The sequence below is a fragment of the Trachymyrmex cornetzi genome, unplaced genomic scaffold (genome assembly GCF_001594075.2).
Source record: "Trachymyrmex cornetzi isolate Tcor2-1 unplaced genomic scaffold, Tcor1.1 scaffold468, whole genome shotgun sequence".
Taxonomy (NCBI): domain Eukaryota; kingdom Metazoa; phylum Arthropoda; class Insecta; order Hymenoptera; family Formicidae; genus Trachymyrmex; species Trachymyrmex cornetzi.
Window position 1 is genome coordinate 729,221 of NW_017299487.1, and position 72,089 is coordinate 801,309.

The 72,089-nt window shown below is 39.5% G+C and overlaps 4 protein-coding genes across 12 annotated transcripts; 3 read left to right on the top strand and 1 right to left on the bottom strand.

Annotated features, from left to right (window-relative positions):
* The first annotated feature begins 8,929 nt into the window (after window positions 1-8,929).
* On the top strand, window positions 8,930-49,163 carry tyn (trynity). 2 transcript variants are annotated; one of them, XM_018513411.1, is made up of 12 exons: window positions 8,930-9,206; window positions 40,041-40,128; window positions 40,284-40,553; window positions 44,330-44,596; window positions 44,692-45,030; window positions 45,100-45,219; window positions 45,309-45,484; window positions 45,935-46,223; window positions 46,340-46,421; window positions 46,514-46,658; window positions 46,728-46,917; window positions 47,005-49,163. In XM_018513411.1, the coding sequence occupies exons 2-12, from the start codon at window positions 40,041-40,043 to the stop codon at window positions 47,154-47,156; spliced, it is 2,118 nt and encodes a 705-aa protein (XP_018368913.1). In that variant the 5' UTR covers window positions 8,930-9,206; the 3' UTR covers window positions 47,157-49,163. The 2 variants fall into 2 exon arrangements, with proteins under 2 accessions (XP_018368913.1, XP_018368914.1); XM_018513412.1 differs by having other exon boundaries at window positions 45,950-46,223.
* A 2,037-nt stretch (window positions 49,164-51,200) lies between these two features.
* Window positions 51,201-69,441, top strand: LOC108764954 (uncharacterized). Of its 8 annotated transcripts, none has more exons than XM_018513382.1 (3): window positions 51,201-51,355; window positions 68,825-68,996; window positions 69,062-69,441. In XM_018513382.1, exons 2-3 carry the CDS (start codon window positions 68,901-68,903, stop codon window positions 69,260-69,262), a joined length of 297 nt encoding a protein of 98 aa, XP_018368884.1. In that variant the 5' UTR covers window positions 51,201-51,355; window positions 68,825-68,900; the 3' UTR covers window positions 69,263-69,441. The 8 variants fall into 8 exon arrangements, with proteins under 8 accessions (XP_018368884.1, XP_018368887.1, XP_018368885.1 ...); XM_018513385.1 differs by lacking the exon at window positions 51,201-51,355 and adding an exon at window positions 51,634-51,892; XM_018513383.1 differs by lacking the exon at window positions 51,201-51,355 and adding an exon at window positions 65,964-66,201.
* LOC108764952 (uncharacterized) lies at window positions 55,765-60,440 on the top strand. The gene has a single exon (XM_018513375.1). It carries the CDS (start codon window positions 56,686-56,688, stop codon window positions 59,323-59,325), a length of 2,640 nt encoding a protein of 879 aa, XP_018368877.1. The 5' UTR covers window positions 55,765-56,685; the 3' UTR covers window positions 59,326-60,440.
* A 6-nt stretch (window positions 69,442-69,447) lies between the features above and the next one.
* Window positions 69,448-71,242, bottom strand: Atg5 (autophagy protein 5). The gene is made up of 4 exons (XM_018513377.1): window positions 70,850-71,242; window positions 70,524-70,729; window positions 69,853-70,175; window positions 69,448-69,648 (listed from the first exon to the last, which is right to left on the bottom strand). The coding sequence occupies exons 1-4, from the start codon at window positions 71,003-71,005 to the stop codon at window positions 69,536-69,538; spliced, it is 798 nt and encodes a 265-aa protein (XP_018368879.1). The 5' UTR covers window positions 71,006-71,242; the 3' UTR covers window positions 69,448-69,535.
* Between the last annotated feature and the right edge of the window lie 847 nt (window positions 71,243-72,089).

Here is a 72,089-nt window from a genome sequence, read left to right on the forward strand (position 1 = left end):
TGAAAGTAGATAAGAGAGCGACGCTTCAAGTCTTTATCGTATATCCGCGTGGCGACGAAAGAACGAACATCAGTAAGAATCGCAATCGAAAAAGAGAAAAATGATCGTCGGTCGAAAAAAAGATTTGCTCTTCACAGTTCGACCAAACCTGAGAAATCCCCGGAGGGGCACAATTTACAGGAAAATAATAAGGGGGCCTTCATCTTCCGCGTCCTTCGCGGTCACTGAGCTTGCTTGTGACCATCGCCTCCGTCTCGCACAAAAACGGAAACCTTCATTCGAACCTACAACAAACGGGCTTAATAACTAAGCGTCCGCATCCACCGTAACCAGAATAATCCACCTGCAGAATCCTTCCAGGATTCGCGGTGATATCGATGGTATTTTTGCTCCGAATGCGGCCACGATGATATAGTTCATAGATTGGCAAGTGCCAGTAAAGTTGCTTACTGCTCGATAATTCACGGTCTAATGAGTACTAATAAAGTAATAACCGTAATTATCGCCGGTGACGACCTTCACGAAATATTGAGCGTCAAGCTCGTCGGTTAGCGAAATGACAGGGCGATCTAGGAGATGGTCGCAAACTCCCTGTCTGAATCCTTTTCTTCGCACCTTGTAACCTGCGCCAACGTTGTGCCAACATTGCGCGCGAGTCCTTGACCGGCCCTGAACCCAGAAGAGTAGAAAGCCGCCTTGTACTCCATTGGCTGCCGCACGGGAAGACTGAAGAGTCAATGCCTCTCGGACGGACGCGAACTAAAATATAGTGATTGCGAGCGGGGGCGGGTGTGGGAGGACGAGGCGGAGGAGGAAACTTATACGAAGGAACTAAGAAATCGTGAGGAACGACTAGCTGAAGGAGAATCGGCGGGGAATATCTAAATGGGTTGTTCCTTTCGCCGGCGGTCCCTGTCGGCTCATGCCATTTCCGTCATGACGGAGAGAGAATTGATGATAAGTCGCTGGAGTATGCAGAAACGATGGTATCATCTAATATTCGAGAAAATAATTTGTTATTTTCAAGTTTTCGTTAAACTCGTTGCCTTATTTAAGTCCCTAAGTGAAAATATACTTTAATCTAAAACAAAAATGATATAACGTTAATAGGTGTATATATAGAAGAAAATAATTTAACGCGGTGAGAAGATTGATTGTTTCAATAATGAATGATTTTAAAATAGTTCTTTTATTTTGAACACCTTTAACATAGTCTTTCAATATATCTGAATATATTTGCATATATTTGAATATATTATATAGTATAAATTAAAATTTTCGATTAATATAACCTTGTAACTTTTATATTTTATTTTTTCAAGATATCTATATCTATCAGAACACGATTTTAGATAACGACAGAACTCTCATCTAGCGATCACAAAACCTGTCTAGTCACTTTCCGATCACATCTATCTCTGACGTTAAATTATCAATGTTCGATCAATGTATATTCATACCTTGCACATTTTATGTTCAAGAAATATCTACAAATTATTCCGATTTTAATATGAAATCTTTTAATCTTTGTCGTTAGTAACAGGTAACAGTATATATAGTTATTGGTTTTAGAATCTATATGTAGCTTTACGCTCTTTGAGATTGTGGTTGACAATAAATGCGGAATAAAGTTGCAAAACAGGTACCTGCGTAATATTATATACGTAAATTATATATGTAACGCGAATGATGTACATTGTTAGAAGTGTAACCACGAGCTTCCTTTACATGTAAATGAAGCTGGTGGTTATGAACGAAATTAAAAGTAATGAATGATTTAACTGAAAATTAAGTTACAGTAGTTACTTAAATGTAATGAACGTGTACATTAAATTTATGAAAAATACATTAAATTTTATGTACATGTACATAAATATACTTTTTAGTAACAAATATACTTAATTTAATGTAACGTCATGAAATTAAATTCAAATTAAATTCAATTATGTAACTTAAAAGTTAATGAAATTTAAGAACATTTCTAACAGTGTAAGCAACAGCGAATTCCATCTTCTGCTTTTTAGTGACTTGCTTCATTCTCGTCGAGATCCCACACTCGTCACCGGGAGATTACCGTTGCGGAGACCTTTCGTGTCCACGATTTCGTGAGGTGCCTTTGTTTTCTAACAGCATCGAGCGAATCTAATCATGAAACCGATACAGTGCCAGTGGTCCGTACCGAAAACGCCACGCTCGCCGTCGACAATCTCATCCCAATTTCATAGCCATAAAGAGAATCGATTGAACAAGTCAGGTCTTGCTTCGCAGACCGATCGCTCGTGCCATTCGTACAGGGAGACAGCACTCTTTTTCCAGGTGTCTTGGAACGACAGGCATGGAGCGTGATTCGCGGCGCGGAACGAATTGTCTTGACTGGACGACAAAAAGTATTCTCGCCACGATAGGAAGCACGCCGTCGTCGCTCCTTTCGATTATTCGCGGTTCCCTGTTCGCGAAAGAACGCAACGTTCTATCTCGACGTCCTTCTCATCTATGTGCTGGATGTGCGAGCGTGAGAATTCAGGCTTGTGGCAGGTGGGTACGGTTTAACGGTGATCGATTGTTATCGGACCGCGATGGTATATTCGATTACTCGATTACGCGCCCAAAGCATCTGGCTCTCGCCACTCTTCCGGGGCTTCTTACAGGTAACATTCCTTTTCGTCCTATTCCACAATTGACGATACACTGCAGCTTCGTGAATCGTGAGTTTATGTCACGCGGAAATAAAGATTCTGAATATGATGCATTGATCGAGAACGTTTCGCAAACCAGTTTGCGTAGCGCGCAAAATTAAGTTTGCATGCGCAAATTAAGAGACCTTCCCGGATGCAACCGGTCGAAACGTGGATAGGCGTTGTAAATTCAATTACCATCGCGTTTCCACATCTCCATTCCCGCGGGCTCCCGACAACAACAGCGTTGTTGACGACAAAATATGATCTAGAGGTGCTCTCTAATAATTCCAAACGTGAACCCGGCGGGCGATAAATCGTATTAGTTAGACCCATTCCAAGGCCGGGCGACTTTATTACATTGCCAGGCACTCCAGTTAATCAACCATAACTCCCGATGATCAGGCCTTGTGCTCATCTGTTCTATTATAGGCTCCAAGACAGGAAGATGTAGAAGGTATACTCGAATGAAGGTATTCGATGGTCAACTCATCAAGCTAGAGACGTCTCATTAGATTAGACTGTCTTTTTTCAACAAACTATAATAAATTTAGTTAGATCGATCTTCTTTTATTTTGGAAGACGTCGTAGACGCTGAGAATGAACATCAAGAACCTCCTTCCAAGTTTTGCTATTTATCGTTAGAGATAAATTACGTGCGTTATATATTACAGTATTACTATGTAAACTAAATCTATATTATTTAATTGGACTTTTTTGATAAGCCGCTAATAAGTTCGAACACTTAATATCGTCTAACTTAAGTTCTAGTTATATCACTTCGGATATCATTAAATTATTACCAACATAGCCGATAAGAAGTAGTACATAAATTTGAAAGGATGGCGATAAGAAGCGGATAAGTATAAGACTCTATGTAATAACCTGAGATCATATTCGTGTAACTAGCTAAAACATTATGAGTGGTTCTCGCGCCTTAGTGAGTATTTGAAGATAAAAGCGGATCGCAGAACCGTGACTTAAAGGTCTCGCCATTTCTTCTGACACTCGCTTCCTCAACATTGCACGTCGCGTCGGCCGCGTAACGAACGATCGAGCGAATCAAATGTATAGCTAAAGTTCTCTACAACAATGGTGTAACGTCCGATCTTAACAAGCGTGGCGGGATCGGCTGTTGCACTCGCGCTACGCTGAACCCGCTCAAGGTGACGCTTCGCAAGTATTACAGTTTTTGCTGTAACGTCTAACGACTCGGTGCGCCGTGACGAGAAGAGCGCGTCTTTAATATCTTTTAAAGTTAATAATGCATAAACAATATTTTGTTTTTAAAGCGGATACACGGAAGATATATGCAATGGCCTAGTTCTGTCGCTATTCTCTCGTAATTACCCAGCATTGTAATTATCCGAGGATCGGGGAAACTCGTAAGGGGATCTTTCGAGGGAAGGTCGCCTCATTCCGCGCAAGTTGTTTAGCCGCTACGCAAAGTTGGTTCTGTAATGTAAAATAAATTAGTCGCAAGTTGATCGCTTGTTGCGACAACCAGTCTAAAGTGTTAATTTTAAAATTTTTAATCGACTATAATTGCAAGAAAAACTTACGATCGACTTGCGTCTAATATAGAATCATCTCAACGTGAGGCGATACGGAAGACAAACCATCATAACATCTTGAGTGGGTACCACAGTTAGACAATTGACCCCGCAATAACCTTTGTGCCACCACACACGCTCCTTTCGTGACCCCAGCACGCCTGATCAACCGCATTTTCCACGCCCACGCATACGGCCGCGTGCGCAACTAGCTCGTAAAGTAGCCAAACGCCACAGTTAGACGCCTCGGCCTGCCGATCATCGTCAGAATAACTTCGCACGATCGACACTTAGCGAGAGAATGATGCTGAGAAAGACGTAACACGGCCGCCTGATCCCTTTCGCCGAAGAAAATGCGCGTAACACTTTCGCGCGGAATATAATGGTCGCGTGCAGATAAACGCGTCTGTGTATCGGTATATAGCCGTTTTAAGGATGCATTTATACAATGAGCTATTAATATAGTTTATCACGTCAATCGAAGAATCTTGCACGCTACCGCACGAGTATTGAAGAATCAAATTGTTCCAGGTGTCTCTATATATGAGAGAGAAGAAGAGCAATATATTTGTTACGGTAATCTTCACGAAAGAAAATTCTCCGAGTGTTTCCCTTGGAATAACGTTTGACCCACAACTCTTATCCTGTACATCTTCGACACAGATCTTACGCGGATCTTACGCGGTTATATAAATATATGTAGGAAGCCGCAAATTCAAGAACTCCTTTCGCAGGTTTTGTAAAAGGGTAATTTCAGCTATACGCTTTAGCGGTCGTAGTTTCTTGTCCGTTCAAACGCCCCTACGACAAACCATGCATTCATTATATTGTTAACAACAGTGTTATACATCTTCTTTGTACCGTTGCAATATTTACGGCGTAAGCTCGTGAAAACGGTAGTCGTAGTTTATTGCATCCCGTAGTTCCGTCGTGATTCCACGCTCTTCTTCGGCACCGTACGTGGGGCTAAAGCACGCGGAAATTTTATGATCGCGACTTACGAAAATTGTAAGAAAGATGGGCGTGCCTGCCTTCATGTCGCCAAAATGCGTCGGGATAGTTAAGTCGCTTATACGATTATTGTCGTAGTTAAAAGGCTCTCAGGTGAACGGCTTGCGCTGTGATTGCGAGGTGACCCACATCGGCATTTGCGCATCACTTAAATATTAAGAAATAAAAGCGGATCTGTAGCATTCACATCGTCACCGCGTCTGAACGCGGAAATGGGCGTACGCATTTTAGAGCGAGACTAGCAAACCATAAAATTCTACTGTTAGACACCTAACTTGATTTATAGGTACGCCCATTTGCATAGTATCACATGGACACCGCCGCTAATGTGCGCGTTAGATCACCGAGCATAAAATTCTACTGTTAGGCACTTAGACTGGCCAACCTCGCTGATTTTGGTTGTCCGTGTGCTATACGGTTCTCTTCATGGTTGATGCCCGCGTTGGCGACCGTGTAATTCGTCCTAGGTCGCGCGATCGTCTAACCACTGTGTGGCATCAAGGTGACGATTTATGTTACTTTCAAAAATCTAACTAATCTTTGCCAAATTCATTATGTTTCTGCGTTAAGTTAAATTTTTTAATCAATTTTTTAACCAAAGCTTAAATACAAATTCTTCAAATTTTTAAACATAACGATGCGATTTTATCATTTGTACAAATTACTTTTCCGTCTTTTAAGTACGTCTTGGATATGATCTTTGTTGAGAATCACCGCAAAGACTCGTTAGCGAAGAGAGCCGAGTACCCGAGAAGAAGAGAAAGGGAATAATACGAAAATCACTACTAGGAAGGGATCAGCCGTAAAGGGATCCTGCCTCTAATGGTTACACAGTCAGCACAGCGTCTACTATTATATACCTAAGTCAAAGAGCAAAGAATCAAGATAGAACAAAAGAGAGAATAGGACCTTCTAAGTTACAAGAAGGAACATATGAAGGGCCTAGTGATGGCGCGCAGAACAGAGACCCGTTGAATAATCAACGATGGTATAAGCTATCCAAGGTTAGCGATAAGCCTCGATTAAATCTTGACTACGTACTCTTCATCATTGTCGTAACCCGATTTGTTCTCGATGAAAGTACTATTCACTTCTTTTTCGCGGAAGTGACGCGTTTGTCCTTTTTTTTTATGAATAATCAACTTGATATAGGTATAGGCTTCACAACACATCGCTCTTACTTCGCAAAACTCATCCCGTATCCGCAATCTTTCTTTGTGAGGAATAAAAGTGAACTGATATTCATCTATTTCATGTTTGTGAGATCTTTCCTTAAATCCGTGTTATTAGCCTTCTGTCCTGTTTAAGCAATTAGAATGGTGTCTCGGTAAATATGGTTGACCTCCTGTGGAAACGTAGATGAACTTGTGTTTCCCTCAGAGATTTTCCTTTGACAATTCCCGCGCGAGTCGGTAATGACGCTTGCGTGTGTATAACGACTGGTATTAAAGCGAGAATCTTCAATTTGCTCTTCGAGTTTTTCTTAGAAAAAAGAAAATTCTGTGGGCAACACGGTAACGAGTCGGCAATATTGTTTACAGGGTTCCTTGCTTTTTGCGACTTTTAATAACATCCTCAAAGCGTAATATAGCGAGACTATATTTAGCTTAGTCAAACGCGTCATAATTTAATCGTTCGTCCAATTAATCGATACACACTGTAAGTGAAAATTATCCAACATGAGCATGCATACACGAGCGTTATTTTCGTTGAAACGTAACGAAGGCTATTTCCTTAGATTTGATTGCTGAGACTAGAACTTGAATCTTTTACGTGCACTCTAATATCCGACGATTGCATCGTCGTGGAAGTTAACGAGGCTTCAGTTTCAATTAAATTTTCCCAGGTTTAATCTTAATCGCAATATTGAGCAATAACATGTGGCATAATTTTACGACTGTATTAGCAGCGAGCGTTCTCTCGGTTGGTACGAGTCTTCACAGTTAGGTATTTCGAGCATGAAATTGACCGCTTTTAACAACGAGTCCGTTTGAACGGTTGCGAGGCGTGGTGAAGTGATACGATGCTTCTTTTTATTCGTAAAAATCCATCCCTTGCCTCATTGATATTGCTCATAATGTTTGCAACTCTTGCAACGATATAAATATCCGGTTAACGATCGGTTCGTATGTCTAATGAACGTGGCGTTCTGGTGAACCAGATACGCTGCTCAACGACGACTTGTAAATTCAGATCGTCCTCCTATTAATTGGACCGGCATAAGCGGAACAATCTGTTAACGAGGGACAAGTTTAATCTCGACATATACATACTATATAAAACAATTTTCTTTTTTATATAAAAATAAATTGTAACATTTTCCTGAATTTATATAATTATATTTTGAAATATTTTATATAATAGTATGTTTTGTATGATGTGAATATAAATACACACATCTAATGCAATACCATAAATTACGTATCTATAGATTATGAAAGGAATAATTCTATGTGTTCAAGCTTGAGATAAATCTCGAGGCAATTTCTTCAGAGGTTGTATATCTCTCAGATAAACAAAGATGTTGTCTATGAGAGATGCTGCCTACAGTTTGAAAAGTTTGTTAGCGAAAATTACGTCGACCCCGAGACTCTGAGAGAAAGGATTGTTATTTCGGTCGGTTGCTGGCATTCCATCGCGTCGGATTCTATCGACTCTTTCGCACCGCTCAAGTTCGTGGATAACAGTTTCACGGCTGACGGTTCGCGACTGCCATTACGTTTACGGTGCCGCATAGATGCCGAAGTTACGAGGCATCTCTTCTCTCGTGATGCCTCGCAAAAATCGTTGGTTGCACTCCGCGCTGTCGTGAACTCTGTATCGTTCTTTATCTCGTAGCCTGAAATTATACGTTTGCGGTCATCGATGGTGGCCTACCGGGCACGTTTACATTTATTTAACGTCAAGTTTACATTAATGCGAGTCGTTTCTTGACACCGTATATTGGAAGTAATATACAGTGTAAGCTATTCGCGTAAAACGTCACGTTAGCGAGCAATAAAATATTAGTATAATCCGACGTTAATAAAAGCTGATTGGTATATCATTCACGATGTCATTCATTTTCTGAAATCGTATGTGACGCGTACGATTCATTCCAATTGTGCAAATTCTTTTAATCAAACGTAGGTATATAAAACAGGAAATCATTCTTACGTTTAATTTAATAAAGTTCATTTTTTATTTTTCTTTATTATTATGTTGAAAAAAATCTTAAGAACAATTTATCGGGATTATAATTAAAAATCGACTTCTTTTTTTTTGTGTCACACTTCCACTGTCATTATATCTACTTAATCCATATGCTCGATGCGTAACGATGCACGCGATCAGATTTTTCTTTCTTCGCGTATCGGTTGACTGATAGTACGATTGAGAAAGCCTGAAACACGAGCAGGACAGAAAGAGAGGGAAAAACGGTAAAATGTCACTGTTCCCTAATTACACCGGGTAACTAGCCGGGCCGTAGGAAGAGAGACGCGTGGAAACATCGCGGTTTCGCGAAGGCAGTCGATCCCCCAGGATGGAGCCTCGGTACCGCTAGATTTGCGAGCCAATCCGCGGGCGCCTTTAAGCCGCGTTCTCCAATCGTTCTCCAGTTATAGCTGACAAGCACACCGCGACCACCACTCGACCCACTCGGTTTATAAAGTCAGGCGGATGCGCTGCCTCGAAGACAGAGCCGTGCCGACAGTCCAGCCAACAGGAGCGTCTTTTTTTTTCTTACATCGAGTAAGCGATCAAGTGTTCAAGTCGCGTGTGCTCGGCCCGGTGTCGAAAAATTTTGGCGGAGAGATCACCATCGATTACGTCGATATCTCCGCCATCCTCGCTCGAAAGACAGAGACTTTCCGGGCTTGACAAAGTTTAGAAAAATACCGGTACCAGTGATTAGAACTATCGAGTGATTAGAGACCGGGGTGAATTTAGGATCTGGGATCGCGGTATCAGTGGATAGCCGACTAAGGTACGTGGGATTTTGGTGCTAACACTAGTGCGAAAAGTGTCGCGTTCGTTCTCACGCAGAAGGCATGGCCGACAGGGTACCTCGACGTGATAAAAAGTGTCAACGACCAAACGGGTTCGTTGGGTGTGAGATGCTTGCGTGGATAGAAAATCGCTTAACGATTCCACGGATCTCGATCCCATGGGATATCGAGAAGTGATCGTGGAGAACGTGCAGAAGTTCACGGCGAAGGTCCTGCTCGGCGGTGCCTTAGGTGAACGTTCGTCGAGTCGATCGACCTCGAATTGCGCGATGCGGCGTATCGATATATCCCATAGCAGTGAGGATTTTATTTACACAGTGCTCCGAAAAAAAGGAGGTGAACGTATGATACGTATAATTCGCGTTCGCGACGAGCGAATTAGGGGATTGCTGTTTGCAAATTACGTGGGAAGCAAATTAATTTTTTAATACCGACGAGAATATAAATCTTATCTATGTAAAATATAAGTTCTTCGTCGATCGCCGGCACTTCTCGCGGCCGCCATTCCCACGGTGAGAGCTCGGTTCAAAGTCAGGGCCGTAGCTATTGAGCAACCGCGCGGTAATAGCACGCGGACGTTACAAAAGCGTATATAAGCTACGTCTCGAGAGAAGGTCTCGTGTCTTTCAAGGATGAGGTGATTAATCCTCTTATATTCTGCCGAGATGTATCCTATCGCGAGGCTCGTATATCTTAATAATAACGTAATGTAGAAATCTCTTTTAGCATTCGATAACGCGCGCTGTGTTCTTCAATACTTATATCTCGGAGGAAAAAAAATGCTTATTTTTATTAATATCTCATGTAGGCGTTTACAAGATATGGTTGTTCGTTGTGATCACATCGCTTCAAAGGGTTATTGTTGCGTACCAACGGATACGTATACAAGCGCGGGTTTTTAAAAAGCGAGACGAGTGTGCGGAGGCTGTAACTGAGGGCGCGAAAACGAAACTCATTTCTCTTAAGCGGCGTATGACGCGTACACGCCGCTCGATTCTCGGTCTCGTTCATGGCGTTGATTTGCTTCGCGCGTTCATGGATTAACCCTGCACTCGCGTAACGAATGGGAGAGAGCTCGATGCCGCGAATGGAATAGCCCTTCAAGGTCGAAGAGATTATTCTTAGTTGAACGCGAGAAAATAGACGTCTATAACAGAGACTTTAATGCCGCGATACGGCCATTTCTATACGTTAAGCTTTATCTGTGATTTATTCAATATTTTTCAATGATTTTTCAAACTTAATAATTTAATGAAGCTGTACAATTTTTATGAAATGCATGAGGAAGCCCAACTTAGGGAAATAAGCGTCGTTAAAACGAGCGTTCTTTCGAGATAAGCGTCCAATTTCGTATATTCGTTTTACGTGTCCCGAATATTCATGCTGGTACCTCTGGTTCGTCAGTCCATCGACCTCCTAACTTGTGAGTCAGAAGATAGACATACTTATGTCTCTGCGAAATCGATAATGTTATATAACGTTATAATTTTTTAAGTAGAGTGTGAAGTTGAAAAGTATACCAAGACACTCGAAGCGTTACTTAAAATAAATTTCAAGCATGTGATTGAGAAAATGAAAAATATAAATAAATTATTCTTGTTTAAATATTATAACTCAATATTGTGGCAGTAAATTAAAATTTGATTCTATTTATTTACTAAGCAATTGTGCCGTGAAAATTCTATCGCCAGCTATAGTTTTTAGCGACGAAGCAGTTCTTTATTTGGAGAGTTCAACGCCAGGGAAGCGTAACGCGTTCCGATACTCTTCGCACTGTAAAGAAATTCTTCTACGATATTTATGAATCATTTGTTTCTGGAAGTAGTACAACTCTTTATAGTGTTGTCTACGTACATGTTTTTTTATATTTCTATATACGGGTGCATATTATTTTAATTTCATGTTTTCATTTAATATATTAATCGCTAAAGAATATTATGAGGATATACAAAAGCGACATTCGTCATAATACGCACGTTTAACATTTACTACTTTCAAAGTAGGTGTAATGTTCGCCCAAGAATCACACGTTACACGTGGGATGGGGATTCTATGAATTATGTAGACATTTATGTTACACGTGTGCGAGCGACGTGAGGAGTGTCGAAATTTTGCTGCTTAGCATCGTTCGGGCACTTCGTGAAAAAAAAAGAACTTGTAAGATTTCCTGTTTTGCTGTTAAGCTTTAATTAATATTAGTAATTAATATAAATATCTTGCTAATAGCAAAATTAATAAGATTGTGTTCATTCTTGTTTCTTTATATAATTTATTATATAATAATAGGTTTATGATATTATAGATAATATATTCAGCAGAAACAATTTTATTAGGACAATCTGAAATTAAAATTATATATTATACAATAGAACCATATATGTGAACTTAAGCTATGTATAATTATAAACTTACTCTCATTATATATGTAGCTGCAACTACTTATGAAATGTGCTTTAATTACTTACGAAATGCGTTTTAATTATCTACGCGTAGTATATTCCAGCTTGCACGATCTTGATTAAATCCCGGAGGAGTTGAAAATTGCTAGACACATTTTCCAACGAGTCTCGTTACGCGTAGCAATTCTGACCACGTATCACATTCATTTCTCACGATTTGCTGCTAGGTTATCGTCAAATGCAAGTTACTGATTTCAAAACTGCTGATAATTACTGGTCTACTAATGAGCATCTTTTTATAATGCACGTTTTCCTTATATAGTTTATATTCTAGTGACTCCAACCATAAAATTCAACGATGCTTAACTGCTCAGGGCGATATATGTATCACATATGAAATTAAAAATGAGCGATAATAAAAGATAATTCTCTAGTTGTATTCGTTTATTTCTAATTTGGATTTGTTACACGGAGAAAATTTTATATTAAGTTTTAATATAATTTTAAATTACACTTTACTATGTCTTGTATTTTCGATGGACTCTCACAACATGATTCCGACTTTTACTATGGTAATACTAATTTTTATCACATAAATAAAGTAATTATTTTGTATATTCTAACATGAAAATAGTTAATTTTTACTATGATACACAAACAAAATTTGCTAGGTATATTTGATTTTGTAATAAAAAATGTTTACTATGAAAAAGTGTAAAAATTACGTTATATTATTGTTTTTGAAAAAATAACTGTAGCATTTAAACTTATAATTTACATGAAAACCGCAGCTACTACCACATTATAGTAATTTTAAATATAAAATTTTCTCCGTGTGTATATACATAAATTAATATATTTCAATGTCCAGATTTTTATCATTAGACTTTTTTTAACTATAACGATTTATTTTTATTATTACAACATTGTATATAAATTCGATCTCATTCGTTTTTTGATATTCTTTGATTAAAGTATTCACACACACACACACACACATACTATAAAACCGCTCCCTTTTATAATATTATATCCGCAATCATCTTATTGATATTTACATCTTAGCCACCTTTCGTATTCCTTTCCTTGCTTTTCCGCTACCGTACATTTATTAATATACTTTACAATTTACTTTGGTCATTACGTTTGTTACGGTCGTATAATGTTTTTAGAAAATCTCATTTGCGTTCGATCGCCGTATAGTGCTCGGTTTTATTGGCCGACTGCCCCGAATGATTCTCTGCAATTCCGTCATGTTATATCGAGCAACCTTCGCGTAGTGATGCGCTGCTCGATCATTGGTATCTTAGTTTCTCGAAATTGCCTTACCTTCACGTGAGGCACCTGATATGAAAATTCCATTAGCATACACGAGATCATGATACAATAGACAATTTAAACGAGGAAAGGGAGGATCCGAACACAAAGTACTTCATCTCCAGGTGCAAAATCACCGCGACGTGACCGGCTTGCTTCTCTTCATCATTGTCATCGACGTCGCTTCAATCACAACGCCAACCAAGATCGGTTTTTGTCTTGTCGCGATGAGATTCGTGGCGTTACGAAGTAAGAGAGACAAGAATCTTTAATCCGTGCGTTTTTTCATCCTTTCATGACACTTACAAATAGGATTTAAAAAATTTTACTACGAGTTGACGTATTATTCATCTAACGAAGTTGTATCTTTATGAGATAATATCTGTAAAAAAAAGAAAACATTATTCCTGTAATTAAAACTGAAAGAGATGCCATTATGTCGGTAATAAAACGGGTTAAATGAAAGGGAATCGGATGTATGTCGTGAATTCTCTGGGACATTTATTGCGAATTCATTTACAAATCAGTTTTTGAATAGATATGAAATAGCACTACAGAAAGCAATAATATTCGCGAACGAAGTACACGGAAATACACACAAATGCGACAATAATAATGTAAAAATCTCTACGTCGGAGTACAAATGCTCGGTGGTCATTACGGCCAGGCGTATTCGCAGCTGCGTCGTACGAGATTAATTTCGAGATTTTGCTTAGCCACTTAAAGTCTCTTCGCAAATCGTTTACCTCTTCAGGAAGGATTTAGCGTCGGGCTGCTGAAACATCGCGATATCTAAGGGGTGTAAAAACGGTTTCTCGCGCGGCACGCATTCAAGTCCCAGTGTGTTTTTCGTTCTTCTTCTCTACCTTCGTTTTCCTTTTTCCCTGACGTCGTTGTAAGCGCGACCTGCCCCACTATCTCGCGTTCGAGCGACGGAGGATCTCGCAGGCAGGCGCCGCCTGGCCGTTGACCCCGAGCTGCCAACGGCCCTGACCAAGACTCCGTTTAGCTCGCACGCTCCTTCCATCTCCATCCACCGCTCTCGTACAAACAGACCGATACGTGCGGACCGAGTGCGTCGTGTGTGGATTCGCATCATCTTCTCTTTCGAGCTGGAAAGAAGTCAAAACCGCGTTTTACCTGTATATAGCGTGATCGTGGCGATTCAAACTCTTGCTCAAAAAGACGACTCGGCGGAAGGAAATCACCGTTTACTTCTCGTTGCATCTTGTTATACCATGAAGAAGAGATATCCTGTCTTATTAAAGAAATTATAAGTACATGTCTCTCTTTATTCGCGGCAGAATTTGAGATTCCTGGGTATAGCGTGTGTGTTTCGTATTTTTAATTCGTTAACAAAGACGAGGGGATCGCTTTCTTACACGTGCTCCACTAGGTACCTCCCATCATCACCGGCCATTCTTACGTGCTTGAAGCAAACAGAGAAATGGGACCAATAACCGTATAAAAAGAAGCGCCTAGAAGACCACGGGGTGTTCGAACAGGTTGTACCTCGGTTGACTACCCGTTTCTATGCAGGTGCTCGTCCATCTGGCTCTGCAGGAAGTATCACGTAGGCTGAACGTAGCTTGAAATTAACTCTCCGCAATAGCAAAACGTATCGCGAATAATAACATATCGGGAATAGTCGTCATACGTTTCCGGATGAGTAATTCCAACAGAAGTATATGGATTGATAACTGAATTCAACTCACTGGGATAATCTCGTACGCGTTACTGACACGTACAGCTGAGACCTCAATTTTCCGCGTGACCAGAGCATTATTAGAATTGCAGATTATAACTTTACCGCGATCTACATCAGCATATGAAGATGGACGGATGTGCCATTTGTATAATTTTTTTCCGTCTACACTTTTATCTTACATAAAGCTTCAATCTTAGAGACAATCGCTAATCTTAACACCGTTAATCTTAATCGGCTTAAATGCACGTTCGTATTCTCCTACGTCGGAGGCAAATATGTCACCTGTCCGGAATGATGCATGGCGAGGTCCAGGCTGGCTTTTTCTAAAGAATGGTATAACGGTTGCGCTTGCAAATGAATTCGCGCGCAAGTGAATTCTTATTCGCTCACAATAACGCGACGTATAATCCTGGATCGTGAACCGACATGCGCGCTCCATTCGAGGCATGCCGGGTGTTGGGTCAAGGCTCCCGTACGCGTGAACGCGTGTAAGGCGATGTGTAAAGGCCTGAAGGGCGAACGAACTTGAGTGGAGAACTGTGGAGAACGCGGCGACAGTTCGACGCTCGTTATATTAAAGCGCTTAACACGTTTCAGAGTCACTTCCTGGCGATCCCTCGACGCAACGCATTGCGCGCCTACGTGTATCTCATAGAGTGTACCATAGAGTGTTAACTCGGACTGTAATAATTTCGTCTTATCTCTGGCGTTCGCTTCGCCGATTGCGCTTTTCGCTTAAATACTAATTGCTCTCGCGTAACTAAAAATAACATTATGCACGCGGTTGCTTCGCGTGCTACGTCGCACTGACGTGCGCGCGGAAAGTGTAGGTATAATTCGACGTTGGTGTTGAAAACGGAAGCGGATACGCACGAGAATCTTGAACCTTACGTCTCGCCATCAAGTCGTCATCAGGATATATTCGCGAGACCTCCCAACTTCCCTCCAAACTTCCCTCTTACTATACTAATTTATCTAATTAAATCCGTTTGGCGCTATTTTTTCGTTATTCATATTATTATCATCCCTGAAACGAATTACTTTACGCGTAACTCTTAAACCTCCTTCGTGTCCATTGTCCATATCTCCGGTGTTACGGTGCTCTATCGCTCCACCAGTCTGTAAAATGCTTATCTCACACAAGTAAACATAAATTTCACAGATGTACACGCTTATACGGACATGCACGTACGCATACGCACATGCGTGCGCGCGCGCGAAAGATGCATATGGCAGCTGCCGGTGGAAACGTCATTTGGTCGACTCGCTAAAGGAACTAATCGCCGCTGCGCTTCGTAGCGGATAATAAACCGTGCTAGTGGGTCATCAATATCGAACCCTCGCTCGCTCGGGGCTATTAGGCGGACACGTAATAATCAGTGGGCTCCGCGTTCGCGTTCGCGTACGCCGCGCCGCGCCGCGCCGCGCCGCGCGGGATCAGGTCGTGCAATCTGGAAAGCCGGCAACGTGCCCGGCTACACGGCACAAGGCATGAGGCGCCGATCGAAACGTGCGCTTTGCAAATTGATCGATTAACGGTACGGGGGAACGAGACACAGCGTGAAAGGGGGTCATCGACGCCGCAGTAGAGATATATTATCGAGACGCGTGAAACACTGAACGAACCATGCGGTGACAGCGCGAAAGGAATTTGTCGTTCCAAATAGTTTGTTCAGGTCGATTGATTTTTCAGGGCTGCAAATAAAGGAGACATTCCGGTGGAACAGATTGACGCTCACATTTTTCGAAATATAGACGTGTTACGGGCAGGAAATAAATGGAGGACATTTAACGTGATATCCGGGTACTATAAATAGTATAAATTATCAGCGAGCCTTGGCTCATTGCGAATTCTGATATCTGAAATGATTCACGATAAATCAACGTTTAAGGCTTATCGAAGATAATCAATTCCGGCAACTGTAAACATGCGCTAATCACATTATATAAACTGACTACAAGCTGGTGTGATAAGGATACTCGATATGCGATCGATTTGATAGCATCGGAAAGGTGGAATGATCCGCTTGCTGGTGATATTATATACCGCGCGAGGCGTTATTTATATATTACATGTCTTTGACCTGGTTAGATGGCAATTTCTCGAGGAATTTCTAGCCGAATGATTGCCCACACACACACACACACACATATGTTCATCCGCCTTGTGCTTAGCGGTCCTCGAGACCACAGAATCTTTTTTCCATCTCGAATCACGCGAGTCGTTTGCTCGGTAGAACTGCTCGTTGCTCGTCACCGTCGTCACGATTTAGCTCATCCGCCGCGACCCAGGTAGAGGAATTTCGCTGCGTCTTATTGATATCTCGAGATGCCAGACGCGCGCGACGTACTCGGCATTCTTCTCTCGCGATCTCAGCGAGAATAATGAATGCGGAAGATGAGAACAGCTGGGCGTTGTGAATAGCTTAATGGCCGAGACTCGGTCGGTGACAAAGATTATTCGCGTTCGAACGCTGAAATGATGGTCTTGGATCGTAACCGCAAATATCGGTTCAGCCTCTTGATCGTCACTCTGATCGCCGATATTCAAGCAATTTTGCGAAATCGCAATCATCTGGGTAACCGGTGTTCCAAAAGAATTCGCAAGTGGACTGTAATACTTATTTTGCATACGTATCTCGAATATATTTCCGCGAGACTGAGCCATAGTCATTTAAACTTATCGAATCTACATGGAAAGAACGGTTTTGCTAAAGTATCTAAAAATTTAGCTAGATACAGACTTGAAAATAATTCTGTCGAAATTCAATAGAGAAAACGACTCAAATAATTTAAATTAAATAAATAGTATGAAAGAGGCTACGATGGATGTTATGTGCTAATGAAATGTGTATTCCGGTTATGAATGCGGTATATTCCGAACTTTTTTTTCTTTCATTAAAACACATTTTTTTTGTGTCTTTATCAGTATTAATTTAAATTACTCTAACATTGAGAATGACCCAGTTTAGGGGTCGACACAGTTATTTTAATTTTTTTTGTATTTAATCTTGATTGTTTATAAAAAAGTCATTAGCATATAACATCCAGCGTGGTTCGTAACCTCTTTCATATTATTTACTTAATTTAAATTATTCAAACCGTTTTCTCTATTGAATTTTAATATACGCGGGCATAAATAATGCGGTATATTCCGAACTGTTTTTCTTTCATTAGAACACATTTTTTGGTGTCAGTATTAATTTAAATTATTCTAACATTGAGAATGACCTGGTTTAGGGGTCGACACGTTTGTTTTAATTTTGTTTGTATTTAATCTTGATTGTTTATAAAAAAAAGTCATTAACACATAATATCCAGCGTGGTTCGTAGCTCCTTTCATATTATTTACTTAATTTTGTTAAACCATAAAATAATTATATACAACACCTTAAACGCTGCTGATTTCTTGCAGCCGATATCTCTTACCTGTATAAAAAGAATCTTTCGACATGCCTGCGAACTCCGATTAGAAAATTGCCTCGGCTTCATCGAGCATTCGCGTCACGTCTATAATTTTATTGAAATAATGACTCATCGTGGTTTTATTTTTTAACTTCAATTACAGGTAGTTTAATTTAAAACGTCGATTTGCATGAGATGAACGCTTTGCACTACTTGATATCTGCGCTGATCATCGTAGCGGTATTAATAGATTATTCGTATGATCGTTTAAGTTAGATAATAGAGACGAAAATAACGGGAGAGAAATGTGTTAGATAACAGCGTAATTCACGCCGATCCGCGATCAAATTGCGACGCGAGCTAAACGGTAATTCGGACTTTCTCTTTGAGTTTCGAGACGAGCTTGCGCAACCAGAAGAATGTAAAAGCCGCGTCTTCTCGAGCGGACGCCTCCATTCATTTTCGACACGTTGTACGAGTTAACGGCTTTAGGATTCGCGTTAAGTAGCATTATCAAGTTGGGGAGATGCCATGCGAGATAATACGTTGTACTGTGGAGGATCTGAGTGAGAAATATCCCTTTACCGGAATTTGTGGCACAGCCAACGGTATCCTCGTCCACCGAGATGAACAGAGAGAATATTCCCGAATCCATTCGGGGGCGGTCTTTGCGAGACTTGGTTTACGCTCCTCTATCTCGTAACTTACGGCCTGTACGCGCGTGTACCGCCCGTTGTATCCAGACATCGCGCGGTTCGGCATAATGAAAGAGCTATACATTCGAAGAAAAAGAGGAAGAATGCCGAGTTGTATAAGCGTATGCAAACGTGTCACGTGTGTGTTTTATGTGCAATGCTTTACAGATTGTAACTCGCGAAACGGTTGTTACATCTTAGCACGAACCATATGGTAGTGGATATATGGATTATCGAGATTTTGTATTTTATCGAAGCTCTCTATTGAAAATGCCCCTTATATTTCCACTATAGTTGCGCAAATCATTTAACCCAATTAATAACGAGCATTCAATCTGAAATTCTCTCTCGTCGTCTCTTATAATAGAAATTCTGTTATTTGACCCGGCGTGCTTCTATTATTCCGACGAATGGAGCTTTACTGTACTTCTCGTGATGAGCAGTCGTACGAGTGTATATTCAGATCATCGGTCGTTCGTGTGCGGTTACGATGCGCGTAACGAAGGCGGACAGACAAAGGAACGAGAACGGGCGATGGAAAGCAAACAGCGGCACACGACTTCGCCGCGACGTGGTGCATGGAGATATCTGCTGGGCCCCCGAGTTTGTGGATCGCGCAACGGTAACCGCTCGTCTTCGATTCTCGCTGTTGCATTCGAAGACCGTTACACTCTCCAGTCAGTCGTCACCGTTGGAGGTCCATGGCTCGCCGATTCGCGCTTTACTTTCCAGACGAATCGAAGGTGCTACTTTGGCACGTTCTTGCGTTCGGTCTCTTTACCGGAACCTGTACTTCACTCGAACTAAGATAGATATCAAATGTAGACGCTATAGATAATGAGTACATTATAAACAGCCATTATCGCCATCTTTAACGGGACGTCGACGTTTAATGAGCATCCGAGATGCGTTTCAGCTCCGATTAAAATAAAATATATAAGCGTTTATTACACAATGATAACTGTTAATTCCGTATTTATTCTTAATAGATAATAATTGCGTATCGGTTGAATTAAAACTCGGAGATATTAAACTTCCACGTACACCGTTATAGTCGCAATCGTAATCTTTGTTCACTTCCGCGAGAAGTTCAGTGTAATTCCGCATCTCTCAGGCATATTGTAATGGACAGCTGACAGATTCGTATTTGTGCTTTATGATAGACTGGTTGCACTCAGCCATCACTTTCAATTAAATTGCTCATCCCGCCGATAAAAAATTCAAGAATTATGCGCGCAAACACGTTGAACGTTGGCACGCAAAAACGAACATTCACGAGTAATTTAGTCAAATTGACACGTTTTTATTTTTTAAAGCCAGTGTATGTCCGCAAAGTGCTTCCTGGACGGGGATTACCCCGGGGATAAAAACCGCTCGTTTCAATCCACTCCAATTAGCATCATCATCGATACGACGAGCGGGCGCCCATTTTAGTCCCTCATCGAAGAGGCAGAAACCGCTAGTCACGATTTTAATGGTAACGTCCGCGAGTCTCGTTATTCCAGCTGTCGGAGGGACAGGATGAGGGACCATCTCTGGTAGTCCCGCGCACGCGAGCTGGTAGTCCTTATTCCGAATGATATCATCACAGCTGGACGCCAATTTAGTGTGACGCGCGAGATTGCGAGATGTCGAAACCCGTGACGAATGAGGGAGGGAGAGAGAGAGAGGGGGGGGGGGGGGGGGGAACAATCTGCGAAACGCATTGAATAGAACGTAAGATCGCCGTAATTTACCTTTCCGATATTCGCGCATAGATTTTATCGCCCCTAAATCGAGCGAGGGTCTGTTTAATGACAGATTGCGGCGCATCATAACGAGCACGGGAATGGCTCGTCGAGCTTTTATCGCTTCCTCGATCCGACGTGAATCCTCGAAACGGCAGTTTCGGCGACTGTTTGTGATTATCGTTTGTGAGATACGTTTTCCACGGCTATGGTACTTCCTGTTTCACATGACGATCTCACCAACTGCCTTCAGTGCACCAACGACCTTGTTCTTCATACCCCTTTAGGAGGATCGTTACGCGCCGCTACGTATTGCATTAGACTTCCCGGTGAAACGGAACTCTGCAAGATCCGCAAAAGAATGTTAATCGGAGAAAGACATTATTATTATTAATGTCGCTTGATGTTGAATTAATGAGCAAATTTATTTAGATGCTCAATGTGCATATTTAACGTAACAGTTATCGGTAATAAATAAATTGTGCAGATAATTCTCGTAGATAATATACATGAAATGTGGATCGATTTATTATTCTTAATCCCGTAATCATCATCTCGGCCAGTTACGGTTTCAGAAGGATATTACGATTGAAAAGAACCATGTATACGACATACACTACTTATCTACTGTCTACTTATTTATGTACTCGGCCAAGTTAGATCACAGATATTTACATAGTGCACGAACGGCATCATTAAGCAATTAATTCAAATCGCGGGTTGTCCAGTGAACGGGAAGATTAAAGGAGGATATCATCAAGCGAAACGGTCGAACGATGACGCTCGAATTTATTGATACGACCGGTTGACGACGTTCAACGGTCACGATGTTGGAAAACACCCTGTCGTTTTACAGCATCTAGTAGACGACCAGGTTTAGCCGAGTCCGCTTTAACGGCGATTCACTCGAGGCGTTGCCGACTTCCTGGACGTTTTACGAAAGCTTCCTGGTCTGAATTCCAGGGCGGTGGAACGTAGAAATATAAATAATATGGGCGCGGCATCTTCCAGGTTTTTCTTGCTGATACGTGATAATCTAACGCGAAATTGCCGACGAGAGATAGGTACGAGTGAAACATGCGTGATCTTATGTTATGCGTGAGCGGCGACTAAGATCGCACACCGAGTGAGACCACGCCAGGTACTACACTGCGACTTCAACTCTTATTAAATTAATTAATTGACGGGCATTGATTATTATTATTATTATTACGATTATTTATAATTTGAATGTATTCACTACTTAGTTTTAATTAACAAGTGCCAAGTTGGCAATTTACGTTACGTCTATTTTGTAAAAAAAAATAATAACATACGACGAGTCTTTCCCGTGAAAATTGGCACGTCTTAGTTTTAATATTTCTATAAAAAGAAAGTCTGAGGAGCTCCTCAAAGTTCATTAAACCGATTGTTTGCGTAAAATAATCCCGTATAATAATGTAAAATAATTAATTACATATATCAATTTACATAAGTAAATTAATAAGCACACTGTCAATATAGATAGAGAAAATGCAGATTGTTTAGTATTTATATCGCAGTGAATGCCGGGAGCATTTCGTAATTTACGTTTACGCGCGAGACCGTTACTGTCATTTCCGCGATGAGTTTTACACTGAGATTGGCGATTTAACGCAGCAGGCGGGCCAGGTGAGAATCGGTGATCTGGATTCCTCACAATGTAGGTAGATGTAGGTAACTGTAAGTCGTAACTGCGGAAAGCGAACAATCGGTGCTAAGTTTAACGCGACTTTAACGACGACGACGCCCCGACAACATTAATAACCAGTGGTTAAGGTTTCCTGAGAATTGCGCTCTCAGAATCCATTGTTTCTTCGGCAACTCCGCGTCGGCGATAATGAATTCAATGAGCGCGAATTTTTTTAATTGTCCATCCGCATCGCTAAAAATTCCGCGGGGATTATGTCCGTACATGTGGTATATAGATATGCTATAGAATTTATCTTTAAAAATTTGCGAGATTCTCTTGTGTGATTTATATTGTCTTATTGGACGGCACATTCAGAACCCTTCCTCGCCGCGGGCCTCCCGAAGGTTTAGGCATTTTTCAATTTCTTTTTCTTCGCTTCTTGCTTGTACCGTCCGTCCGTCGGCTTCAGCCTCTTTATCTTCTCTCCCTTATTACTTATAATTCTTATTTTCATTAGCCACGAAGAACGATGGACCCCCGACATCGAAGGGTATAATTTAAGGACGATTGAATTTGTAGAACATAGGCCGTTGCGTGCCGCGTGTTTCGAAAATATTTTTCGCGTGCGTTTTGTCGGTAAATTATTTCTACCTGTCGCCTGTAGACACGTGTTTTAACAGTACGAATTTTTTCGTTACTAAATTCTGCGATATTAAAGCTTGTAAATGATAAGTAAATGGGTCATAATAAATGCACGGCAACTGTTGGCTGCTGCATAAAGTTTAAATATTATTATGAATATTGTCTAAATATACTCGGTTAATTAAGCGTTTAAAGTCATAAGTTAATATTTCAGGTATTCAAAGCAGCCAGTAACACAGTATATAGATTATACCTGCTTACCATTTAATCGTGAAGGTTTAACGAAATTAAAAATAATCGGAAATAATGATAAAATTAAAAATATGTTTTGATTTTTATATGTCCTACGAAAAATTATAAAGATTTATAGAAAAATAGAATAAAAACATTACAATTTCTTCTGTATATAATTTCTCAATTCTTGGAGTTTGTATCGACCGTCAATTATTCTTAAGATAATGGTAATTTGAACCGACAAGAACTTCCTCAATAGTTACATTCACTGCATTCTATCATCGCATGTTATCGAGTTCACGCATGAATTCCATAACAAGCGTTGACCATAAAAGCGCCGATAGCGCGGTGCACCGTAAATGCTGTATGTAAGCTGTGCATGTGGCAAAAAAATAATTTTACAAAAAAATTATCTAATCCCGTTAAATCCGAGCATGTACTCTCAAACGTGTTCTCATTTTTTCCTATTAATAAATTGAGCATAGAAAGGATTTTTGTATGAAAACCAAAGGATTTATTATTTTTATATTAGAATTATCATTATATTTTTATTGCGGTTATGCACATTTGTTATTTTAATCTTCAACAATATGTGAGATTCTATAGAAAAATTACAATTAGCGCATACGTTCACGCGAACCTCTCGAGAAGGATTGATCAAGAGAAATGAGAGGCAGACCGATCCTAGCCGATCGTCCCGTATCAACGTCTGCTCTTAGCCACCAAGCACGTCTGCGATTAAATAAGCATAGCGACGTAATAGCTACCTTCGCGAATCACGATATACTTGCGCGTGACGGCACGTCAGTCGGACCGGAATTCTCATCGCAGAATGATTCATTAATTGCTAGGTTATTTTGCATCCAGATGATGTGCACCAAGATCGACGAGAGATAATTGTCGACACTTTTGACAGGTTTCATCATATTGCTTCTCAGATTGGCACACGCATGAACAGAGATTTTTTTAGCTTAACAGATTTTACGGTGTTTGCCTATGAAATAAGATTAGAGCAATTATTTATTCCTTTCACGCCTTTTTGTCAAACATTTAAATTATCAATCTTTATGATATTAAATATTAATACCTTAAAGAAAACAATTTTTTATACACGTAAGTGTTATTTTCTGAGTCAATCTGCTGTACGTTTTGTGTGACAAAAATACTCCATCAACGGCATCATACGTCATTGCTAATTTTTGCAAAAAACTAATTTAAGGGGGTCGCCTCATGTAACACGTTCAAAAAATCAAAAAAATTTTTTTTGCTTTAATCGATAGTAGTAAATGTAGAAAATATATTCCCAAAGTTACAGAACGAAATTCGAATAAGTTAGAAAGCTACAGCCTATTTATGATGCACGAATACTAACTACATAGATACTAAAAACTTTAAACGCGTTTTTCTCGAAACTAGTTTTTTGAAACTGGCTGGAAAGATAACTCAAAAACTATTCTATCGATCGAATTGTCCCTGTGCACACATATTGTTTAATGTCATAATTTGTCGATGCACCTATAAATTTAGTAAAATAACTAATTAAAATAATTGTTATTGCATAAATAAATTGAAATTTTTGGGGTCAAAATCGTACTTATGTCTTTAAAGTGCCGCCATTTTGTTAATTTTCAACTTTTAACTTATTTTTTAGGTTCATCGACAAGATACTGTTATACAAAATAAGAAACCATTTTGTTTTTTTTGTTTTAGACAAATACAAAAGGCGTTAGATTTCCCGCCGATTTACGATTCCGGCGACGAGGTTGGGTCAACATTTATTTAGAAAAGTTACAAAATGAACTATATTGAAAATTATACGAAAAAATATTTGTTGTACTCTTTAATATATGTAGTAAAACACCAAAAATTTTAAAACGATCCATTGCATACCTTAAAAAAAATTCCTAAAAAATGACCTTCTTTTTAGCGTAACCCCCTTAACAAGCGTAATGCACCTCATGTTCCAACTTGGAATGCGATTCAGCATAATCTGACGATTTGCTACGGGGCGAAAAAAGGGACATTTCGCGCCGCAAATCGCAGTCACGGAGTCCTTATCTGGGCAATAGTTCCGGAATCGGATTTTTTTCGGTGTTGAAAGCCGCAGAAAGTTGCGACTGCGAGAAGTCTTGTCACGATGAACCGTTCTCCGTAACCACTGAGTGGGCGAACAAAGCGTAGGAGGAGGAAAAAGAGGAAAGAGGAGGAGCAGGAGAAAGAGGAGCAGGAGGTGAGTTAAATAAAGAAAAAAAAAAACGATCCGAAGGAGAAAGAGGTGCGCTCGTGCGCGCGTCTACCGTTTTTCTTCCTCCTTTTCGCAGCCGTCTCTTGCGTAACGGTACCTTCGCTTCGTGAGTTGAGGCAAAATCTGACGTTCGAAAACTTACAATCACACGACCGCGACCGCACTGGAAGTCGTTGATTAATTGTTCGGTGAACACCCAGTCGTCATAAGAGGTAGCCGCTTTAGGCCTGCCGTTTCGGTGCCTTTTGCGTACCGTTACGTTCTCGTACCGGGACGCCTCGCGATCTTTTTGTTTCGTGGCCCGTAAATAAGGGCCAGTAATTTATATCTCCTGTACAGTCTTCATTTAGTCTCTTAAGAAACGGCAGTTAGCAGATCACCTTTGCATGAGATGTCCGAAGGCATTCACGTGACTGGCGATTATTCACAAGTAATTATTCATAGAGAACGCAAGTGACTTTAAGCCAATTATCGAGTGTTGCAATATGGCAGAAAAATAGAAGCATCGCTCTCGATGAAATGCGGTTCACGCCCGTGAACCGCTACCTAAGAAAGCGCTACTTAGGTATGTCGTTAGTCGTGCGAGACTGGCAAGAAGCACGTAGTCATCTCGCGGATTGATTGCATGGCTATATTGCGAGCATACACCGCGCTGCGTCCATCCGTATCCGTCTTGGGAAATATATGGCCCTAAATTGCTTTTAATCCGCCTTTTTTCGCGGTATACCTTGCCTTCTGATGGTGTAACGTTTATATACTGTGTGTGAGATATACATACCGTAAGAGCATCCGGCATAGTTGCTATGAGCAAGAGATAGGTAGCAGGCGCCGTTCTCACGAAAGTACAGGGATCTCGTCTACTTTAATCTACTGCAGGTGGTTATTAGCTCTGACAAGGGAATTGCCCATTAAGATAATTAGAATAGCATTCCAATAATTACGTAATTGGATAATTGGAATAATAAGGAATATAGTAATTCGAAATCAAAGAAACTTTGATATATCCCTAGTCGAAGGAAAAAAAAACACGACAAGAACTCATTGAAGTAATCGTTACGAAGGTCGCTCGGGAATGAACATCTGCGCGTCTTTCTCTAGATTACCTTCTTTAACTATTAACTATTATATTAATACTATAAACCTTCTGTCCCAGAACAGATGATGGAATAATCCATCAGCATCTGTAAATCATAACATGAGTACCTTTTAATAGCCAAAAATTTCTTTTTCTTGTTATTTTTTTTCTTTTGTTCGTATGAAAACCGCAAAAAAGTAAAGGGGGAGAGAGAGAGAGAGAGAGAGAGAGAGAGAGAGAGAGAAGTTTCATTAATCCTACAGAAATAACGGTTTTGCTGAAGTATCTAAAAAATTAGTTATAAATGCAGATCTGAAAATAATTTTCTTAGATCATCAAAATAATTACATACCTATATAGGATGCTGAAGCTGATTGCTAAAATGTCAAAACTTTTTGCTTTATTTATTATGCTTTAGCGTCCTATATAATCACTTAATAGTTCAACAAAATTATTTTTAGATCTATTATCTAGCTAAATTTTTACTTTGGTAAAACCATTAATATGATGCAATTTTAAGCTTATTTATATATAATTAATTATTAATTTGCTATAATTTTTCTTTATATATGTAATATATAGAGATAATATATTACATAATCAGGGCATGTTTGAAATATTTTTATATGCTCTTATGAAATAGAAAATACAATTGTCTTACAAATGTTATTTTTCAAATGAAAGTATTTCAAATACATATCCAGCCCTGTATATAATATATAAATATATATATCTTATCTTTCTATCTCTATTTCCTGACGATATTTCTAACAACACCGTCGCGCTAGAGGCTATTAGTTGCAGCGAATCGGAAAGCGCGCCTACGGACTGATTACACAGTATACAGCTCTTGTTGATGCAGCCGGTGTATCCGGCGCAATGGCGACGTGGCGGGTGCGATGAATGCAATTCTGGAGGATACCAGTCGTGCCGGCGGCGGAGCGAATATTCTCACAAGAAGGCGCAATATCCTCTTTCTTTTTCTTTCTTCCCTCTATACGGAAACTTGTTCAAAAAGGACTTTTCCGGCCTTGCTTATACCCTGATTTCTCATCGGTTCGTCTGTAATTCCGCCGTTGATATAAGGTATCGCAGATACACTTAGCTCAATTCAATTCCGTTCGCGAGATCGTATTGCCGCGCAGTAAAATTCAAGATCAAAATCAATCAAACAAGAAATGAATGCCAGCTCATAAGTTGGCAAATTGATTCGAACCTACAATGTATTATTCAGCGCCTCTGGCTGAATGATATAACCGACTCGCTTGCGTAGAGTTTCCTCAATGTGTTGATGGACCATGTAATCCTTAACTCTCTCCCTGGGTTCATTTTACATCATTATCTTTACGTTACATCCATGTAAGAGGCCCGCCGTGCTTTTTACCATGAATTGAATCGCGTTGATTACGGGTTCGTTGATTGTATATCATGGTTGTTTAGATACATCAGCGATAGATGGAAGACGCGGAATAAAACGCGGCACGTGAGAGATTATAACAAATTCTTTTTTCTAACTAAACAAGTATATATCATCCCGCTAAAAGGCCGGAAAAGTATGTGTCTTATTTTAACGAGATGTTCAACGGGCATTGTGTAGTTTTATTGCACTCGATATATGTATGTATGTATGCGTTTTGTAATGCTATACCTTCGTCCTTAACTATCTCACGCATTCGAATTAAAATAGAGGATGAGCGCACAAAAAGGCTCACACGTCCAATTATCCCCCGACTTCGCGGGATGCTCGTAAAAACGCGGCTGTCACTTTCGCCCGCTACCAGTAGCGGCGAATCAGCCAAAACCGGTCACAGGTGAGCATCGGTGAGCAGCTCAGCTCAGCTCAGTGCCCAAGGTCGTTCACGCTCGTACATCTCGAGCGTACACGCGCCGTAGATTCTTCGTGCCGCACGAAGACGCTACTCATCTTCCCGGAACGACACTCGCTGTCCATCACATCTGCATTCGCACCTCGATGGTTGCAGACACTTGATTTCGTTACGTGCATGCGTCACGCCGATCCGATAACTCGGCCTCGCGCGCACGCTCGTTCGTCAACCGAGTAACTCATTTGCTCGGGATCATTTCTCATTATGCGCTGCGACTGAGTAGCGTACGACGGTTCGTTTCGCTCACCGCGGGCGGCTCGCATAATCGTGCCTCCCGATTACACCCGCTGCTATTTCTTTTCTTATTCCGACGGTTCGTTTCCCTTCCTGCAGGGAACGAGTCCTGCGTCGGAGCTTAATCGTCGAAGGTCGGGATCTCGTCCGTGAGGTCCATGAGGTACGGGACCTCGAACCTCTTGAATTCTTACGTGGCAACTCTGACGGATGATTCGCATACTGAGACACCATTGAGACGAATGCCATTGTTCTCGCGGCTATTGCATTACATAAGCAAGATAATGAAGGTTACCTCGAACTTGAGCGAAAGTCTCTCCACCCGCTGCGACAACGTTGACCCGCATTTTAAAAGACCGCGAACCGTCTGTGAGAGACGCTCGTAATTATAAATATCCTCTGTTGAAATTAACAAATTATACGTGCGGTTCGACGTTTCTTAAGTCGTCGCTTTTTCAAATCAAGCTGGTAATTGCGAGCTACGTAGGCGCTCCTGCAATGCGAGCAAGACACCACGGTATCAGTGCTCTTGCTTCGAGCACGCGTGATTATTATTCGTTCCATTAACATGCAAATTACGTACACGCGGGCCGAACGTCCGGCCAGAACAGACCAGCGTAAATCGCAATCGCAATTGCACCACTCATAATTAGATTCATCCGCGTAATCCTCGGATAATTTATTACTTGGCGCACGGTCGCCAGCGGGTGCGGTGTGATAGAAAAATGTCTAACCAGATAGGATCATGCCAATTGAACCTGGTCGCTTTTCCTTCTCTAGACATGAGTCTATTAACTTGGAGCCTGTTACGCGCGCGTTTTCCTGTGATGGAAATCACGATAGGCGCGAGCCACGAAAAGTACGATGCGCCGCGCCGCAAGGGTAGGGCAAGGTACTCGAGCGGGACGCTAAATCACGCCTGGTCCGTTCTAAATAGCCATTAGTCGTCCGGCGAATCCGTAATTACCGAGACTAGAATATGAGAGACTAGCGTCTGCGAAGTGGGGGGAATCGTAGACGCGCAATTTATCGACTGGTTCGTTGAACCCCGGGCCGAGCGCCGGTCGTTTGCGTTCAGGAAAGCGATGCATCCTAGAAAGAGCATGGGGCTCATCTGTCGCGCTCGATACGAGTTGTCGACTGACATTACCGCGATCCAGCGTGCCGTAAGTTAACAAAACAAAAAGAGATCCGGTCGAGAGTATTAATTTCGAAAAAGGGAAGAAATCTCCTCGGCGAATAGGAACGTAGATTAGTAGCTGCAGCGTACGGCGGGCAGAAGAATCGTCTCTTTGCGAGACGATTAACGCGAATTAAATGGGACTACCGATTCTCCGGTATGAAGAAGGCTCGCGTAGATGTTCATTATGCTTAACCTTCTACAGTATACGCTCGGGCATAAAAGCATTTCGAAATCGCGAAACCACGTTTCACCGGGAGCGCACTTGAGCCGGTGATGCTGACTAGAGGGACACGGGATGGAAATTATCCTAAGTGTTGCCGTCGGCGAAACCGCCCCCAAGAGCATTAATTTATCGCATCTACACCGCGATCTCAAGAGACGATAGAGAAACGAATCCTCCTCCTCCTCCTCCTTGTTCTCCTCTCTTTGCTCATTCCCAGTAGTTGCCGGGTCGCATTCTGTTCTAGGATCGGCAGCTTCTCCGGTGGCAACATCCACCGCGGTTAATCGAAAAAAATTCTGCGAACAAGCGGTTTCGTGTAACCGTGGACGCGCACCAGGATCCGCAAATATTTCTCTCCTCGGCCCCTCCTAGTCGTAGCCCTTCTTCTTCTTCTTCTTCTTCTTCTTCTTTTTCTTCTTCTTCTCCTCCTACCGTTTCTTCTATCGCTTGTCACGGAGCCTGCTTTCGAGGTGGATCGTGTCCTTGAGCGGTACAGCGGGTCCCTCCTGGAGATCGTTTTGTCTCGCCGTCCTGCCTCGCTGGTTTTGCTCTGCTGAGCTCCTATTCCCGGTCGTTCCATTTGCATCGACCAACCGGAGGAGCCGGATGAGTATGATGAGAAGATAGAGAGGGAAAGAGAGAGAAAAGACAGTACAGCGAAGAGGAGATTAGCTTAGGATGCTGAACGCAAAAATTGCGAAACACGCCGGCTGCAACGGCGCCCGATGAGGGGACAAAATGTCCTCGTAGCTACTCGAGATCTTGCATGAGCACGACCACGTAATGTCTTCGACGATGGCAGGATCGGCTACCGCACTCTCGGTAGCGTGCGTCGTTTGCAGTTGTATTGGTTGTTTGCAAACCGGTGTTTCCAGCTTAAATAAATTTATACGACACAATTGCGATTCGCTAAGTGGGTTAGAAGTTCATTAAATTTTTTTAATCGCTAGAAAGTTTCTTTCTCCTCATCGTTTCAAAAATTAAATTTTCAAACAATTCATTCTTACGTAGAAATAAAGGATGAAATATTTCAGAATCCCGCACTTTCTTCAAGAGTCTTTTCTTGAAAGCATGTGATACTGCACCTATTCTCATCAGCGAATGTGATCCCAAGGTGATTTCAAGATGCGACTCACGTCCGTAAGTTACGTTAGATCGCTGGCATACGTCAGCAACGGTAACGGTCAACGCGATACCACCTTGGTTCTGTATCTCTGCATTATTCTCTTTCCTTCTTCAGGATAAACTTCTTGCGACATTTCATGGCAAGCACATCACAGGGAAACGCCGTAGAATTAAACGATCCGCTACGACAACGACTTAACTGTAAACGCGAGGACGCGCTTCGTTCCTTCAGTATCCTTCAACACTGTCCTCAGGTTTCGCACTTTGCTTCATTATAATACGGAGTAACGGCACAGCGACCGTCATTACGGTTAATTATTAATAATCTTATCTCCGAGAAATGTAAACTTGCTCGCTGTTTCGAACGCTCCTCTCCATTTTCATGCAGAGTTGGGCAATTAAAGTGACGTAAGTACGCGGACCAGTCAACAGCAAATTATCAGATTACTCTTAGTCGACAAAATTCTGTTAACATGATACCTTTCTTCTATTAATTGTTCAAAAAGAGGGCATCAAAAAGCAAATTAAAATAATATGAAAACTATTTATTTATCTATTACATCTTATTTGATATCTTTAAAAATCTTTAATTTATAAAAAGGTATATTTAACACAGATTGATATGCCCAGTTTGTTATTAGTTAAACTTTTAAAATTATTAGCAGAATTATTAAGTTGTCAATGTTAGATCTATCGATTTTCCTACCCAGGAAGCGACCGCTGCATCAAGGCCGTTTTTCTCTAAACTCTCATAAAGTAGCCTATTACGCGAGTCTTTCCCATAGGATTGAGATAGAGGTAACGGTCGCCGTTTAATTATCAGTCCGGTCTCTAGATGTGAAAATTTCCTCATTGGCTTCTACTTTTCATGGTGATATCTTCAAGGTCGTCGCTTCCGTGTAGCTTGTAAGACAAGTTCCTGACAAATTCTTTCCTCGTAAACCGGAGAGCAATGTAACGGAACATTCCCTGTGCGCAATACAACTGGTTAATTAACCGAACGATTCATTATATTCCCTCGACACGGCTACAAGTTTTTCCGTTAACGGTTGGCGTTTGTACTTTCTTGCGCTGATGGCACTGACGACGAGAAAAATTGCAAAAATCTTCACGAAAACGCTCGTGACGTATCTTGTATTACCTTTATTTTTCTCAAATTCTAGTTTTCGAAGGGTTCAAGATTGCGTTATCGTTCCATCATCATACGGCACAGCTGCTTCCTTCCCTTGCTCTACGGATATTAAGATTATCTCGTGCAAATGGAGCGAGGAATAGCCGCGGGCCACTTTGTTTTACGGAGAAGATAAGCGCGGCCTCATTGCGGAAGGACTCCTTGTTCTCTTTTTCCTATCCCCGCTAGTTTTCTTCTGCTTCTTCCCCTTCTCTTTTCTATCTTATTTTCCTCTTTCCGCGAGCTAAACACTGTTATCGAGACCACGATAATTCATGCATATCCGCCAAGCTAACATCAAACTGATGAAATTGATAGGTACTTCCTGAAATCCATTCGCTCGATTGTATTTCCAGTAAATACATTGGAGAGTTTGCCGTAGATTTAATATTTCATCCCGACCTGATGCTGACAAGATGTCTAATGGTTCGAACGTTTATCGAGCCTTCGTGCAGAATGTTCCCTTTACTACCCTAAGCGATCATGAGTTAAAAGTATAACTTTATTATTAATTTACAGTTATCGTTCCATAATCTTGTATTACCTTTATATTTTAATATAATATTTTTTATATTATACCTTGATTATACCATGTACGTATAATTATTCTTTAATGTTCTATATTCTATTTCTACTTTTTAAGTCATTAAGTTTATCGCATTGCTAGTTTAACGTATTCGCATCGAGGTATCTTTTTGTAAAGCCCGGCTTGCATTTTCCTAGTGTAGTCTGTAAGCGTTTAGTAATTGTTGTCCACTTTCAGGACAGAAATGATTTACACGCGCATTCCGATTCATAACCGCAGAAAAGTAATCTCTCTCTTTCGTGTCTCTCCATTACCTCGCCGCAGATGTTATCCTCGTATCACTGTCTTACGCGAGTCGACGTTTACTTATTCAGGTTTACGTGTAAACCGCCACTTTTAAACGCGAGACACACATTCCATATTCTGTACTCCGTTTCTCTCTTTCCATCCGACCGTAACTCGTCATGAGGTTAATTTCGTCGAGAACGAAGAAATCCGGGGCCGTGTTCGATGCGAGATGATGAAGTTGTCTGCTCAGTAACTTCTTCAGCTGTGCGAAACCCTCAATCTAAGATAAACGTGGACATCCTTCCTGACCGTCGCCTTGCTTGCGCCTTCTTCGGTAATTAATTCATCTTGCTTGCGGTATTACCATTGTCAATGCATCAGTATGCCATGCCATCGACCTGCTCGTCACGAAGGACGGAGCAATCTCGTTTGAATAATGCGCAAGATCGTCAATCATGAAATGTTCCTAATGTGAAATGTCGGTGGAGGAGCAAGAAGTGTCGATTCGAAGGCTACGGGTGGTTTGACTCGAAGGTCATCATATCTTCTCCCTTTTCTCATTCCATTCTATGAAGAACGAATGGAGTTCTGAAGTGAAATCAGACTTCGATGTTGAAGTCTTCTTTTTAAGAAATCTGTACGATTACTTCGTGATTGTGTCTACGTCGGGAAGTATCCTTACTTAGTAAATTGTGAGAAAACCCGAAAACTTTCGTTAAGGACCCGCTTGTTAGTGCGTGCAAGAATATACGAGATTCTTTGAAACGCAATTTATCTCGTTAACGTTTCTCCAGTACCTTCGAGAGGCAAGCTTCGCCAATCGTCCGCTTTGCCTACGATAAAACCTGGAATAATCTCCACGGAAAATGAAGACGAAGATGAAGATGCGAGTTGAAAGGCCGTTTATGAGCTTCGTTTGATTACCGCTTCCCTGATATGAAACCTTAAAGTACAGACGTAGATTTCTGTACGCGTCTATCTTCGGTCTTCACTTGAACGTTTCTTCCCATCGTTAAATGTCAGAATTTTCCATGATAATGTGGCTTCTAACAGAATACACAGCTATAAAAGTTTGCCTTTATCCTCTTTAGTATCAGTAGAATGATCTCTTCATACCTTCAAGAGCCAACCGCCTTCGCAAGATAACATTCTTCTCTGATTTAGCATATGTTTCGTTATTGCGCGTGAACTTGACGCGAAACACGACCGTGTCTCTCTATTTTTCGCGCAATTTATAAAAGAAGAAGAAGAAACGTCCTCGGTAAGCGTTATTTCAACCGACTGATTTATAGAACTCGTTACAACGACGATACATCATTTTAATATTCGCCGTTGTGGGACAAGTCTTGCCGCGCCGGAATAGTATATTTATGGTGTCTACCTTGGATAATATCCCGGATGGATGGAGATGAGAACTCGAAAGGTCGGCCTTCTCTCTCGCCTCCTTGATTATTATTCCCGCGCTATGATAGCGCGAAGAGCGAAAGGGCTCCTACGCCACACAGGTCGTTGCACCAGGACGAAGCTTCCCGCCACAGGGGAGCATAGCAGCGTAATCATATTTTTTTTACTTCGCTTGTTCCGTCTTCGGTTAGCTTGTCTTCGCCCGTCTTCTGCATGGTACACCGACGACGATATCTAGCTGCTAATTACTTGGAGGATTTATCAAGATCGCTTGGCGTGCGTTCCAATGTGCGGTCCGTCGAATCGATCGATGGATTCGATTCGACCGACCGATCTCAAGTTATCATTCGCCTTGATCACTGAAAGGCAATGGATCCTCGGGATCACGCTTCTCACGGAACATCGTGGCGAGTCCCACGCTATCTAGAATCATAGTAACACACACAACACGACATACTTTTTTCTACCTAAAATCAACGTGACTCTCGATCAATTATAAAGAATTCTAAAAAGTTTGAGATATTTTTCTTGTATCACTATATTGAGGTGTACATTTATCAGCTCTTTCTCACGGAAAAAAGAAGCGAGTTCCGCGTCAATTTCACGGCTCATTCGATGGATGAAATATTGAAAAAGAAATCGAGCTCCGCGAAAATCTTTCTAAAGATCTCTCAGTTGCTCCCAGCGAGAAGTTTAAGTACTATTTACGTACCTTCATTGTTTATGAATCCGTCTTTCTATGCCGGGTTTCGTTTCGCTTCTTCTTTTCTACCATTCTCTTGCTTCCTTCCTCGTATTCTCGCGTTCCTGCGAACTCATTATTTATGAATCCACACTGGTGCTACTGGTCTACGTGCGTCGTGGAGATAGTACGTGGTTCATCGGGTTCATCGCGGTAACCCGGTGCTGCGCGAAAATATTCAGCTACTCGGAAGCTGCAAAGATATATGTGACGAGAAGAATCAATTCATAGACAATTATATTTTCTTTCAGTTGATTTATTTTCTATTCTAATCTTCCATACTTTCTTCTCATTTTTAATTAGAATAACACACTTTACGAGATAATTTAAAAATATATATTATTTATATATTTAGACATTTATGTATTTACTGATGAATTATCTAATTACTCACAAACGTCGTACATCACATTATTGTTGCCTTGTATAATATTGCTGTTCAAGCTTCACGTGAACCATGCGCTCACGCGAAAGTCTGCCTTTCGCTTTCATGTAAATTTTAGTCGTGAGCAGTCGGATTCATCACGAAAGCGGATGTAGTATCGTGACGGGAAGCGCTTCGCGCCGTGAGGGTGTGAAACGACCCTAGACGAAGGAGTGATTCCTCTCCTCGGAAAGTCGGAACGTTGGCTCTCGCCCTATCGCAGCATCATTCGGGAGAGAAAGAGCGAGGTATAAGACGAGCGACGGCATACGTGAGCGTAACGTGCACGATGTATGTGCTCTTAGCAGAAATAACAATCTTGCCATTCCTTAAAACTTTTCCCCTTTCTCTTTCGTCGACGCCGGGGATGCAACAGCGAGTAAACAATTTTCTTCACCGTCTAATCAGTTCCACCTAGGTAACCACGTAAGTCGGAACTGGCAAATGTTGACGGGACGTCAATTCACATTCGGTTGATGCTTTAATCGAGATAATTATACTTCATTCACAATGTTTTTTATTGACCAATTATTACCAGGCTTCGTACACGCTCATAAGAAGGTATTCTACGGAATACTGAAACATGGATATTTAACAGCCGATGAGATCTTCTCTGTTGCGGTCTTCTATAAATATAGGAAATAATATGGAGAACAAGCTGCCGTGTCTTTAATATCTGAGAAATTTCCTGGTGAAGCTATTAATTCGAACGGCATTGACGTTGCAAGGAGCATAAATCTACATGTTTCAGTAGCCGAAGGGTGCATTCAGATGCATCTTATTATACAAATGCATAACACAATGATTACGATTAGTACTTCTAGGCAGTTTATCTTACGTTGCAAATCATCTACGACGTTTCTTAAAAAGATTATGAAAAAAACGGAACTATACAGTGTAAATTATTTTACCATTTTTCTGAAAGGAGCAGTAAAATAAAGTTATGTAAAATAGTAGAATAGTTTAGAGTGTATTTCCCTGCAGTTCGTTACGGTAATGTATCTGTCTAATGTACATGGAACGAATTTGCAAGAATCGTAAATGACCCCATAAACGCCCGATTCGTTTTACGAAAAGACAGCTTAACGTCGTGACGCCATAATTGAATCTTCATGAACTCTCGAGAGCCTGTCATAATTATGTAGTACGAGACCTCCACGACGCTGCATTATCCAAAGATGGCGATCGTGACTTGATAATTAACGGTTTATGAAGATTTCTGGATTCAGATAAACGCTGTGGACATGCATTTAACCGTAATAATCATTAGTATAAAATTACCTTAATTGTTTGTCAAGCGTTTAGATATCATGTATATTGAAAACCTCTTCGAGAGTGATATTTTTTTCCATTCGACTTCTCGTTTAATCTGTAAATGTGCCATTTTACGACATCAGAAGCAGGCATAACTGCAAAACGATCGTCAATCCATAAAAGTCCCATTTCCTCCCTTTGCTAATCGCTGGAGTATGCTAACAATCTCCTATAATTGGTACATAATCATGTATCCGCATATTATAATGACTTTTATTGGCAAAATCCTGGCAGAAAGTAATCAAATTCTTCGCTATCGGGGGAAACGCGTTTCAATAAGAGAGAAACGACACGACTCGTCAAAGTACGGTAGGCGTGCGGTTCGCACGAACTCATCGACGATTACCGGAAGTGTCGATCTCGCATGGCGAATGCGCCTTGGGCGCCTGCGGAACATCACCAGCCTGCGAACCTGTCGACCAGGTCTCGCGCCAGACGGGACTGGTTGTGACGTAAAGGTCAGGGGCATCGTGCGTACGCGGAATAATTTTTTCCCGCGCCTACAACGGTCGGGAGTCGGGAGACACGACGTCTACCGTGAGATTGTTAAGGTCGTTCATGCTACCATATTGCATATCTTGATCACCGCTTGATATAAATCGACGTGAATTGGAACACGAGAATATATCGTGACTGTAGATAACCAAGAGTTCATTTATCCTTGCCTGAGCTGTTCGATTTCATAGAAACGTGAGTTAGGAGTTGAGAATTTCAGTGAGACATTCCGCAGCAAACAAATTGACGTTATTTGTTGTCATTTTAATATCATTTAACGTCTTTTTTTTCACATCAAAATGACGATAGATGGCATCAGCTGTTTGCTGGGATGTAACCGAACCGATGCTAAGTTCAATAAATCTATGAGTCATCCAGACCCTTCGTCTTATTCGAAGATGAAAAGGTACGTTCTGTGAAATCCCGGAAATCCGAGTTTCTCAGGTAACTCGTGACCCCGCATAAGGCGAAGAAGAAATCCATGCTTCTTCCGCGCGCGCGCGCACGCATTTCTTTCACCTCGGCAGTCGCATTAATCTTCGTAACAGTGCATCAACCTGCCTACCGAGCGCACCTAAGCGCATTCCTCATTGTTAGCGCGCGACTTTGCCACGACGTGCATCTCGTGGGTGCGGGATTGCGAGGAAAGACCACGGGGCCGCAGATGGAGAGGGGAGGATGAACCTTTGGCCTCGGTGCAGGCCACGATGTGGCTCTCCTTCCCTCTGGCGATCTCCAATGGAGCTCTATTATACTCGGTGACCTCGAACTCCACGAAACTACGTGGCTAATCTCGAGCTGTTCGGGTATGATGATCATATCTGCATTCTTGTTATCGTAATGTAGGCTGGCAAATCAGACGTGCACGAGCGGGAAGAAAGTTGGTCAGCAAAGTTGACTCGTTGGGAAATCGGGTGAACTACAGTTGCGCGCAGATTTATGTAATAATGGCATTGTTCGGATTCTTGGAGCATCCGCGGAATGTATTCAGCGCCGAAAAGATAAAGGAGATTCATATAATTTTATTATCACTTGTAGAAGCATATTAGACATGGTGGACAAATGGAAAGTATTGATATGTAGAACATTTTGTGGTTTTGCGGACATTAGACTCTCGTTTCTTAAGAAGCTAACATCCTTTGCACGAAGAAAATTAAGGACGATAACGAAAACGGCCGGGTTTCAGAAATTACCAGCATTAGCGTGACATGTCCGCCACGGGCTAGGAAAAGATTGATTGTGAAGGAAATACGCACGTTCTATTTTCGATGCTCACGCATGGCGGTTAAATTATTTCTTGTGCGGCGCTGTTATTACTGCGAGATAAATTATTCGAGATACCAAAGAGAGAGCGTGAAAAGCCGATCTCGCGAGCCAGGGGATCGAACTCGTCCTGTTGAGGATCGAGACCTACAACATCGATGAGAACGGTGAGAAGGGCGTCTCCCGCGTAACTAGATGCGGGAAAGGAACAGAACAAAAGAAAAACGGCAACTGGAAGAAACTAGGAAGCGGTCTCGTGAAACGCGAGCAAAACGTAGTCCCGCGTGGTGTGCGGGAAGTTGTAGCACTTGCACGCTTCCAACTAGCAAGCAGATTACAAGAGTGCACTCGACGGAATAGCAAACGACGCGATTTTTTTTCAACTGTAATCATCTTCTCGAACTTTTCATGAGTACTAAATTCTCGTTCAACAAACGACCATATCGCTCAGCAGATTCTCCGCGCTGATGAGGCGTGTAACCGGGGTGATTAACTTTACCCTTTCATTAGAATCCACTCTGATCGAGAATTATACCGGATTAACGTGTATCTGATTACTGGAAGTGGAATTTCCGCGCGCACAATCGTTTGAATTAATGCTCAGGTATTGACTTGCTTCATTGGAAAAGTAATGCTACGCGTATTCCTACATATGCTGGGGTGTATTATTATGTAATTTTTTAATTATTTGGCGTACGTGGCACGCAACAATTATTCCTTGTAGGAGGCTGTACACGAAAAGAATAATTTTGCTGAAAAAAAAATTGAAAATCTATAGTTTTGGATTAGCTGGATACAGATCTAAAAGTAATTTTGTTGGACGGTTAAAATAATTTTATTATCAAAATTTAAACTGGTTGCTAGAATAAACATTTTTTCAATGTTGCTCATCATTTTTAAATTGCCAGTATAATTATTTTGATAGTCCAACAAAGTGGTTTTCAGATCTGTATTCAGCAAAATTTTAAATCTTTTTTGACGAGAATATATTTTTATTTATAACATCCTGACTCTGTTGTTCTCAACTTCACAATTTCTGCGTTGGAAATCTACTTGTTCGAATTCGTATCATGTTATATTGTAATTTTCATTAAATTTGCGAACACAATTTTTGGTATCAAGAGAAAAAAGTTTTAGTTTGTTTTATCAGATAAGGAAATTTTTTTTATCTATATGTAACTTTATATTCTAAACGTACTGAAGATAGTCAGATATTGACCGAAACGTTTACTTATTTTATATGAAATACATGTTTTAAGCAAATTACATCAAGCGTTGTGGCTGTATGCTCTTTATTGTTTATATTTTTTAAATCTTTTAGCAAAATTATTTTTTCCGTGTTGGAATCAGCTCCGCGCCAATTCGAAGAACAATACTCGGTCAGGCTAATTCTAATTACGGCTTCTGTAACTGTGATTTCCTCATTCTCATTGCAGATGGGCTCGTTTGCGATCGGAACGGTAACAGCCACGGCCGCGAGCCTGATATTCATGGCACTGTTGGCGAGCGGCGACGGTGCGTTGGGTAAGTTTTCTCTAAAATTAGTCGAGGCTTTCGTCATTACGTTCTAATGGAAATTTGTGTTGAATAGAATTCTATAAGAACCTTCCGATTGCTCATGTAATGAAAGGATGTACTGAGGATGCTTCTATAGAGGCAAAATTGCTTCCACGTTTCAGCCAGGACGGCGTTTGAGAAGCTTACCGACTACGATTACCGCGGCACTACCTATTACAGCGTGAGGAATCTGTCGTTGTACGAGTGCCAAGGATGGTGCAGGGAGGAGGCAGAATGTCAGGCAGCCGCGTTCTCGTTCGTCGTGAATCCCTTGGCGCCGATGCAGGACACCCTCTGCCAGCTGCAGAACGAAACGGCCGCCACGAATCCGGCGGCGCAGCCCCAAAGAGCCGCCAATATGTACTATATGACAAAATTGCAGATAAGATCCGGTGAGAACTGGCGTATCCGTTAACGGTCAAACATTTAACATTTACAATATTCTTTCGATTCTTTAATATTCTGAGGAATAATAAATACACTGCTGTTGTTATAATACTCGTTAATGTGATCCGGTTACCTAGGAAGCGGCGGATGAAAGCGTAATAAACGGAGAAAGAAAAATGACGAATAAAAAAAATAATTTACACAAGATTGAAATTTTTACGATGAGAAAGACCGTTATGGTATTTATGTGCCTAGCAAAATAATACGAAGAATAGACAGTAAAATACGATAATCCGAGTTTTAAACTCGAAGCGAATAGGTTTGACAGTATCGGCATAGCCGCTTTCACAAAGCAAATGCTAACTGACGGCGTTTCGTCAAACGGAAAAAAGGGTCGCCCAGACAAACAAAATAATTTACATTGTTAAGTGCGGCTAGTTAAAAGATTTAAGAACAATTTGATTTACTTAGAAAAACAATAAACGTCATGTATCTTTACAAACAAAGATACATTTAAATCGGACGCACTTAATGCAGAAAATATTGTATTATTTATAATATATTTTAAAACAGTAAGAATCAATCAAATTACTTACGATAATCAAAAATTTTCTATTAACATTTTCATAATAGAGAAAATATAATGTAATATTATTGATATATACCGACGAAAGTAACAACCAAGGATCATTTTTTAGGAAATAATATTTCAAAATTAATTTTACTGTAAAACATAATTATATTATTACAATTATTATAGTAGTTATCATAACTAACGTTATAGCGCCAAGATGAAGTTAAATGTTAGTACTTTAAGCAATTTTTTCTTTTAAAAGAAAATGTACAAGAAACTTCTCACAGGTGTGTGTGTGTGGTCAGGTAGTCAGTTCTTTGTTCGTTGTTCAACCCTCGTATTCGCGCAAAATAGCCTTTACTTTCAGATTTTCCTCGCCGAGCTGGGTCATTGAATCGACAGCTTTACAATATGTGTTATAGCATTTGTGAAAACTACGCTGAACGCATTTAAACAGAAAGGTTGTCACTATACCTGCACGTCCGCAAACCATGAAAAGTCTTAGAATTTTGAAGAAGATTCTTATATTAACTTAAGTCTGTTTAATGTCTTTAGATGTATGCCGCAGTTCATTATTTATGAAAGCATTTTATCACGTTGGAACACTAAGGATATTATTTCATTTGTGCGTTTTTACCGTACGACAAATGTGTACAGAACAGAGAGGTCCTCGGATCTCTCTATCCCATAGCCAATCAATAGGTTTGAAAAATTTGTCGTACGACAAAAACGCACACATGAAATATCACCCTAACAAAAGGATTTTAAAAAAACTTGCTGTTTCTGCAAAACGCATAATTAGTTTTTATATTGACATATGCATTCAAAATTTAATTGCACCGAATGTTCAATAATATTCTAAGAAAATGGGTCTTCCGTCATTTCTGTTGAAAAAAAACTGTCTGCCATACACACATATACGCAAACATAAGGTCTGTTTTTTTGTGGCTGAACTAGTGTACACTTTTGGAACTTAAAATGAGATAGATATATGTTTGATATTTGTTTAAAGTGAGAAAGAGAGTTCTAGAACAGTCTAGTGCAGGAACAGAAAACAGACAATAGGGGTCGATTTAGGGGGACAGAGCATTTTTCACTTCCTCCCCAATAAAATTATCGATAAAGTGACGCCTTCTAATAATTTTTATCTTTTGCTTTTTTTAACAAAATATTTTTTAACAACTACAAATAACTAAAATTGCGAGAAAACGTTGGTCAGCCGATACGCTACGTAACGTTGCTCTGCGGCGAATTAGCTAACGCGTCGTCTGTTGTCCGTAATCGAAAAGAAAGCTTTCTTTCTTGACTTTGTGTATTGAATATTCTGTTTGTACAATTTGTTTTCCATATAAAAGATAATCTACATATTTCAATACATTTCTGTCTCCCTCTCTCGATAATGTAAAGACTATTAAAAAAAAGGTCATTATTTGAAATGTTTTCGCCTTGTCCCTCCCTAATATTTTTTCCAAATCGATGTCATTGTACCCAAATATAATCTTTGTAGCTTATTTATTTTAATTAATTTATTAGAATACATTTCTCTCCATAACATTTTTCTATAAACTTCCACAGTTGCATACGATTAAGCAATATTTTTTGTGAAATTCTTCAATACTTTAAATATTGGCAATATCTGGTTTTATTCAATATTTTAACATACGCTCTTCCGTATATAATCCGGGAATTTTTGGAGGAAAATTTCTTGCGCTTCAAAAAATTGCGTGTTGTCTATTTAACGAGTAAAGCGATTTTCTTGGTGAGTTGTTCCGCGTTGTGAGGCACTTAGCTGTTTGTCATAAAACCGCTCGCTACCTACTTTGACCGATGAATAGGATAAACGAAATTTCGAGAAAGAATGGGCTTTGTTCCAGTGACCCATCGTTACAAATCAGCTTACAAACTGCAAAATTTTACATAAGCTTCACCTTTCTTCAATTTTCTTCGCACAAGAAAGACACTTTATTTGTCAGTTTGTCTTTGTTCTCTGTCCCTGCTCGTAAAATATATAAAGGACTTTGTACAATTCTTGAAAAGAAAGAATGGAATCGAGCTGAAACTATTTAAAATACGCTTCCATTGAAAATAATATACTATTATTATCAGATCTATTTTCAGTGGAAGCATTTTAGAAATAGAAAACATTTTTCATATTGCTGGGATCTACATAAGAAGTAATACCCAGACAGGGTTGTCAATTTTAAAATTTATTTTCTGTAATAATCCTGATCTGGGATTTCTAAACTAACTGTCTGTAGAAATCAAATAATTTATTTGCAGAAATTGTGACAGAATTAACTTTGCCACAAATCATCATTACGTAAATTATAAAATATTAAAGTTACAGCCAATTTTGTCATTTATAAAAATTGTGCAAGTTTTTTTTAGAATTGAATGTAGAATTCAGTAAATATTTTATATAATCGATTGATAAAATAATGGGTGTCTTATTAGCCTGACGAAGCTTCGCTCAGAACGAACGATTTGTCAAATGCCACGGTCAGGAATTTGTACGGCCGGCGGTGATTCATCCGTAAAGTAGTCATGCGTCGCAGCGGTTCGTTGGCATCGCTTCCGCCATCATCGGCAGCTCTAGCGCCGGTTTTGAGGGTGTAACAAAAGAAATTGGAACGCCGAACGGGATCGGCCGAAATACATTCCGGGCCCGTGTGCCAAAGAGCGTAGTTTACGTGCGTCATCATCAGATAGCGATGCCAAGTCACATGATAGCATCTCATGATTTTTCATCGCAGAGTCTTTAGCAATGGGCTTCACATAACCCGTCTTTCATTACGTCATACTCCGGGAATTTCGATAAACATTTCATCATTTCAAAAAAGAAAGCAATAAGTTCAAGAGATCTTCCAAATTATTAACAATGATATCTCTTTAATTATCTTATGATCTAATTTTTTACCTGATGCTTTTAGTATTAATCGAATATAAATAAATTTACTTGGATCAAAACTGATTTTTCTGACTTTTATCTGGTGATTTCTTGAATTTGATTTTTTTTGTTTTTAAGGAGAAAATGAAAAAATGCGGTAATTTTCAAAATATTTATATGAATTGTAAAATATTAAAATATTTGTATAGTTACAAATAAAACGTGTTTGTCAAATCGCAGATTGTAAGTGTTATTAGAATGCATACATATATAATACGAAAGAGAAGTAAAAATATCTCTATAGATCTATATTATTTTAGAAAACGTTTGTTTACGACCATGGGCCTTCGAGCGCATCTCAAATAAAATGATTCGTGGGTTGGACAACGCATTAATTTACACGTCCACAAAGGAAGCTTGTCTCGCGGCTTGCTTAAACGAGCACCGTTTCACCTGTCGCTCCGTTGAATATAATTACGTGACGCTCCAGTGTCATCTGAGCGATTCAGATCGTCGAACGACGGGCCAATACGTTCAATTCGTGGATGCGCAAGGAGTGGATTATTTCGAAAATTTATGCCTGAAAGGTAAGCGATTGTGAAGAAAATTTTGGAAAAATAATTCTAGATATATCGTCGATAAAAAAGAAATAAAAATTTTCTATTTAATCGGGTGCTAACAGGAAAAGAGGCATGTAAGGCTCAAAGGATCTTCCAGATGCCCAGAATCGGTGTGGCGGACGATAAGGTTGCACAATATGCGGGCCTGCACTATTATACGGATAAAGAGTTGCAGGTTCAAAGCGAGTCCGCTTGCCGATTAGCCTGCGAAATCGAGAATGAGTTTCTTTGCAGATCTTTCCTTTACCGCGGCGCGCCACAAGGGTCGGCTTATAATTGTCAGCTCTTCCATTTGGATCACTGGACTCTCCCGGATGGACCTTCCACGTATCTTAACGCGGAGAGGCCTTTGATCGATAATGGAGAACGAGTTGGCACCTACTTCGAGAATTTCTGCGAAAGTAAGGGATATAGATTAAGAGAATTTAAACATGTATGCGCGATGTATTAATCACACGTTATTATTTTAGAGGGTACCGGGCCAATATCAGACCCGTTGCCGGTCGTTTTTGAGACTACGGAAGATTCTACGATAAACAATCTCACCCGCAACGACATTAATTGCGACAAGACCGGAACTTGTTATGATGGTACGGAATTGATATAATAATATAATACCATATAAAAATGTAAATTTAATACTCTTGTCTAATATTAATCTTAATGATTAATATTACAGTATCGGTTGACTGCAAAGATACTCGTATTGCTGTCCAAGTTCGTACAAATAAGCCTTTCAATGGACGTATTTATGCTCTCGGACGATCTGAGACTTGTAATATTGATGTTATTAATAGCGATCTCTTCAGGCTCGACCTCACGATGAGCGGACAAGATTGTAACACTCAAAGCGTGGTAAGTATAATATATAAAATGATGATAATAACATTGAAAAGTAATGTAACTGCATTTTTTAAGAGTTTTTTTAATTGTAATAATTTTTGAAAATTATTTTGTTTGCATTCTTCTAAATATTAATTCTTGCATATGTTACAATTTTATAATTACAAAATTTTCTATTGATGCCTGATAAATATGCATGCTTAAAAGAAATTACCTCAAGCAATTAGCACTACTAAGTTACAAATATTGTATCACATGCCCAACATTTTCAATCTGTTACATTTGATCATTATTTGATCATTGACTAACACTGCACATTGCACACTTATCATCAATACGCAATATAATTGTTTCCTCACATCTTCATATTAAAAAAAAAATCTACAAAGAATTTACGCTAATGCACGTACCTCTCTCTTTGAGTACATAATCTCTGTTTGTACTTTCTTTTCACCATGGCAGCGTGACGGTTTTCAGACTGGAATATATTCAAACACGGTTGTACTACAACATCATTCCGTGGTAATGACAAAGGCCGACAAAATCTACAAAGTTAAATGCACATATGATATGTCCTCGAAGAATATTACATTTGGCATGATGCCGATCAGAGATCCAGAAATGATCAGTATTACTAGTGCACCGGAAGCGCCTCCACCAAGAATTCGCATCCTCGACAGTCGATCGCGAGAAGTTGAAACTGTACGCATTGGTGACAAATTGACGTTCAGAATCGAAATCCCGGAAGACAGTAAGTTTGCTTTCAGCAAATTAATTTTTCTCTTAAAAAAGAAAGAAAAGTTAATTCAATAACGAGATACAATGAGTTCCCGACAATTTACAAAAATTAATATTAATATTTTGCAGCTCCTTACGGCATTTTCGCTCGTAGTTGCGTAGCTATGGCAAAGGACTCGAAAAGCACGTTTCAAATTATCGACGACGAAGGGTAAGGACGATTTTATTTTGTTTAATATTTCTTAATTATGCTTAGTAAAAAAAATAAAAAGCTAACAAAATCTTAAACATTTAAATTTTTAGATGTCCCGTCGATCCTTCCATCTTCCCCAGTTTCACTCCCGATGGTAACGCTCTGCAATCTGTATACGAAGCCTTTAGGTTCACCGAATCTTACGGCGTGATCTTCCAGTGTAACGTGAAATACTGTCTAGGACCTTGCGAACCGGTAATTAATTGATTTCTCATTTCTCTTATTATAGGAAAAGAAAACCTCTAATAATTTCTTTCATTTCAGGCTGTTTGCGAGTGGGGACGTGAATCCGTGGAATCGTGGGGCAAGAGACGCAGAAGAAGTATTGCAAACTCAACGGAGGAGAAAGCTGAAGATATGACTCTGTCTCAAGAGATTTTAGTTCTCGACTTTGGCGATGAGAAACAATCCGATTTTCTAAAGAACGATGCCAGCATAGACTTTAACGAAGCAGGTAAAATCATGAACACACATTCGTATATCTGGACATAAAATGTTTTATAATTCGCTACGCAAACTGAATGCGCTATTGTATTTACAGACAAAACAGTAACCATTGTGGAGCCATGTCCAACCAAAACTTCGGTGCTAGCGCTCGGGGTGACGTGTGCTCTTTTGGTGCTCATCTATATCTCTACGATTTTCTGTTACTATATGAAGAAATGGCTGACACCTCGCAAAATGATGCCTTAAAGAACGAAAAGAATTCGTTCGCAGAGCGCATTTGCAAAAGTAAATGGGAAAAAAACGATAACGAAGAGTGCGAGAGTTCACACATACATTCACACGCACACACACGCATACTCATGTCGTAAGTTATCAAAGGATTCATACTTCGCCCTTTCATTTCTATTGTATGTTCATTTTCATTATATCTACAATGGATAAAGCGCACACATAAAGAGATGGAAGATAAGAAATCGATATTCAAAAGAGATAATCATATTATCATGACGCGCATCTGAACTACCCTTAATGCATTTAGCATCCTATGCAACATATCATTGATGATTATACGGAGATCGATTATAGAAATCGATTATACCATGTCAATGAATACTGATATTATCGGCGACGCTATAATGCTTATTAATATAGACCGACATTTTCAACAGAATTATTTAAAACTGTTAATAATAGAACGCATGTGAAAATAAGTTTACGCAAATATTAAAAATTACTTTGACCGACGAGATGAAGATCATACGAATCTCTTGTACTATGCATATATTGAAATGCAAACACCTACGCGAACTCGAGATCTCGGATGAAGAGGATGATTCGACTCGTCTCAGCTGAAGTAATATTTAGCAAGGAACAGCTCATGAATATCGTAACTTTTACGAAGATAACATATTTTAAGACGGTCACAGATTATATAACAAATGCGTAAATTGTAACAGTGCAATATTACATTTTCGTTAAATGCTAAATATATTAGACTACTGCCAGGCTTCAATATATACAACCACTTCGTGTGGATTCGTGTACTTAATAAGCTATTTATTTTTGGCCACTAAAATGTGCTGAAATATTGTTGAAATAGCAATTGCGACTGGTTTTTTTGTGCTGACGCAATTTATTTTTATATATGAAGAAAACACAATGCTACATCAGCGACTGTGATTGAAATTTGAATGATGGTTTGCGCATGTCGGACGTTGGAAGTGTTGAAAAGTTGGCGACTCTTCCGCACACATACATACAGACACACGCATATGTACACGACATATTTCGCGGAGCTCACTCGCGACTAAGCCACCTTGAAAATGCAATCAGTAGATTTTATGTAAGAATATTCTTAGAAACAGCTAACTGTGTCCTCTAGTGGCTACTTCTGATCGGGTTGCAAGGAGAACAGGAGCGAGCGACGAATTTATTTTTAATGTTGCTCGAAGTGAAATTTTTGGTATTGTCCGAACGATTGAGACAGTTTTGATTTATAGTAACGGAGATCGATTTGTAACCCGCATCAAGACTAGCGATATTTAAAGGTTCACGCTTCACTAACGTCTTTAATGATACAAATAGCATTAAGATAGCGATTAAGCATGTAAGCATAGACGAATGAAGGAAAAAAAGAGAATAACCGAGAAAATATATTTTCTCGGATTTAGCGAATTCTTGAAGCGGTTCGTACTTTTTACTAAAAAAAAAAGGAAGAAATTTCACGAAGAAAAAGACACAACGATAAATTTTATTCACGTACACAAGTTTCATTCATCTGAAAAAGACCATCAATATCATAGCGATTATAATTAGCGTTGGAATTGGGAACTGAATTAACTGAGGCGAAGGAAATGTCTCAAAGTACGAACTTCTTGTAAGAAGCCGCTAAAAAACTCTTTCAAAAGACTTACAAGCAGGAGTACCTCTACTCGTAAAACTCGTACTGATACTGGAAATGATGGAAGAGAAGCACTCGATCATTCAGTTACTGAGGTGTAGATAGTCTTCTGCGTGTGTTTCTGAAGCTCGAAAGACTTTGAAATTTTAGCTGTACGCGTTCAGAGTGTTAAGACAAGAAATACTCGAGGTACAATGTACTATCGGCGAGATAAGTGGCCGAATAATTCTATAAGGACAATGATATTTTCTCCCAATTTATCAACTCCACTCAATTTATAAACTCGTTCAATTTATAAATATTTTGCGGAATATTCTTCTCGTTTCTTCAAATACTGTCATAATGAATGTGAGAACACGTAAATATCTATTTTGAAATAAAATCTTTATTTTAAAAATAAATATGTAAATAAGTACTTCAGTATATTATATTTTGTTAATTTATGGCGTAAATGTTGAGACGAGAGAAACATATTATCATAAAAATAGGAATAACCCAGTGAGAAATGACAATGGAATCGTCATCGATGTCGATTCGATGTCGAAATCATCGAATCGACGTTAATTCGACATCAATTCCATTGTCATTTCTCACTGAGAAAAATATTCGATTCAAAAATATACACTTTATAAGAACTAATTTTACAATCATTTTATTTCTTTACAATTAATTATTAAGTAATTTATAAGTAAAAAATACGTATTCATTTGGAATATAGTGACATATCAATTTGGTATCAATTGGGATCTAAGTCGCACGTCCAATATGGCCGCTTCAATAAGGATAAGGGGCTCCGCACAATAAAAGGAGGGAACAGAGAATAAGATTTTCAACCTATCAGAACACACAGTGAGTATTCCACAATACATGATTTCTGATAGGTTGAAATTCTTATTCTCTGTTCTCTGTTCCCTCCTTTTATTGTACGGAGCCTCTTGTCCTTATTGAGGCGGCCATATTGGACGTGTGACGTCACTTAAGATCCCAATTATATACGAATTTTTTTTTACTCTAGAGACGTTACGTAATTCATAAACAGCATAAATTGGGTGGAGTAAATTAAGACTTCCGGTTAAGGTGCTTGCTCTAAAAGGGTCACAAACAAAATTGACAATTTTTGAATCAAAAGGATGATGGAGAAGGATTAAAAACGATATCTTCATTAATAATTGAACTGTTTGGAATTTTTTTTTAATTTACAGGATACGTTTTTAAGAAGGTGATAAAGGAAAGAATTGAAGTAAATTATTATTAGAATTATTAAAATTATTGAAATTTTTATCGAGTTTATGTTGTGTTGAAACAATATTTATTTATTTAGAAACGCTTATGTGACTCCTTATACAAAACAATTTACAAAATGTATATATTTATATATATATATTATTAAGTCGAACTGTGCAGTAACATTCAGAAATGAACACACATACGCATCAATACGCATCAATCACATATATTTGTACCCTATTTATATACGCGAATGTTTCAATAATTAAACTCAGATCAGTTTTGACAGAATCTTTTTTTCCTTTCTAACCATTTATTTACAGATCTGCTTGCCAGATATGGTACAGTGCCTACAGAATCGTCAAATCAACTTTTAGCCTATATAGCAAATATGTAAATAAAATAAGATTTATTTTTCTATAAAGGGATTGGCTTGCGCGTAAATAAAATATTATTTACAAAAAGTAAAACTACGAAAAATGTGGCAAAGATCACTCGTTTCAGAAATTAAAAATAGATTCGATTATCGCGTTCAAGTAATTGATATTTTACAATTTCTTCCATATAAATAAATCATCGGCCTGGTCGTGCGCCAATAAACCATTACACCGAACTAGTGACTAATCGATCTGAATATAGAAACATATTATATGAACGGTGCACGTGTGTATGTTTATTATTACGATGAATAATTATAGACCGATATCGTTTGACATACTTAAAGATAGAGCAACTGCGTTTGTTTAAATAAACGTCTCGATAAACGTCGCGAGTCCCTATTTTCTAAACTCAACGTTTGTCTTTCATATGATTATACATTTTATGCATAAACGCAAAAAAATTATGTAATTTCATAAACTTTATATTTATTTTTTGCTAATATTTCGCTATTATGAGATTGCATTCTTTCTATTCACACTCTTTAGGCTCTTTTAACGTTTTTGTAACGGCTGTATTTGCGCGAGAATATCGATCGACCAGTCCATTTTAGAGACATCTATAACACGCGTCCCACGGATAAAACAGCATCTTTTTACCGCGCGCGTATCATTTTTTTTTTTAATTGCTCGGCCGATAAAGCAAATCGCCGTTCGAGCGGAATTGCAGCGCGTTTCGCGCCGTCGTGAATCCCCTACGATCGAAATTGTGGGGTGATAGATATATATATATGTTTCACCCTCGTGGAATTCTACTTTCTCGATAGAAGGATAAGGGGAAAAGAGAGAAAGAGGGAGCGAGAGCGTTGAATCGTCGAGTCTCGTTACTATAGCAAACAACCAGTCAACCTCGATCCGCCTTCGCCAATGATAAGATAAAGGTTAGTGCGTGTGCGTGTATATACACGTGTATACGTCAAACTCGTAAAAAAACAAATCATCGATGTTGCACCGCGGTTGAGTTCTCTCGTACGCGCGTGTGTCGATGATGAATGTCCACACACAGGCGTGATAAGATTTCTTCTCACTGTTTGCGGAATTTCCGCAACGGAGTTTCATCGACCGATCGTCCGTCCATCCGTCCGTGCATCTGTTCTTCCGTCCATGCGTCTGTCCGTCGCGTCGGTTCATTCATTGTGTGTTTCTCGCTGGTTCGCTGGTTCGCTCGTTCGCTTCTCGATTGTCCGCTTTTGCGGTGGCTACCGGCTGCGCGCGACGAACCGAACGAACGGATACGCGTAGAGACTAGAGACGGGCGTATCTCTCGTGACGCACGGACGGAGGAATCTCGGTGAAACGAGAGTTTCGTGAGCCGTTGCGCCCGTTGCGGAGAGCCGAGAGCGGTTAGCCTGTTCGGGGCTACAGGTAGGCAGGTATGCGCACGAGTAGGCGCCATCGCACGACCGCCTACGGAGGAGGTATATTTCTACACACTCGATCAACGCGGGCTGACTCGATTCTCGAATCTCACTGAACGCGCAACGTTTCACGTATACGCGTTGCATAATCAGGGACACTAGTTCAATAACTTTATGCATTAGATAAATTTACTCATACGATGTCTTTCAGCTTGAAAAGCGATAATTTTTTATTACAAAATAAATATAAGTATCTACTGGACAGGCCTCCAACGGACGTTCAGAGAACCCCTGTATATCCTCTGAATTGTCCTGAGGATATTCCAAGAATGTCTTTCGAATAAAACGTATTATATGGGTAGATATTTTTGTGAAAATATCGTAACAAAAGAATTATTATTATTCTACGAGTTCCTTATTAATATTTACATTCTAAAATGTTCTGTCCGTTTAGACCATCGAGATGTAAATCTAATTTAGTTTAAAAAATATACAAACGTTTAGTCGATCCGTCCCTGCTATATGATTAGATTCAACGCTATGCACGCATACACGACACGTAATATACGCTGCATGTATGCACGCATGCATTAACGCAACTGTGTGTATATGTGTGTATTGCTCTTTCAGTTAGTATGCACATAAATAAATTTAGCTTATAAACTGTACGATTACGATTTCAACAAGTGCCGCTCTTTATTCTGGATAAAAGATGAGTATGCATACACATATACAGTTGTTTCCCAATGGCCATGGTCGCTTATCGCACTTATATTCACAACGTGTCATAGTTCACGAATTCTTTTCGCAACGAATCCGCTGCTATCTAGCGACTGTACTGTTGGAATTACATGGACGATGCCAACTCAAAACGCAAATATTCGTAAATCTATAAATACAAAGCGTAATATGCGGAAACCTTCGTGTATTACGAAAACGTAACAGAGCCAGTGCCAGATATCAATCATTAAATTAGAAACGCAGCCTGTCTGCTTTGTGGCTTGTACTATACATAACTTCGATAAATATTACGGATAGTTGACAAATCGTGAAATAAGAGGAATTAACGGCATATATTAGACGTAGAATTTAATGGGAGGAATAATGAAAATCTAAATGCGTGAAACAAATTTTGGCAACAGCAATCGATATGAAATATACAGGGTATAATAACGCAAATTTTTGAATGAGGGCCAACTAAAACAAAACTTAATACGATTCTGAGATTAGATTTAATCTATCGCCCACACCCACACACACGAAGTTGAGCGTCTGTAGGCGACCGCCTGTCTCGTTTTGCCAACAAGCTTGATCCTTTTATCTACAAGTCAAACAAAAAAGTTGAAAAGACATTTAATGATTTTCGATACAAATCTCATCAAACTTTGTATTCTTTTATCTTCATTTATTTTGTATATTTATGTTGTAGACAACTAGTTTTCGTTGTTTGAGTAAGATAGGTGTAGGCCACCCTGATATTGGATTGAAGGCAAAGTTTCGTACAGGACATTGGTAAATAGAGACTTGGCTCATCTATCTTTTTCTTCTCGTTGTTCTTTATCATTTCTATAAAACCTCCTTCCCGTCGGCCTTTCCCATGTATAAGTTCGTGGAAGGAGAGCGCGGAAAGCGAAGGCTATAATAGCCACATGAGCGAGTGCGAAGGAAGAAGCGAGACAGAAATGGTCGATGTACATCATTTGGGCGCCGAGAAGTCTGGCGCGACCAAGCCAGGCCAGAGGCGCGTCTTTGGTTACGCGACTATTTGGGGCGCCAAGCTGGTGGCCGCGGCTCGACGCGGCGCGGCGCAGCGGTACGAGCACGAACACGACCACGACCACGACCACGACGACGGGTAAACGGGGATCATGGAGAAGGAAGGACGGCGCGGCGGGGTGAGAAGAGGAGGGCGTAGGTAGACGTCCGAGCACGTCCACTGCGTTGAGAGAGACTTTGCAGGGCCGGCGAATGAGGAGGAAAGGGAGAGGTTGCCCGAAGGGGGCTCCGCAGGCCACATTCCAGAAGAACGCGAGTTTTCAAACATGCCTGGCCTGCGTGAATGTAGGTCCATGACCGATCCTATAATACGCACACAACGATCTCTTACGGGCTGCGAGCTGCGAGTTGCATTTCGTCCCTCATCTCGTCTCTCCTACGTCCACTGCTCGAACGATATTCCCTCCATGGTGCGTCTCTCTTTCCTCTTAGTGCTGCTCTATCGCACACAGACGTATATATGCATATACATATACATATGTACGTAAACTCTCCCTTCTTCCTTCTCCTTCATGCTCTCCCTTTCCTCGTCCCTCGCGCTAACCCGGACGACCAGGCCGACCGAGCTGGCGACACCCTGTCTGGCAAGACCGGCCGGCGGACAAAAGAGGGGGCGCCTGCTACGTTGCCACATCTTCTGTCTTCGTGCTGCGTGCTGCGCCTACCTTCGGCCCCAAGGACAAATCCGACGAGCCGTGCCAGCCGTCCCGTGCCGACACTAGGCGACTGCCGGTCTACTGTTGCCTCGACTCGATGTTTTCCTTATGATGCTTGTCGCCAATATTATTCTTAACGAATACTTTCATTCCGCTCGCTAGAATGCGAAAGATCGGACATGTGGAATAGCTAGATGAAAAATGCAAAAAGTAGCATGTAAAGAAATATCCTGCAATCGCTCTAACCGATCGACTAATAATAAGTAAATACAACATAAAGCGTGAAAAAAGAAAAAAAGAAAAACTTAATAAATTTTATTCGATGGAATGCCCAACATTATTGCGACGCAATTGATATTATCAATTGCTCACATAGTAAATCGGCAGGAAGATCTCAGTTTCACGGACGCAGGTAGTGGAATACTTGAGCGATGAGTCGTACCTATATAACTACACGAAGGCCGATCTGCGCGAGAAGGCAGGTGCCTTCTCGCTGTACGGCGGACGTGTTCAAAAGCAGGCCTCATCGTGATGAGCGAGCACAAGAATAGCCGGCGTGATTCTTGGAAATAGAGTAGGGTGCCTCTTCAGAGAACTGCGAGAGGATTCGTTGGCATCCTTGGTTTCTGCCGGTGGCGCGAATCGTGGAAATTTACGAGGCCTCGTCCGCTTCTTTTTATCGGTCTATCTTACTCACGCGCTCGTTCATCGAAGTATATGCGAGCGTATGGCTTGCGTCATTGCCTCGCGGGTCTCTCCGCAGTCCGCGCGCGTTCGTATGCGTTCGTTGCGGCCTACGTGTGGCTAAGAAGAGACATGGCAACGGCGCGTGAAGCTAAACATATTAACTGTCGGCTCACGCCACAAAAACAACATGATCTCATTCCACGGCGCATATGCAAGAGGCTATCGTATACCTCAAAATTTCATTCAAAAGCAACTCCAACGGCATGAAAGAAAAGAAAAGAGAGAGAGCAAAAAGAAGATTGTAGAATTCTTTTATTAAAAAAAAAAAAGAAAAAAAGATTATAAAAGCACTAATATATTAGTGATGATAACGGTTACCTAATGTTAAACTGAAGGATTATTCTAGTTTCAACTAAAGAAAATAATACCAACTCTACTTTACCGTAGTTATAAGACAGGCGATTTCTAATTCAATAAGCTTAACATTAGCTGTAAGCCATAAGCGTTTTTCCTGGAAGGCAAAATCCCCTCACCCACTAGCCGCTTTACCTGACTAAAAGTTCCTGTACTACCGCCGACTCAAACATGCATGTGATACATGTACTGTAATGTTCATATCTTGACATACGTTAGCGACCTGATCTATATCACATATTTAGTTTTTCGAGGAATAGATCTTGGGAGATTGATTACAATCCGTTTAAATTTTATGCGATGATACTATTTCTATTTTTAAAATCTATGGATGCTACATAATGTCTTGTAATAAATTATTTAAAAAAATCCGGAATGTTACATTCCGTGCGTGTTCGACTTTGTGTTTTGAGAAGTCGAACGGAGACAGGATCAGCTTGAAGAGAAAGGCGAGGAAAAATCGGGGCTCCATGCTGGCTGCCACGGCGAACTGCTAAGCGGCACGCAACGCAAGCAGGCAGGCAGTCAGTCAGACGTTCGCAGCAGACAACATGGCGCCGAGAGCGTCGTCGTCATGCCGGCGTGACGTTTCCCGCGCGCGTCATTAACGGAAGTAAGTCCACAAAATGGCGGAGTTTTACGGCGCTGAGGTGTGAAAGGGAAGAGAGAAAGGAGAGGACATGGGGTGTCTATGCTCGCGGGCAGTTAGGTAGGCGATCGAGGCAGAATGACGAGAGATCCTGTAGAAAGAGAGGAGGTTAGGTCGGTGGCATAGAGAAAGAAGAATGACTGGTAGCCGCCTTCAGCGGTAGACTAGCTAGCGTGCTGTACGAATGGGGCAACGATGTGTCGAGGGGGCGAGCGTTAGATGAAAAGAGAGAAAACGATAAAAGTGATAGGTTGAACGCAGATAGCGCTAAAGAACGAGTGAGTGGGGATACGCAGAGGAGAGGCCGCAAGGGAGTGCAAGAAGAGAGACTCGAAGGAATGAGAGAGCGAGAGATGGCGATAGTGCGGAGGGGAAAGACCAGTGAGAAGCAGCGACAGACTCGCCGGTGGGGATGAAAATTAGTTACGGCATCCAAGACCTAAAAGGAACTCCGGCGCTACACGGTCAGATCGCATCGTGCAATGTTAAGCGTTAAGGTAGTCTCGCGCGTCTTTGACAGTGCCGGTTTCGAAATTTGTAGTAACTGTTACCAGCATCGTCATTATACTCGGACTCGTGGTCGATGTGACGGCCATTGCTACAGGTGCGACAAAGTTATGTGTGTATAATATTTTTATTAAAAAAAAAAAAAACTTGTTGACGTGAGTGAGATGCTCAGTGAGGATAACTCAGTGAAAATGATTCATTCAAAGCAATCGGTGCATCAACAACATCAGCAGCAGAATATGCGAAAATCTGTGGGCGTTATGGGTACCAGACGTATCTTTACAACAGCTTTTAAAATCAAGGTTCTGGATTCGTATAGGCACGACAAGGACTGTCGGCAGAATCAGCGCGCTACTGCAAGAAAGTACGGTATTCACCGTCGTCAAATACAAAAATGGCTGCAGTGTGAGGAGCAGCTCAGAAATAGCGTTGAAAATGGGAATTCTGGCACCGTCTCATCGGCAACTGCTTCTTCTGCGAGTGTTTCTAAATCGGATACTGTGACGGAAGTCGCAGGGAGTACTGTGATTCCAGCAACGCCGGCCTTGAACCTCAACCTCGCCAGACAGCACGGCGACGAGCTGACTACACAGCAAGGGCCCCCACCTTCTCATCCTCCGCATGGTAGTGCACCCTCCTCGCCCCAATATAGCCTTCAAACTACCACCACCAATACGGTGGTGCCCGTATGTTTAACATCTGTGACCTATCAAGAATATTCATCGGAACAACATCTTCGTTTGTTCGAAGAACGCGAAGATAGAGTTCACATACCAGAGATTCATGGATATTCAGACGCGCAAGTGGATCAGGACCGTAATTACTACTTATTGAACGGAGATAGACAACAAGATGCAGAAGCAGCTTCAACATTCGGTGGTAGGAACGAGGTGAAGGTATATCAAACTTTGACGAGTTACCATTCCCCACATCAGGAACATCGATTCAACGTGAACGGTATCAATAATAGCGCGCGTAATCATTCGCCGAATCGTCATCCGCAGCAACGAGAGCAGAGTTATGGGAACGTCGATTCATTCGACGGGAGATCGTACAGCCTGCTACTAGCGCCGTCGATGATAAAGACAGAGCCAGCGAGTCCAGACACAGCGGCGACGTCAGGGCCGTACGAATCGATTGGTTCTCCCAATGGCCCACGGGCCCCGCTCTCACCAGTATCGCATCAAGGCGTTGATAGCGGTGGCTCTTCCTCGTCCGTTCACTTCGTTGATTCTTCACGAGCTCCTGCAAGCCCGTATTTGCACGTGCACGCGCATGAGCACGCACACACGTGCCGCCCGTTGAATTCCGAGAAGCCTATCCCATCGCTCCTGCACGAGCAAGAGAGAAAGTCGGAGGAGACAACGCAGCATACCGAAGAGAAGAGAGAGGAAGAAAGGCAGGAGAAGACAGAATATTGCAAGACGTTGATTAAAGAAGAAGTACACTTGGATGAGGAAGAGGTCGTCTATAACGAAGGGGAAGAAGCAACTGCAGCCTCGTGCGTTGACTATCAACGACCACCTGTTGGCAGGTCGTCACTAGATAGTTCAGGATCGGTGAATCCTATGTACGATCGCAATAGTTACTCCTTGCCTTCGAGTCCTCGTGATTGTTCTAGCGCTGGAAGATCCAGAAGTAGCTGGTCGGACAGTGAGATAGATCCTCTCATGGCTAACAGTTTGAATTCGTCTAGCAATTTTACTCGTAGACGATCTTTTGCTCTAAGTTTTAAACTCGACGTTCTCGACGCCTTCCATCGGGATGAGGAAGTGAAGAGAAATCAAAGAGCTACCGCGAGAAAATTTGGCATAAATCGTCGTCAGGTACAGAAATGGCTGGAACAAGAGGCAGATCTCAGAGATGAAATCACTCTTCGAGGAGATTCACGTCAACGATTGGGCCCTATCCAAAATGATTCGCCATTGGATTTGACGACAACAAGTTACACTTCGCTAGGACAAGTTACAAATTGTGTTTCGTTGTTGCGTGACCGACTTGAGAATGAACATGAACTATTGCCAACGCACATCCTTGGCGATGCTGGTTTTGTTTCTTCTCAACATCCCTCTAATTATCAACACAGCACTGGAACAGAACCATCCTCTGAAGTAGAATCCGTAGCGCCCTGTAATCTATCTTGCTCCGTAGATAGTCATACTACAATGTCGACGACATCTTCTTATCAAGAGCTGTCTTTAAGAGAATCCTGTTACACGGAGCCATCGATTAAAACGTACTGCTATTCGCCTAGAGCAAATTCCGTGGTTTCTAACTTTTCCGAAGGATGCGAGCAAAGATTTTCACCTCTGAAGAGACAACATTGTATGCTTGCTTGCTGCTACGATGCGATGCCATCGCCGAAAAGATTCTGCGACAGGTTTCCAGATACGGACGACTCCTACGATATACCGCCTCAGGATATGCCTCTTTGTCTTGTAAAACGGAAATCAACACAGGAACTCTCTCGAACGGAATTGGTTACAAAATCAATCAGTACCGTATCGACTTCGAATAATCCTGATGCCATCACTTTCAAGCCTTACCTAGATAATCCAGTGAGTAAACCCATGAAGAAGTGCGTTGCCCAGCGCGATTTATCTCCTATCAGCAATCATAATATCAACAACAATAACAATAATAATGGTAATTGCCAGATAATTTGTAATTTCAATGAGAACCAAAGTCACAATTATGATTTTGAGCTTAATTTGCGAGTGCCCTGGAGATATGATTTAGATCCGTATACAAATCGATTTCCGCAGAGGAGTGCATTTGTTAGCGTATCTTCACTCTACATGTAATTTCTTTTTGCATATCAATGATCGAACGTTAATAATACAAAACCGTAGACTTTTGAATCATCAATCGTGTCTGTATTTTTTTTTGTTTCATCCTACATGGATATATTTCTCTAAAAGTAAAAAAAAATACAATAATGATTGGATTGCGTTATAGTCAATTAGCTTGGGGGCGTAAAAATCAGACTCGTAGGTTTCTCGGGTGAGAATGTACCGGCGAAAGATCGATTGGTGCGTGATCTACTACACGTAGCAGAACACGTAAGCACTTATCGTTTCCACGGATCGTCAGTACAGCGTTATACATCGAGATAAAGTCTTAATCGGCCATTGGACGACCCGAGGCATGGAAGGAGATTATACATGGTCGTGTCCTCGACTGGCGTCTTCTTCTAACTTCATCAGATCTGCTTGACTCTTTTCCCCTCCACCATCATCCGCTCATTCCTTTTAAAAATTTGTGTAGATACTCTAGCAGATCTTTTTTCATCACTTTATCATCGAGATTAGAGGTGGTTATCGGCTAGGCCGTTTAGAGGTCGAATTCGTTTGCTATAATTATAGAATTATGTCAGAGCGCACAGCCGTTGCGTTGCATCGAAAGAAAGTTCGCGGAAAGAAATGATTAAGCCGAAGTATCGTAAAATGCAAAAAAAATGAATTTGTTCTTACAACATGATATGTAATAAAATCAGACAATCTCGTATGCAAGATATTTTTCGCTTAGTGTATTTGCCTAAGCAAATTTTTAGTTCAATTTTGTATATCGACATTGCATATTGTGCTGTACAGATGCATTGCGTTAAATAAAAACAACACTTTTAGGTCATGTTTCTTCCATTTTGTTTTCTATGGAAAGTTATCCGCAGACGGACGTTGATCGCACGATTTCTTGGTATCGTGCCACCCATAGCTTTCCGCGAACTGGTCGCGCGATCGCATTCATCACTGATCGTGAATATGCATTCGATCTGCAGAAATCACTTAATTGCTCAAACAATTTCTTCCATGTGCGCACATATCACACGCGTACCATGTTATACAATAAAACATTATCATCTCCCTTCTCATTGTTTGACACTTGTTGTCTACTTTTTGTTTTCATTATTATCACTTAAATGGCCTGTCTGTAAATATGTAAATAAAAATGTAAATATTTAAAGAAACTAATAAGAGAATGACATTATTGAATCATCGAAGACTTCTACGATGAATTCAGTGGGTACATGTATTATAGTGTTATTTTAAAATGTTTAGAGTTTAATCAATTTTTTCCTTTGGGAAAAATAATCTATTTTTATATGATTCCGTTTGAAAAAATAAAAAAAAATAAAAAAACTATGAGATGGGAATTTGAAACAAAATGAACCACTTCCGCAGAGACCACTTCTCGTGCCTTCTCTTTGTCGGTTTAAGACAAAATGTGAATCGTTTTTCATGCATGATAAAGACGTATATATTTGTGTATTTGTAACAGCGCATATATTAATATTTTTAGAAGATAATAGACACAATAAAAAGTCCGAAAAGATTCGCTCATTGTGCACCTCGCTCTCTGCGAACTAATTTGCTGGGAAATGACGAAAATGTCATGCGATTAAATATATTAATGACAGGAAGTCATTGCATATTTGTTGGACACAAAAGAACGGTGATTTGAAAGTAAAATCAGACGAGGTGAGCAAAAGAGATTAAAAAGACACACGAGAACGGCTCTGAATGAAAATTATGTGCCTTATGTAATATATTTATATTTTAATTGTATAATTGCGCGTACGAGACATCGTGCGTGATAAGACAAACCCCGGTATATTAATTATATAATGTTGAATATATATATTGTAGAATAATATTATCTAAAATAGAATGTTAGTATCTAGTACAGATCAACTTAGAAGTGATTGTTGATTATTATTCATATTACTTATATGTACAACTCACATTCAAATTATAAAAGTTTCCTTTGCATTCAACACCGATAATTTAGATGTAGAAAGCTACGTATCGGTTTACATTAATTATCATCGAGTCAACGTCGCCATTAAATATCATATGAACAATAAATAATGAATATGGCGAGTACTATCGTTTCAAATATTCGAATGTTTATATTCTGACAATCAATGATGGTGCCTCTGTCCAACTGTCTCTTTACAGAGATAGAAAAATTATTGAACCTTTAAAATATATGAAAATTAATATAATTCTTCACTCTCTTTATTCTAACAGCTTTTGTTCTAAAAAATATTCAAAAATAAGATTCTTCATATAAATATATATATATATATACGTTCTTTTATTTTTTGCGTAATTAATTCATACGTAGAATGAATTTTTTAAATATATGTATTCCTTTTTGTATAATTATCCCTATGACTCAAAATTTTTTATTTTTAAAGTTAGAGTTCTAATCCTGAACTTTTTGTGTTTTTTTTAAATTCTTGCATAGTCGGAGACAGTCGAACAGACGTAACAATTATAGGTAAATGTCTTTCATGGTATGAATGAACTCTCGTTCCCAGTGCACTGATGAAATTGAGATGCATTATGATCCTCGAGTAGATAAGCAACTTTTTTCATGTCTGACTTTGATGGCGAATTATGAGAGGGAAACTTTTGTGAATCATCGTTAGTTGATCGTAAGAAAACTCGTATAAGATTGTAAGAGATATCTTCCGGAAAAGTCTTACGATATCGATCATAATGTAATGTGGGTTTTCCTCAATTTCCTCATCAGATGAAATTCTGAAATATTCACGTCGCACTTAAGATAAATGTTAAAAGCAAAAGAAATTCTGATGATGATTGTAGTTTTATACAGATTATTAATATTTTAATTATCGAAGGCAAGAAAATTGATGTTAGGTGAATTTCTAAATAATCAAGCGGTTGCCAGGCGACAGGCAAGAAGGGCAATTTTGTAAATCACTGTTGCAGACAGGGCAGTTACGTTAATGTTTCAATATTCACGCTTAATCGAGCTCATTCATGGTGCGGCATTATCCAACGCGATTGCCTGTGCGATCGCTTCGTACCGAGCTCTAATTTATCGTCTCACGAATAAATTTACGACATGATAATTATAATTACTATCTCGTGGTGCAACATATCATATCATGCAATCAGAAATATTTTTGTCTTTTATATCTCTGTTTAAATAGAAAGATATATAAATTTTACTTAATGTTATCTTACTTAATATGATTCGTATTTTAAAAAATGCACAATGAAAATTTTTAACTCGTTAATTTATTATTGTGCGTAAAGATACATATCTCTTTTATTATAGAGCAATTCGCCAACCAAGTCCGAGGATCAAAAGATAAAATAAGGGAAATAGATTTATGCCTTGCTCACGATCGCGATAATGGTGGTCAAGGCGGCAGTGTACAATAAAAAAAATTTAGCGTAATCGTAAGCCATAATAAGTTATATAATGCCATAATACATACATAATAAGGGGCTGTATGACTGACGAAAAAAATTTTTGATCGCGTGAAAAATAAGTCGTCACACCGGAGTGTTTTGTGTGCTGCATGTGTGTATTCGAATGCGTTCGGGTGCGTCTGTATTTGCGTGTGTAGTACGTACGTCATGTACACACCATAGCCCACAAGAGTCTGTTAACGAGAGGCATAAAGCGTATACAAGCAATATTTTTTAAGTGCATAAAAGGGGGAGTCTCGTGGGCGAGCCCCCGCGTTTTATAGTTCGTACGACACATAAGTAAATATGTTGTATGCATAATGTTCATATTGTATGTGTACAAAGAAAGTTTATATATATATATACATGTATATATATATATAAATAGAAATATGTAAAGAGGATACACATACATATATACATACTTACATATACACTTATAAATACATATATACATACATATGATATAGTATATCGAAAATTATATTTTGATACAATCAACTTACAACAAATGCGCCTCTAAATTTGTCAGGTGCCTTCGAATTACTCGTGCCTTACGGTTCTAGCGTGAGGAGGAAATCGAGAATTAAAAGCGTCACCAAGTATCTTTCGCTGACGAAGCGTATATATTTATTGTATTGTATTTGTACGAAATTGTGCGGAAATAATGTACCAGTGCCTCCTCACGCGCAATATCAGTATTTCAACTATTCCTTATTTATTATTCTATTGTATCGCAATGACACGAAGAAACTTCGTGTGCGCCGTCATCTCTATGCCTTCCCGATTACATACTTTACAAAAATGTTGTTTCTCTCGTCGCACTCTTGCGTGCAATCGATGTAATTTGCACAGCCGAGGACTTCACGATTATTTGACGCTGTGTTGCTTATCGACATATTATCTTGCGTTTATTAGTACGTACACGGTCAACATCGAGAAAGAAAAAAAATAGAAAGCACACGGTTTCTTCGATGTGTGGCAGCTCAGAATGACGCGACAGTCATAGAATCAAACAGTTTATCGGTATTTTCATGTTGCGAACGATTACGATAATATTATTAATTTTGTATTTTACGACACGCTTTTTTTTCATTATTATCAACTTTTGTCTAAAATGACCACATCCGTCATTGTGATTTATCGAGAGGAAACGAATGGAAGAAAAACAGAGAGAAAGAAAGAGCGTGCGTGCGTGCGCGCGCGCGCGCGCGCGCGCGCGCGCGTGTGTGTGTGTGTGTGTGTGTGTGTGTGTGTGTGTGTGTGTGTGTGTACGTATGAGTATCCATAGCAGAGTATCGGAGAACGAGAGTGGAAATGTATGATCTTGGTGTCTGAGGAGTGCAAGAGAAAGGCATTGAGATACCAATCCTTTTTTTGTACGTTAAGAAACGCAAAAATTATTGTATTAAATATTGTATCATATACACACACATGCCTATAGATTGTATGAAACGTGTCAAATAACATAAAAATGCCCATTTTGGCATTCGCAACGTTTTGACACGCTTTATATAATATAGAATCTTTACCGAATTTGAGAGAAAATATAAGAGATTATTTTAAAACAAGTCCCCCTGTTATTATTGCCTCTACTCATTAAATTAATCTTTTTAAAGTTATTTCCGTGCAATTGTCGGCTGCGAATCTACAGAATATTACAAAATATTGTTTAGCGTAAAGAAATGTGAATGGAATGCTATTATTTTGATACAATCATTAATTTGAAATAATCAAAATATAATATATATGAATAATGAAATACATTTGTTGAACGACCAAATTTTGCTTGAAAAAGTAGATTAAATCCTTTGAAATTATTTTGTCGATATAAACTAACAGTAATATTGAGATCAACATTGAAAGTGTATTACAAGTTTTCGATTTCTTTTTAAAATTGCGTATAAGGAGTTATTACATTTTGTACAAAATTATTGGACATCGTCGACGATGTGTGTTATCTACCATATCTATATGCGACATTTATTAATCTTTCCTAAGATTCTGAGAAGCCATATGTGTTTTTTTTTATCTAGAAACATGATTTTATCAAATGACTCGAAGAAAGAATATTGCATTAGCACATTTTGATGCAATAGCTCTTTCTTTTACTGATATGATTCACGAGGTCTCTCACGCGATTTTATAAACCTTACAAGCATTTATCTTCCTGCCGCGAGTAGTTCAGTAGTTACACGTGACGCAGTATGGGAGAGAAAAGTTCCATTCTCTCATTACATTGATTCAAGATTCAATATTTCCGCTTGAATCATGAAACAACGAACAATGACAAATCGAAAAATTTCGAATAATATTACAAATTAAATTTTTCCTATCGTCGCTTTGACCTTTCACATTCGAAAATATTTTCATCGTAATATTGAAATAAACAATTACGTCAATTTCTATCTCGTAATATCAAGGCCATCTGTGAATCTATTCAGTTAAATTAATTTTGTCTTACAAACGTTCCAATCTAATATGTATATAATGGTTTCTGATTAAGAGTGATTAATTGTTTTTGTGACAAAGGAAGATTATAATATTTATAATTTTTTGTTATTAAAAGGACGTATATTTCAGAGAATTCTAGGTGGTTTCGTAGCGATATTGCAACTGCTCTTGGTAGAAAAAGAACGGGTAGAGGAAATCAGTTCTTAAGAAACAGCAAGTTGGAACTGTGCACTCCTCTCGCAATTAGTGATTTACGTAATTTCGCGCACGACCTGCGCGGAGCAAGTTGCGAGTTGTAGACTGCGTTCCTGAGGAGGAACGCGCTCGCTCGTCTCGATATCTCACCCCCGGCACTCCTCTCACCGCGCAGATTAGAGGCGCGATGGAGATAAGCGCGAGCCAAGTCATGGAGGCTCACGCACATCGGCACGGTCTTCGTGTACCGATATCCCGCGCCGATGCACCGATTGCATTGTTTCCGTTATCGCGTCCGATTGGATTGGCAGCTCGTGCAACCGCAGCCTCACGCGTTAGGCTCTCCAGGCACGCATCCAGGACGCTCAATTTCGCGTAATACGGCGGCACACGCACGCACACGTGTATACCGCACGTGTGTGAACAACGCTCTCGCGCATGTTTGCTTTGTATCTTGTAATTTCCGTATAAATTCTCTTGTAAATTTTCTTGTGATTTTTAATTTTCTAAATAATCTCAATATCTTTTTTCTTTTTTTTTTTTAGATATTTAAATATGCATGCGTGTATAATTTGTATCGTAGTTGTCTCATACGTAAGAGTTCAAATCTCTCATAAGCAACGATATAGAATGCATACCGCACCGTAAATTCCTGCTATGCAAATGCATGATTTACTACCGATGTTTATCGTTGCGAGTCCGGTAACAGGGAATAAAACGCTCACTATTAAAAGGAAAGGAAAATATGGACTCTGAATGACACACACATTTCCATACCCGCACGCCGACTCTCTGCAGCTAATGGTAATGATGATTAACCAGTAAATGTCATTTAGCTAATAAAAAAGTAATAAAACGTTAATGAAACGTTAATAATTTATTTCTTAATTATTCGAGAAGTATAAAACATTAATGAATGTATTTTCTAATTACTATAGTTGCGCAGAGAATTTTTATTTGTAGTTTATTATAAAATGATATTATGACAAATCTGAAAACATTGATTAATGACTATTTTATATAATGAAAAAAGAAAACACCTTGGTATTTGTTTTATAATAAAACTTCCATGAGGTTAGCGAATATAATAAACAATTTCTCGCGCGCTTTGTGTCGTAATGTAAATGACTTGGTGCCAATGCACCTGAGCGGATTGAGCAATCGTTATCGCGTGCAGCAGAGAAAAGAATGGAAACCGGAGCTCAGTTTCTAGATCGCTACTTTAACGTCAGTAGGACAATTGATCTCTCACAACTATAGCTATATAATATATCGAAGTTTTCATCATGTAATAAAGCAGAGAGCTCATAATCTTTTATAAAAGTTTTCACGACATTTTCATAAATGTCGTAATTCTAAAAAACTAACAAATTAATTTCTTTAATTTAAATATATGAAGAAATACGTATTGTTGTGATATAAAACATGAGTCATAAGTTATAAAATTTTACGAGCGTATTTCTGAGTAAACAGAAAGAACAAATGTTTCCATAAACATAAGGCACGTGCTCAGGCACGAAAAATAATGGAAAAATAATAGAGAATAATACATGGAAAATAATAGATATTTTGAACATTTTTGTAAACAAAAAATACCCATATAAAAATTGTAAACAAAGTCATTATTTGGTACTATAAATAGTACTGTATTTGTGTTCTTTATTTCAACAACGAAGCATTTACGATTTAATGTTTATATGAATATTTCTTTTTTCTTATTAAGGAACACACTCACGAAATTTTAAATCACACTTACGACTCACTTATATTAATATTTTATATACATATATATAAAATGTGATATGTAATTCCATTTAGAGAAAAATTAAGAATACATTTTCTTGGAAGATCCACCAAAGTCTTACAGTTATAATCGCGATAATAATCACATTATCCGTTTTTATTACGGTCACCGCATACGCGCGAAACGGACCTTGAATCAAAGAATGACTGTTGCAACGCGCCAATCAACGCCAATAAATGTCACCGGCTGGTGCAACGCAATTAGGAAGGGTGCAGTGGCACGATAAAAAAAATGACTCCGTTGGAATGTAACATTCTGAGTGTATAATATTATGAAGATCAAATCGCGACGATGCCGATCTCCGCTTTCCCTCGCCACTTAACGGTTTCTTCGTACCTAAGCTGCTCGACTTCTAAGCGGTTTAAGTCCAAGTCCTCCAATCACTGGTATTATGTATGTGTTTTGAAAAGCGTTAAGAATACAATAACGAGCCGAGTAGCATTTAGATACTCCACCATGCTCCCGGAATACCTCTCAGTCCGTTCTCCAACCGGAAATACAAAAGCTGAAAAGATTCTGGCGTTGCTCCAACATCGTCCGAACCGATGTGGCTCTCCGATTCTGTTTGCGGAACAGGCAAACGGTGCAGTAGGCAGACAAAAGTTTCGGCGATTATTCTCTCAGCACATCTCGTACGGATCGTTAATTTTCGTAGGCAAGAATTGTGATTTGAGGTAGAAAATCGGCAAAGGGAAGTGTGTCACAGATTGAGAAATCCGTATATCCCCATAGAGTCAGTATAACGATCTTGGAATAACACAACGCGCTATTTGTCAAATACTATTATTATTCGTGAATCTTTTAGTAATCACGATACCTCACGGCTACGGTTTCTATGTCCCACATAAAGTGTTCCTTCTCTCTTCCCAATTGTAGATTAAAGATATAACTTAAACGATGCATTAGAGTTCCTTTTAGCTCCACTTCAATAGATATGAAGTTTATTGATATATATGATATCATGCGGTTTTTTTTGAGCTTGAAACTGACGTCATCGCGATTACGTTAGACTGAACTATGATTGAGGGTCAAGATATATAGCGTAAAAAAATCACAAAAAAGTCGATAAGCAGAGATGAGGATATATGTATAAAAGTTGAGAAAAGTGAAGCGACAAGAATAATCTTCAAACGTGACATCGAAACGAGTATCACGTTTGAACAGTAATTCGGTCTAAGAGACCTTCAGGCGCATAACACTCGACCGGGAGAGATGCTCAATTTCGCGATGGTGGCTAATTATAAAGCGCACTCGTATTCCAAAAGGCTGTCTCCATGGTACACGTGTTCTTGATGTCGCGCGGTAAAGAAGAAAAAGGAAAGGAAGTCTCACAGAGTCATTCGCAATTCCCGCAACGGCGAGAAAATTACCGTTTGCGAAAGGCTAGACCCCATGCATATATTTTTATCTTGACAAAACCTCTCTACCTTCTTTTTCCCTTCAATTCCTTTCTCTGTTAAGTGTTTTGTTCTCATTGCTCTTATATTACCGTGATATTAAACACCGAATTTACCTCTGTCGATTTATATATTTTTTTCTCGATTAAAACTATCTGTTTAAAAATATCGTAGCAGATAAATGTCAAATTCAAAGAACTGCTACTAACCGGATTTATAATTACAGGTATAAAGGAGGCGATGTAAACGTCGTAGAGAAAGTACATATTGAATATGCGAACAAAATTACACGAGATATATAAATGACTGCGTGTTATGAATCTCCAGAAGTGGTCATTGTCTTGAGCAAGGAAGAGATTCATAAAAGATATCAAGATACTGCGACGATTATATTTAAAGTAAAAATAAAATCGAATAAATTTAAATAAAATAAGTTTCTAATCGAAATTTTTTTTAATTGCAGGAGCAACAAAGTAGAAAGAAAGAAATTGTGAGTTACCTTAGTTTTGGAAACAGTCGCAGAACAATGGAATATAGTAACAACGGAAATCACCCCATTATCATACGTAAACCTACAGAGTCTACAATTATGCAGAATACTAATTTTTCCTCGCGGACGTCGATAGAATATCACAAACCAGATGAAAGATGCGCGATAACTTAACGAGCAGAAAATTTTATAACTATTTGTTCAATAAACATAGTTTTCATTAACATTACAGTGGCGATTTAATATATCGGTAAATATATTTTTTTCCCTTTGCATTACAGCCCTTGTTGGGCAATAAATTGATTTTATTACAGATGGAATTTTTATATGGGAAGAAATTTTTATAAAATAAATATACCCCATAAAACAATATAAATTATGTTAAAATAGAATAATCACAGAAAAACGATTTCATCATTGATAATGAATTATCTGTTTCCCTAAACATTATGACGTGACTACAATTAAATGTAGAAAATTATCTGGGTAACTTAAATGTTCAGACATCCACTGAAGCGGCGTCTCTAATGGTGGTATAATACCATGAGTACGCACTGTAACTGCAACATAAAATCGCGTAAGTATCAATTTTATTAAACAAATGAAAACATATACATAATACTTACAAGAGATATATTGCAACTGTTCGGAACTGATCCGATTCTTCTTAAAATATTTGATAAAACAAAAATTTAACAGATACACATTTTTTTAAACAGACAGTTGTGATATATCCCTGGTTAGAGAAACTTGTGTAACAGTACCATTTTCTTGATCCGGAAACACTTCGTTTAACAAATGTTTCAAAGTCTTTCTTTGGCCTTCTTCATTCATTGGTTTTACGAGTCTTTGTATGTATTTATCTTCACTTGTATAACAACGGAAAGGTATATATTTAAATCCCTCTTCAGTACTGGTTTCCATAAGCCTACCATTTACAGACCAGAATTGATCAAATTTATCATTCATAATGCCATTCCATAATTGGGTATGGTCCTTTTTTTGCATACTAGAAACAATTTGACCTCTATGTTTCAAAACATCAGCTTCTTTTATACAAGAGAGAAAATGTGCCTCAACAACTTCCCTAAAATTACATTACAACATTACAGTTATATCATCTAAATGCCAAATAAGCAAACAAATCGTCACATTATACTAATATTAAATAAAAATTTTTCCTATAAGCAAAATGTTAGCACAATAATTCGCAGCAGATTATATAAACTCGACAGATTGGCAGCAGATTATATAAACTTTGGTTATACAGAAAACCTGGTAAATTTTACATGCGAAAAACGGATAATACCTAGCAACAGTCTTGAAAATATTTAGTAACAGTGCAGATCCTTAATTTCTTCTGCCAATCTGCCATCAGGTTATACCAGCAAGTTTTGTTTAGTTGTTGCTGCAGTCTAGCTGAGTTATTACGTACTTGTTTTGACAGTGCATTAGAACATTCTCTGGAAACTTATCAAAATGGACGACAATGTTCCAAGGTAATTGAATGTCATTGAAATAAATGTCTAGTAGAACACCAATTGGATAATGCCATTTTAATGGCATTCCATTAAATTCTAACCACATCTCATGTTCTTGTTTACTGTCACTTTGTATATGACGTATGAAATGTTTTCGAACCTAAAACAATATTCAATATTATAGATAAAATTATTCAATCAGTTATTCATATATTCATAGAGCTATATGCAAATAAATAATAAAATTCGAATATAATAAAATATGCTGCAAATTTGTTACCTTTTCTGTACACAGTGGAAAATAACTTAATCTAGGTACCATCAAGTAAAATGGATCTGGTCCTTGCAAGTCGCAAATTTCTTCAGAGTTGAGAGTAAAACAGACTGGAATCTTTCCGTCCCAGATTTCCCGAAGTACCTCCCGATCATTTGCCATTGAGTTAAAAATATTGCACTCAATCTAACACATTTGTAATCAAAACGACTGAATACGACTTGATGACAACAGTCGGGAAGTTACTAATAGGTTATGTTTTTGTCATAAAACATAAAATTGAAGAGAATATTTAACGGTTGATGGAAGAAACTCGGATGTGCGCGCGTGCGCCCCCCCCCCCTCTTACGCAGCTGATATTTCTAACAGCCAATAAGAACATGACACCATAACCGTCATTGCCGCGTTTATTTGAATTATGGATTCTACCACTGACGAGATATTATTAAAGAACGTCAATCCTGGGTAAATTTTCGGCGGTATCACCGACGAGATACTATTATAGACCAACATCCTTACGGGAGTTCGCGTCCTTGTGAATATTGAAGTGATTAAGAGTTAAAAACTGATAATATTGTACTAATTTTATTATTTATTAGTTTAGTAGATGTATTTATGCATTTATAACTTAACAATACTCGATTTTTCTTTAAAATTGAGATTTCAGTGTTATCATCAAAGTTTGATTATCAATAAAGATGATAATTGCAGAGAAAAAATTGTGATTTTTTTGCAATATATAGGATATTACAGCTTTACAAGTATGTATATTTATTTATGGGACATTTATGTAATAAAAAATCATGAATTTAATAATGCACGAGCCAAATATTTATGTTAAGGGGATGCTGCAGTCTTCTTTTTTACCGATAAAACAAGCGTTTATGTTCCTTGCGCGGTTCTTCGAATTAGTTGCACAGAATAAAAATTCCTTCTCCACGATTGAAATATCCGTGCTAATGTACCTGCTCCTGGTGTATTTTGTGTCCAAAACTGGGAAAAATAATAAATTACAGATTCCTGTATCCATGTGCTATCAACTCACCAAATATTTACTTCGTGAAAAATTATATGCACGTTATATGCTCGAAATTAGGGCAGGAGCACATGTAGAATAAATAGACGATTACAGTCGTATCTTTAGAATTAAGTTTTGACGCCTAAATAAAAAGATTAGCGCAACGAACAAAATTGTGTGTCTAGCGCGTGAGAAATCGACAATGTATGACTGTTTAGCCACGAAACC

Excerpts from the sequence above, each read along its gene's own strand:
- LOC108764954 (XM_018513378.1), top strand. The coding sequence starts at position 67,493 with ATGCCGATCTCCGCTTTCCCTCGCCACTTAACGGTTTCTTCGTACCTA. Across the intron at positions 67,876-68,824 it reads GGCAAGAATTGTGATTTGAG|GTATAAAGGAGGCGATGTAA; the intron begins GTAGAAAATCGG and ends TTATAATTACAG.
- tyn (XM_018513411.1), top strand. The coding sequence starts at position 40,041 with ATGGGCTCGTTTGCGATCGGAACGGTAACAGCCACGGCCGCGAGCCTG. Across the intron at positions 45,031-45,099 it reads CTTCGAGAATTTCTGCGAAA|AGGGTACCGGGCCAATATCA; the intron begins GTAAGGGATATA and ends TTATTATTTTAG. Across the intron at positions 46,659-46,727 it reads GTCTAGGACCTTGCGAACCG|GCTGTTTGCGAGTGGGGACG; the intron begins GTAATTAATTGA and ends CTTTCATTTCAG.
- LOC108764952 (XM_018513375.1), top strand. The coding sequence starts at position 56,686 with ATGCTCAGTGAGGATAACTCAGTGAAAATGATTCATTCAAAGCAATCG.
- Atg5 (XM_018513377.1), bottom strand. The coding sequence starts at position 71,005 with ATGGCAAATGATCGGGAGGTACTTCGGGAAATCTGGGACGGAAAGATT. Across the intron at positions 70,730-70,849 it reads TTCCACTGTGTACAGAAAAG|GTTCGAAAACATTTCATACG; the intron begins GTAACAAATTTG and ends ATATTGTTTTAG. Across the intron at positions 70,176-70,523 it reads CTAATGCACTGTCAAAACAA|GGAAGTTGTTGAGGCACATT; the intron begins GTACGTAATAAC and ends ATGTAATTTTAG.